Here is a 72,089-nt window from a genome sequence, read left to right on the forward strand (position 1 = left end):
ATAGAGAGGACTGTCTCCCATATAACAGCCACTGTAGAACCCTGCTTGATTCTGCACTAGATTATGTACAGTCATCACCGCTGTGTTATTGGTAAACTCGCCCCAGTGAGTAGTAGAGTAGTAGTTTCCTGCAAAGATACAAAATGAGACAACCAGACAGGAAGGCGTTACACAAGTTATAAATAAATATATATTTGAAGCAAACATGAACTAACATGATATTGTCTGCTCAATATAAAACTTAATTATGTTTCAGTGTTTGATGGGGCAGTGTTTTAGATGACCCAGGGGAAGTCATTCAAAATTTCATTAAAAAAAATTACAGTTAGCATTTGTAAATCAGTCATATAGAAATAGAGTACAATAATCTACCATAAAAACATGCCACAATATACTGTACAAGTGCCTATTTAACAAAGATTTAAATGAAACTGAGTTTTTTAAAAAGGTTTCCGCCATTAAATTATATATATTTGGAGAGGTTTCAGCAGTTATGGTATCCACTTTGAAACTCCCAAGAATATGAAACAAATACTGTCTTTATTGGATGGCATAGTGTATCATTGGAGTTTGTCAAAAACAAAGTGAAGATATTTCATTTCTGAACATCTCCATGCTAGTTCTAAGAGGTGGAAGGTCCAGGGATCAGACAGTAAAAGTCCTGTCATGTGTTTCTTACACCCATGAACCCAGCCAGTTGATTTCACTCATTAGTTCTACCTCCTGGCTGAAAAATTGCGCTAATTAACAAATCCAGGTTGGAACAAAATACTGGGGAGGATTTTCTGAACTTGGATTTCCACGTGTGCTAGTTCTGCAGATAGTCTCTGATAAAAGGCTGTATTGCCTAATATCAATGACCAATTATTTTGTTTTATTAGCACATAGAGAAGCACAAATGTACTATACTTGTATGAAAACAAGACCATCTCAATTTCACAACTTATTTTACAGGTCAGATTCAAAAGACTTATAGAAAATACATATCAACAGCCTAACTACAAATGTCTACAAAATCTTCTGCGACAGGTACAATTTTGGAACATCGACTAAAATAAAACTTTTTGAGATTTTATTTTTATTAATACTGCATGGTACAAAATGAAGGAACTTTTTTTTTCTACAAAAGAAATACACAAGGAGTGCCAATGTATCGTTGGCATACCATTATATTTCCATATGACATCTGTCTTTCGGGACTCCACAATATCCATTGCCAGCTGCACAGTTTCTCCTCTGTTGGCCGTTACTGAAAGCTGCTTTGGTATTAGATGACCTGTATTGCAGAACAATAACATAACAACCACTAAATAATTTATAAAATCATTTATAGTCAAAGTTGCTGTTGTGGAATCACTGTAGAAAGTTATGACTTCATAAGCCCATGTGAACAAATTGTAGTATGCTTCAGCATATTTGAACTATAATTAGGCCTACATATACTTAAAGTATGCTAAAATATGAAAGAGTATATTTTAGGCATATATAACATGCTGCGTTATTCCACGTCGGCGTTCAGCTTATTCGCATAAAGATCAGAAAACCGTATTAATAGAGAAGAAAAAGTTCCCTTCCCTTAATTCATACACATGAATTAAGCCTACCTCTCCCATTGTTGATTAGCGTCACTGTCGTGAGTAACGCTGAGCCCTGAACTGCATGGCAGTTAAAAATGCCCAGATTGTCAAGATTGACAAAGTGTATTGCTCTAGCCTCTTGGGTTCTTAGCCTGTGCACTTTGAAGCGCGGCGGGGAGGCAAGACGGATGATACTGTTGTCTTTCTGGATGCGAAGGTCGAGTTTGCTGGAATCGCGCTCCCCCGAGATGCAGGAGAGGAAGAATTCGGAAGGGGAGGCAGCGTCCGCATTTGAGATCAGGGTTAGATCCATAACTGCACCTGTCGACACATAACAAATTAGCCATTTTGATGATAAAGTTGTACAAATAGTAGACCCTATCGCGTTCAGTGGGGTCTCATAATCAGAATGGCGCACGTTTCTTGTATTTCTGACGGGTTTGAAGATAGAGCCGCCAAACAATGGCAGGAAACAGTGGTGGGCGCTCAAGGGCCGCATTGAAGCACGCAACTCGAAACTACTGTATCAACGAATACAAGCAGATAGTTCAAAAATAAAAACTTTAAGGTAGTTAATTGTAAAATAAATAAATAGTCTTTGTGATGTGACACTTTCCATTTAAATGAATCAATATGTCACAATGAAAAGGCCCGATTTGAACCTAAATAAAGGGTTAACCTACAGCCACAAGAGTGAAGTTTCCTGTTTTGCAGGCAAAGCAGCCTAACCTGAGTTAACATTATTGTCGGTGTCGGTATTAATTGTACGATAAATGATCGACAATTGATTTATGGCATTTTAATTCTCTCAAAAAATAGAAATACTATGATTAAAATCCAGACATGCCAATCCCAGTTGTATGCGTCCTTAAAAAAACAGTTGTAAATTCCTGATTATGACTGCCGACTCAGATTGAATTATTGGCGACTGGGATTTCTGGTTATACACAATTTCTTCGTTACGTATCCTATTTTAATGAACAGAGATGCCCTTGGTGTCCTTCATTTGTTCAGCCATCAATAATGTTGTATCTATGTTGCTGTTATAATGTTAGGCTACGATTTACAAAGTGTAAACACCACTGGCGCCCAAAAGATCTTCAGACAAATGAGTTACTACATACCTGATACTGTGATAAGACATAAGAAAAAAAAGGTGTCAATCATAATTTAAATCCTTTAAATGTAATCCTCCAAAACGATGGTCCTTTGTAGTACGTTCGATTTGTCAGAAGTATCCGTAACCAAATATATCCGTTTTCAAATATGTCCAAGAACAGAGCGAACTATTGAGCATTTCCATTAATTCCAGTTACTCTGTTGCAAGTTCCCGTTCTTTTACTCCAGTCTGAGTTTTCCAGATCTTCCTAAACTCAGATTATCCTACTATGGGTGGGAAGGGAAGGAAAGGCGTCACGGGGGAAAATCTGAGATTGGAGGAGCCAACTCGCAAAACGCCGCTAAACAGGGTTGCCAGGTTTATATTAAAATGGGAAATATACATATCTGTCAATCGAACAGTTAACCTATTTATCCTACACGGTACAAAGAAGCCCCCCAACAACTAGTTTATTCGAGAAAACTAGCCGCTTGGAAAACGAATTTGGCCTATAAATTATAGGCCTAATTTTCATCATGTTTTTAAAATAAAACGAGTACTTCTATTTTATTTTTTACATTTAGTCTACTTTTTGGTGGATAATTAAGCAAGATAAATAAATAAACTCATTATTACTACACAAATGAACCCAACATGCCATCTTACAATTGCACGGTATAGGTGATAGTAGCTAACACTATAAAAAGTCCAATCTGGCAGCCATACGCATACGATGTAATGAATTTCAAAGTTACTCCCACTTCCTGTTAAGAGCCTGCTGAAATGCTCTCGACTAGTCCTTGTCTGCTGTTGTGTTCGGCATGTTATATTTAGGCATGGTATATTGGGATCATGCCGTTATATTGCATGGATGAAACATGCAATTATATTAATTTTAACTAGTTAAACAGCCAGAATATACATCAAGCTACGGTAAATATTTGAGCGTTTGAAATCTGTCAGTAATCGCTATGCAGGCCTTTACAATATTCGGATTCATACAAATATAAAAAGATGAAACTTTTCGGTTATTAAGCAACTTAACGAGAATAACGTCGGCTAAGTTACGGCACTGTGGTGAATCTTTATTGCTTTTGGTTTTTTTGTTGGAAAATACGAATGCAAAAACTGAAAGCACTAAATGGCATAATTTAGTGCAACTCAGTTGCATCATACACACACGATTTGGCTTTGCTTTCTGAGCAGTTTATTTACTAAAGACCTTGACTGGAAAAGCCGGACCTGTACTCGAGCAACTTATTGATATATTAATCAATGCCTGATATTCTGCTAAAGGAATGATCTCCAAGTCTTTATGTTCATCTAACTCTTGCAGCACAACGACTCTGCTTCAAGGAAATTGTAAAGTGTATTTGTTTTGTCTTTTCTGTCATTTCCACTTTAATTACATAGCAAGAAGCCAAGAGTCTTAGTCACCATAAAAACTGAGCACTCTTTATCTAATTTGAAATGTTGATTTAATGTTTTCATTACATTTCCTGACATCATCCAGCAACTTAAATCAGCCCAGTTTGACTTTCCTGTTTTCAAAGTTTTTTTTTATTTTATTAAAATTTTTTTTTTTTTTTTTACAATACTGACAGTACTTGACTATCAAGACTGAAATATACACACTCTTCTCCTTGGGTTGCCTGTCCACAGCTGTCTGCCCTACCTGCCTATCTAGACATAAGGGAAGAATGGTCAGAGTGCTTGTAAAGTAGGCTAAATTTGGTAAATAGAAGAATGCTTCCAACATTATTCGCCAAAAATCTATACTAAACAAGACAACAGCTATTATTTGAAACCCCAATATAAACATGCTAGTATATACAGTCCCCTCCAAAAGTATTGGAACAGCAAGGTCAATTCCATTGTTTTTGCTATACACTGAAGACAATTGAGTTTGAGGTCAAAAGATGTACATGAGATGACAGATCCAAATTTTATCTTTTATTTCCTGGTATTTTTACCTAGATTTATTAAACAACTTAGAACATATCACCTTTTGTATCAGACAACCCAATTTTTAGATGAGCAAAATTATTGGAACATTGCCCAGATGTGTCCTGTTAGATTGATTGGTTAAACAATAAATAGTTCTGAATGTCTACTCTTGGTTTTAGCCTTGGGTTTTGCCTGTGAAGACTGCATTTGTGTTATAAAAGATAAACTAACATGAAGACCAGAGAGCTCTCTTTGGGAGAAAAGCAAGCCATTTTGAAACTTCGAAAAGAGGGGAAATCGACCAGAGCCATTGCACAAGCATTGGGGATAGCTTGTACAACAACTTGGAATGTCCTGAAAAAGAAAGAAACTGCTGGCGTACTGAGCAACAGACATTGAACAGGTTGACCAAGGAAAACAACAGCAGTTGATGACAGAAACATTGTGAGAGCTGTGAAGAAAAACCCCAAAACATCAGTCAGTGACATCACAAACAATCTCCACAGGGTAGGGGTGAAGGTATCTCAATCAACCGTTTGAAGAAGACTTAGAGAGCAGCAATATAGAGGCTATACCACAAGATGCAAACCACTCATCAGTAGTAAGAATCGGAAGGCTAGATTAAAATTTGCAAAGAAGTACAGAGATGAGCCACAAAAGTTCTGGAACAAAGTTTTATGGATTGATGAGACCAAGATTAACCTCTACCAAAGTGATGGAAAGGCCAAAGGGTGGAGAAAGAAGGGATCTGCTCATGATCCAAAACGTACGAGCTCATCTGTGAAGCACGGTGGAGGAAGTGTCATGGCTTGGGCTTGCATGGCTGCTTCTGGAGTGGGCTCACTAATCTTTATTGATGATGTAACTCATGATGGTAGCAGCAGGATGAATTCAGAAGTCTACAAAAACATTCTGTCTGCCAACTTACGGGGAAATGCGTCCAAACTAATTGGGAGGAACTTCATCATGCAGCAAGACAATGACCCAAAACACACTGCCAACACAACAAAGGAGTTCATTAGGGAGAAAAAGTGGAAGGTTTTAGACTGGCCAAGTCAATCACCAGACCTTAGCCCAATTGAGTGTGCATTTCACCTCCTGAAGAGGAGATTGAAGGGAAAACCCCCTGAAACAATCAACAACTGAAAGAAGCTGCAGTAAAAGCCTGGAAAAGCATCACAAAAGAAGAATGCAACAGTTTGGTGATGTCAATGGGTCGCAGGCTTGATGCAGTTATTGCAAGCAAGGGATATGCTACCAAATATTAAGTGTTATTTACTTTCATTTACTTAAATACTCTCTGTTCCAATACTTTTGCTCACATAAAAATTGGGTGGTCTGATACCAAAAGGAGCTATGTTCTAAGTACTTTAACACATCTAGGTGTAAATACCAGGAAATAAAAGCTGAAATTCTGAACTCTTGTCTCATGTTCATCTTTTTATCTCAACCCAAAATGTATTGAATGTATTGCAAAAACAAAGGAATTGGCCTTGCTGTGCCAATACTTTTTGAGGGGACTGTAGCACAATTTAGAATTGAAATAGTTTTTTTTTTAATCACTCCCTCCATGCTGCATGTACTATTGCTAAATGTACTGTATTGCAAAAGTTCAGACTTGTTTTCAGTTGTATACCAAAGCCATTATTTTAGCTAAACAATAATTAACTCTTTACATTGTCTTAAACTAAGACTTGCCCTGTGAATTTAATTTTCAGCCAGATGCACGTGGAGTTCCATGTGGATTCGTGATGGCTCTGTTGTACCTAAAATGTAATGGCCCGTATTGGAACAATGATACCATTATATATTACTGCACATGCCCAGTTTTAAGGGAAATTCATTTTTACAATATAGATATATAGATATATTTATTTTTATGAGCAAATTCTCAAAAATATAACAAAGTTCTAATATATCCAAATCTTGTTTTTCAATTATTTGAAACAATTCTTTTCAGTAATTTTACGGTTTACTTGTGATTGATTATTAATTTGTGTACTTTTCAGTGGTGTCAATTTCCCCAATTTGGAAGTAAGGAGATGGTTTTTAGTTTATGAGCTTTTTTTCCCTTTTAAACACAACAGAAAATATCCATCAGTATGGAAGTCGTGTGGCCAGCAGCCACTTCACCTTGATGCCTGAAATAGCTGGTTACTTCCTCTTTCCTGCCCACGCTCGTCAGTTCTTAATACTGTACAAAACCCGTACCTGATTACAACAGGCATGTGGAGTCATACACAGTCCTCGCGGTCAATTCTGTGGAGGATGGGAGGGTCTGGGTGTAGAGTGGAGTCAGATGGGGGGGATGTCAAGGGGGAAAGTACGGGCGCTGTGTCAACAGACAGTTCACGTTTTTGAAGGTTCTGGAGGCCTGCATCTGATCCCCTCAGACAGGTTTCTCTATTGTCCTAAAAGTCGTCTGATGTTCCACACTAATTTTTTTTTTTTTGCTGTTGCACACAGCGTTTATTATAAAGACAAAGTCTTCTGACGATTCTTCTGTTTCCGAGGACATTATTCAGACAAAATAAACATATTTGTCCTGTAGTATCAGAATACCAAGAAGAATTGTTCAAATTAAGTTTATTTGCTTCATATAAATCCGTAAAATTTTGTCTGTAAATTTACTACCAAATAAAATGCGCCTTTTTCAGCTACAGACTTATGTTGTGTTTACAGATAAACATTTGTTATAGTAAGCTTGAAATAAAAATGCATCACAAATATGTCACATATTCTACTTCTTTATGATGTGAAATAAAGGCTTAACATATTTGGTGTTCCTTAGTGTTTTTTTTATGTTTTTTTGTGGGGTGGGGAACTGAGACCTTGTGAGAAAGTTTGCATTAAATTCCCATTTCCCCCCATTGTAAGTGGAGCTGGCAGAGGTCCATGTACATAGACAAGCTCCAGTAGAGTTCTTGGCCCTGTGAAATGGGGGCCAAACCCATTCCATGGGACCACAGACCTGCTGAGGAAACATTCCCTGGGCTCCTGGTCACTTTTGGTCCCTGATACCATCTCAGTCCTGAGAGAGGCCACAGGAAATCCCTACTGATAAAGAGAGAAAAAAATATCAACATGAAAAACAACGCAGATTTCATGTCTACAGTCTCAAAATTCCATCATCCACTACACAGCTCTTGTGTATACAAAAGAGACTTCCAGAATAGCTTGGTGAGTGAAACCCTACACACAGCTCTCCCATGTTTCCTTATAAACATGGTGGAATAATCCAGTCGTCTGAACTACATAGTGTTGGAGTCACTTGGCAACTCTTTGAAATAATAAACACTGTCTCAACATCATTGAAAAAGGTGTCTGAATTTTGACTTTGTCGGCAGGATTGGCAAGGAAGGTATCATCATCTCTGTGAGAAAACAAAAAAAAGGATTAAAATTGTCTATCAGGCATTGTTGCAATTTAAAAGGATTTATTGTGTTACAATGCAATAAGTGGATACATACATTTTGTGTTGTGCTGATGTTTTCCTGAGCACTAGTCCTAAATATGTTGTAGGAATCTGTGCTACGTATATTCCCATCTCATTCTCTTAATTTGATCTTCATTAACTCTGTCCTGGCCCCACCTCAACTAGAATCTATGATGATCATTATGGCACAAAGTGCCTTCCGTTCTAGGTTTGAGATGAAGTGAGCTTTTATTCAAGCATATATCACCAGTGTATCTCCAAAAAATAGAATTATCAGGAACCACAAAAAAAACTGCTTCTATTCCAGGTTTACGTACAACATAGCATCATGGTTTAGTTACCTTGGGATTTAAAATCAACTTTATTAGTTGTCAAGTCCATTGACAGAACATAGAGCTGAATGAAAACCTTCAATGTAGCCTATATTAGATCAATAAACCAAAACAATTAAAGTAGACTAGACATGTTTTTTAATGACACTGACAGCATGCAGAAAACGATCGCTGAATACAAATGAATTATTATGCCAAAACATATTTAGGAAGAAGCTGGGTGGAGTAGGGCAGAACGGTTCTGCCGCCAGGCCACTGTGGGGGTCAGCCTTTTTGTGGGTAAGCCAATAACACCATGATTTGGCCTAGGGTCACTGTTTCCTCCATTAAACATTTATGAGATTTTGGAAAGTGGCAAATCAAAGCAAGGAAGTGGATGTCATTATAAGTGGTTAATTTGGATTCCTACTGAATTATGTGCATGTATTTGGCACAAATACAGAAGCATTAAATTACATTGCATACTAATTACATGCTAAATGAAATTGATGGAATCTGTATAAATACTGTGTGTAATAAAACTGTTAATTCTTGGACTGTGTTTATAAAACTGATGCCAGTAATATAAAACTTGATTAATCATAATTTCAGATGTCCCTCTTATTAGCATAAATCAATTAGTAGAAACATTTGTTTTCACTGCCTTAGCCTGCATACTGCTGTGTAAAGAATGGTTTTGAGGAGCAGTTTGGATGAAAATGGAACTGTATTTCTTTGTCAACTGCAAAATGACCTGTTTTTTCCTAGTGATCCTCAATATTTTTACCTCGATGCCACAAATAGCAGGACACCACGAGAGGTACTTCCTATTTCCTGTGTACACTCAGTCATCAGCTCCCCCTGCTATGCAGGGCTCATCATATTCAACCCCTGTTGTCTGCTCATTGTTTTGCTTGTACAAGCACTAATTTATATGAAACTCTGGTAGTCAGTGCATATATGTATTATATTTCCTCATTGTTTAATTTCTTGCGGTCATTCACAACACGTGAGTCTTTCTGTGGAGCAGAACAACCATTCCCACAACCAGTCTTAGCAAGAATCGATAATTATTACAGAATTTCTGAAGATACTTTCTGCAGCTGGGGTTTGTTGCTCACAGTGTGTGTGTGTGTGTGTGTGAGAGAGAGAGAGAGAGAGAGAGAGTGGTAGTGGAGTTAGAGTGTTAGTGGAGACTCCCTGGCAGGAAGTCCTGCTGCTGGAACTGATATCTGACCAGGAAATCGCCTAAGCAGGAATCAAACAGTGGGCAGGCAGCAACAGGAAAGCCTGTGGGTCTCCTGTCTGCTGTCTGTTTGCTCAGCCCGGGCCCCAGTTCCCATGTGCATGGTGGAAAACAGCTGGATATGAGCACAACTGCCCAGCTACCTGCTAGCTTGATTTGCAGATGGCCCAGGGAATAGGGCAGACTCCTCATGGCCGCTGATTTTATCTACCTTCAAGTAGTCACCTAAATGTTATATCATGACATGCCGACATTTTATGCTCTTTTAGTAAACCATTTGTGCAAAAAATTCATTCTGAAGATGCAAATATTTTAAATATCTCACACAGTCAACAAAAAGAGAATGTTCACATATTGAATAGGTGCAGATAAAAAAATGAAAATCACTAAATACAATTTTGTTGTTCATTTTACGTTTTGCTATCCAATTATATGCACGTTAATATGAAAGTATAATCAGACAGGACACAAAAAACTATATGGGTTATCCCGTTTTTAAATTTGATTTAAAAAATTAACAGGCCATACCATGAAATACACACAGAATATTCCTTTAACATATCCCAAACATATCTGTAATGTTCATAAACACTAAAATCACAACATATGCAGCTAGCTTTACATGAAAATGCAATTAATGTAGAATAATAAGTAACCACTAAAACAGTGGTTAAAAAAAGAGTAAAAAATGTTGGCCTGAGATTACTGACAGGATCCCTGCATTAAGCCCAGCATTGTCTTTGACATGGAAATGCACAAGGGGAAATGACCTACGTCTATCCCATACATATGTTCAACAAAGCCTTACCCATTGTAATCTAATTGACCTCAAACCTTCATGTGATGCACCACAGTTAATTAGATTCAAATACATCAAGTTGCTATCGGATGAAACAATGTTCTATACTAACTTGCAGAAAATTGAAATGATTGAGATAAGGACAAGTGCCGTATTTCAAAACTGGCTTTGATGCCATCCGTGGTGATGAAGGAGTAAAGGACCCAGAGTGCTCTAGCAGCAGATATGAAAATTCTCATATAGATTTGCAGCTTATTCCAGAATATCTATTTAAACAAAGACCTGCACCTGCTCTTTTGCATCTCATGCATTAAGTTTGGTTATAAAACCAGGTGTGATGCCCAGTGTTCTGAAACAGTAGTGTTATGGTTGTAGCATTTATTGCCTTTCCAGTGGAAATGTCTCATGTCTCTGTATCAGACTCATTGTTCAAATCTGTATGTTAACACACTCAGGGAGGCCAAGCCAACATTAGTGATAACAGTCACCAATTAGCACACCACAAACTATATTCTTTTTGAGGGGAGTGGTTTCTTGTGACTCCCATTAGAAACGGAAATGTTCTGAAGCACAGGAAAAAATTGGTCTGGAGAAGAATGAAAAACCAAAATACTGCAATCACAACAGTCCTCTTTGAAAAGTGTGAAATGACTGAAAACAATGGTGACTTGTATGGAAACATCCATTTATTTAACTTATCAACTTATAAGTATTCAAATGATACAATTCTTTACATGACTAATTATAATTCAAAAAATGATTAAAAGAATAGAATTGAACCACTTATGTAGTTAAAAACATATATAAGAATATAATACAACATGTTTCACAATATTCCCCCAAACAATAATTTACTATAAAGGACCAGCCAACTCAAACCAAAACATGTATGGTTGTATAACAGTTTGTAAGTGAGAAGGTGGGTTTAATATTAGCTTTGATGAAGGTGCAGTGTGGGAGAACAGTGAAAAGGTGGATGGAAGTGTCAGATATGTGGGAATGTGCTTAATTGCATCGGAAGCGCTGAATGTAGAGCTTTTGTGTCAAAACTGTTTGTGTCCCTCAGCAGTTTATTAAAAACCTCCTGTCAGTTGTTTTGTTGTGTGTTATTTCCTCTTCAGGTGGAACAGAGCCATGGCCGCCCCTCAGAAACCTGGGACAAACAAGCACCTCTGTCATTTGCCATTGGTGAGCCTCTTGTCCTCAGGTCTGCTGACCGGTCAATTTTTCTCAGGCAGGCGACTGCAAACTCCGCGGCTCCCCAGAGAGGGCCAGCTGCATGTGGAGGTGATGAGTTCATAGCACACAGCACGATGTCTGCTGAGATGGGGGCAGGAAATGACCCTATTGTTTTCAGGGCAGTGCTTCTTTTCCTCCAGGGTCAGCGCAGACCTGTTTACACACTTGAAGTTGCTCATTTAAAAACACCAGCCACACTTTTCATTTTTCAATAGTCATGCTATGCCATGATTGACTGGTTGCCTGGACTTTGTTAAACTTCTACTGACTGATGGAGAAGGTATATAAGGCTATAAGACTGGGTTTACACTAAAGGTAGTCACAGTGAAAGAAGACTTAATGAGATGGCGGTCAAACATAAGACAGTATTATCATTGTGCAGTGATGTCAATATATGACATGGCTGTGCAAATAGAAAGATGAAAACAATGTCTAATGAAGATGAGAGAGAGGAATCAGATATGATAACAGGTGAATAAACAGTGTGAATAAATACAGTATAAACAGTGCCTATTTAGAAAGTCACAAACCATTACATTATTTTTCAGAAAATGTATTAATTTACAAGCAATATTTGCAAAGCTGTTTAACTGCATATAATAATAAAGCTGAACTGGCTTTTGAAGGATTGCATTAAAATGAGCCAACTGGACGGGCATATACACTTTAGAAGTTACTCATTAACCCGTCCTTCAGGAAAGGGTTTAGAGTTGCAATACTTTCAACCTTTGCTCAATGTGCCTCCATTTTATTTCAAAGGCAGAATAAACAAACCTCACAACATTACTTTAATGTGAATGCAGAGGGACACGCATTTCATTTCCCTGAGTTTGAGTCAACGACAGGGTTCAGGTATGTAAGTAAACTGTTGTTATTAGTTTAAAGAAATAACAGATTTCACCAAAACTCTGATCACACTTGCTTTAGGTCAAATCTAAGTGTGATAACATGATTGGTCACCCTAACTGGCACAGAACTTTATTCGTTAAATTCCTTACTCATATCTTCAGTTTTACAGACTATGTGTTTTCAGTGATATTCTATGAAAACAATGTAATAAACAATGGTGGAGGGAAATAATTATATTTGTGATTTATTCTTTTCCTGACTTCAATAGTAATAGGAAAGAAAGTGACCCTATTGTATGAGATGAAATTTACTGCATGGAAATTACAGTTAATCATTAGAACTGAATTTTATAATACAGATTTTTGATGCAAATATATGTCCAGATCTTCCTCGCTGTTCATGGTCATACCAGAGTATTGATTTTCGCAGTGAGTTAAAGTTCATATCGGGTACTCGTGTTGTATGTTTGAGGGATGCACTTTACCTAAATGCCTGCTGCGTGCTGAATTCTGAAAAAAAAGAAAGCTATATATTGTTTATTCAAGGGCAATTTGCTTCTAGTACTAGCCAATAAAGGTATAGAAAAATATATTAGTCAAATCTAGTATACAAATTATAATTGTTGCTCTAGCCAGTTTGCTACTAGTTAGTGTGATTCTTTGTTAAAAGTTGTCAGGTATGTTCTGACAATGTATTTTTCCTTCCTCATCTAAACATCATAATTCATGTAGACTTTCACGAGGCCATGTACTTTTGTTCTTTGCATGATTACTTTATCACTTTCACTAGGAGATTTCAGATTAGGTGAGAGGACCAGATTAGTATAACTGCAAAAACAAGGGCAATGCCAGTAGAGCCATTTATGGACAACAGATTGAAAATCAGAGAGTTTGTTTGTTGTGAGTACCTTGTTCAATAAGGCCTGGAAAGATTGTCAGGTAACATTAGAATTTATTGGAACTTTCATCTAAATATTTTATAAAATTAATAAAATTATTTATAAACTTTATTAAGAAATGGAAACATAAACCTATATGATTGAATAATTGGTAAGAGTCCTGTATGGATCAACTATGCCATACATTTCTCTTCAATGATCAGTCAAGCCAGTGTTTTATTCACAATTTAATATTTAAAGGATGACTGTGCTGGATTGGATTTCCCAAAAGCCTCTTAACATAATGTATTTCATAACTGCATCGTAACATCCTTGTTGCTGAAAACTCTCATTTCCCAATTTCCCACACAAGCCACAGGGCTCACTGCCTTCCGTGTAACTCTTTGAGAGATCTGGGGCATTAGTTAGATAAACAACGTTGTTCAAATCCAACATAATTCACATACATACTGTCTTTCTGGTGTATTGGCACAATTTCTACCATTTTATGTTCGTTCGTAAACACTTAGAAGGCTACAAGCTTTGAAAAAAGGCTCGTGCTTACTGAATATTGCACATGTATGTTACGTGAATGGTGTTTTTCTGTTCTACAAGGTCATATCATATAAGAGAGGAAAGCAAAAAGGGTGGGTGTTCTCATAGGTATGTGCATTATGCACATGAATGATAACGCACACACCTTATTCCTGGGGTAGGGCAGCTAATACTGCACCTCCATGTCTGCAACTTCAAAAGGTGAAACTTTGAAAGCAAACCTTAAATTCACCTGTCAACAGCATGAAATTATACTTTTATTAGCTGACATGATTGGTAGTGGTGCTCCTTTCTAGACTGGTTTGGTTTGATGTAATTTGTGCAGTTGGATTTGTTGCTATTACAGTCTTTAACAATTAATAGTGAAGCTACTGACTTTTGACTATCAATTGACTATCCTTCCTTGGATGTAAGCAGGTTCTAATGAGAGTGTTTGGGATTTGCATGCTCCCTAGTACAAAGTTGTAACATTTGTGAGCTTCCTCGTTAATTTTCAGTCTCTCACATTATTGGAAAATGCACCTCCATAAGAGTGCATCATTTACAGAAATCAGTGTACCTAGAGATTAATAGGGGCGGGGTTCCAAAATGTTAAATAAATGGAGAGGTCATCTCAAGGAGGCCTTGTGCGAGACTTCACACGCACACTTGGGAAAGCGTGCAGTAGGCAGCACATTATTGCAGTGCTGGGGAGGTAACCCTTGGGGAGGGGGGGAGGAGGCAGGGTGTTGAGCCACCAATCAAGGAGCCCAGGCGCTCCACACAAAAGACCCCTCACCATGCCAATGCTTTCAGCCCAGTGTGTTGTTATGCCTTTGCAGTGTTAGGACAGGAAGAGATAAAGAGGTCCCCTGAAGTATGTTTACAGCCAACAATGCAAAATTCAATAGCAGGAGAGGGCGAGGGGAAAAGGTCTAATAGCAGACTGGCCCTCTGTGAAAAACTGCCTCTGTGCCAAAAAGAACTGCAAACAAGCATTCAAATGTTAGAATGTTCACTTATCACAAGTGAACAACCCAGCTATACACAGTAAAATTAAAATAATAATTTAAAAAAAACTATTAAAAATAATGAAAATTATTTCCTAGTGGAGTAAAAAAAATCACTTGATAAGATTTCTTAAAACAAGGAACATAAAATCAAGAAAAAAAATCTTGATTGGTAAGAAAAGAAAATGTACCTTGCTTCTTGTAATTCATAGACTGCAACATAAAGCTATTTCACATACATAAAATCAATTTCAGTTTGATGTGTTTGGTTAGTTTTTCTCATCTCTGAAAAAGACTCAAATGTTCGGCCTGTTCTGCTTGGCTGAATTTCTGTGATGCCAAGGCTTTGGTGTATATTGTTTTGAGTGCTTAATTACGCTGCATTTAAATCAGAATTTTTTTATTCTGCTCATTTTATACATTCATTGTACAACGCTGTGAAAGTGTCTAAATTAAAATCACTTTATAAATCAAATGCATTATTATTGCTATTTAAAATGTAATACTTTGCACAATGGGGGAAATATGAGAGCTTGTATTTGACAATACAGTATCCACCAGATACAGAATGTCCACAGTAAAACACAACAGGAATAATGTATCTTGAACAACATAAATATTAACCATAAAGTCAATTTTATGTGGCCCTATTTATATTTATTGGTTTGTATTTCAACTCCGCACTGTAATGCAAGACTCTTATTGTGACAATTCCCCTCACTCTGATTAGTATTTTTGATATTTTTACTGAATATCTTATTTCTGCAGGGAAAAAGGGGAAGAATGGGGTTGTTAGGGGCCTTGGGCATGATGATGTGTTTCTGGGGTACAGTTACTGGTAAGGCACCTCCAACTGTGGGCCCATGTGTCCATAGCAGCAGAGAGGTAGGTTAAACTGACTGTGGCCATCTTGTTCATTTGACTACAGAAATAAATACTACACCAGACGCATCCTGTTTGTTGGCATGTTCTTCCTGTTTTGCTGACATTATTGTTCTGTGAAATAAACAAATCATAGTGAAAATCCGTATTCTGGTTCTCTAAGTCTTCTGCTGATAATTTATTGGTTTGATTATTTTTGCTTTCACAAGTATATTTACTGTTCTGAATTTTCTGGTGTCAAGTATTTTGCAATTACATATCTTAAATTTTGCTGCATGTGATCAAAGTTCCTTACCACCTGATTTAGATGTGTGAAGTCCTGCAGTAATGCTTGAAAATAATTCTTGACAGGGATGGTACAGCCAGAAGAAGCTCACAGGAATTATTGGACATACATGGCCTAATGCAACAGAGCTGGACTTATCTCAGAATTGCCTGAACCTCACTCACTCCAAGAGCTTGCATAAGATGCAGAAGTTTGGCCGGTTAGTCATGCTGAATCTATCGGGCAACTATCTCCCCCTGCTGGAAAGAAACCACCTCAGCAGGCTTTCAGCTCTGAAAGTCCTTGACCTAAGCAGATGCCAGCTTGTAGGCATAGAGAATGGAGCATTTCAAGGATTACCAAACTTGCAAACACTGCTATTGGGAGGCAACAAACTGCAGGACCCCCTACCTACTGCCCTTAGAGACCTCAGAGCCTTATCTGTCCTGGATCTCCATGGCAATGGACATATTAAGAATGGTCCACCAGAATGGATAAAAGGGGTACAGAGAGTGTTTTGGCCAGGGAGCACTGGTTTCATGCCACCAGGAAATAAATCTGAAGGTTTGTGCAGCATTATTATTTGTCCTTTTTAAAGTCTGGGACTGTGCTTTAATTTGTTCAAAGGCAAGAAACTGAAAGACTACATTTGAATCCTGACCAACCATTTAAATCTTCTTACAGGACATGTACAAAATCTCAACATCCTGAGAACATTTCAAAGGAAGCTGTTGTCAGATATCAATGAGGATCCTACCACACCAAGCATAAACAGTAAGATCTCTGTCACTCAAAACTAGCTGTTTATTTTACGTCTTATGCAGCAGAATTATTTATTTGGCATGGAAGAGAACTTACAACCAGAACCGAATATTATATGGGCACTGACTCATTTCTTCCAGAAACAAAGCACTTAATATGAATTGTGAATATGAAACATAAAGCTGCTAAAATTAATACTATGTAATATGAATTATGTAGGACACTGCAGATAGGTATTTCTACTTTGGAAATTATTCTAATTATTGATTTGTAATGGTGATTTTGGTTAAGTATTCTTGCCAAAAGCTGATTTCAACCAACATTAGCAAGACAGTGAACTGATTAACTTCAGCCCTGATCCTTCTCTGTCCTACAGGCACAGACACCAGTAAGGAGCGGCCGTCACACAGCTGGCAGTACCTTGTAGCTGTCTTGGTCACAGCCATCTTGATCTCCATCATTATCACGCTTGGGGCCAAATGCAAGATCGTCCATCGTTACCTGGCCAGCTACCGACACACTCTGCTTCCTGAGGGGGACGCTGTAAGCCAGTGCGACCCAATGAGCCTGGAGGTAGGCTTCTCTGGGCAGGACGTGATGGGACGAGGCCCTCCCACTGAGCTGGATGATGATGACGGCTTCATTGAGGACAACTACATCCAGGCCTGTGAGAGGGAAAGGGCTGAGAGGGCTGCAGAGGAGATGGAGGGTGAGGATGAGGATGATGGCATTCAGTTTACCATTGGATAATACCTAAGAAAAAGACACGGCAAGGACAAGGCAGTGGCTGTGATTCTGTTGGCTACTGTGCTGAAATATTTGTGTTTTTATTTTCTTCAGCAGATGCAAGTTTCCTTTCTAAAATGTGTATGTGTGCTTAATGTATTGGTATTATGTGAAAACTACAGCATTGTTACATATAGTTTAGTGTGAACAGAGGGTCTAGATAAGAGCAATATTACCCCTTAGGGTATTTTTCTTCCAGAGAGAAAACACTCCATTCATGCTCCAGGTGCATCACGATTATTCCCAATTAAATGTTACATAAAATTAATTATTCTCAACAATGGTTAGTGATTTTCTAATCTCAGTTGAAAGTCACAAACAAATATGAATACATTCAGGCTAATTGTTTAAACAAGCCTATATGTTGACTCCATTGTGCTGAATTTATGAATATTTTGTATAGATGTGTGTTTTTAAAATAGCAATTAGCCAATAAATACAAAAATACCAACAAAAAAAAGCGTTCCATGTTTGAAATTCGATTTCATCTTCTTACAAGTGAGCATGCTTGAAAATATACGGCAATTACCATTCGGAGTAGCACTGAAGCTAGTAGTGAAGACTCGTATAACGCAGTAAATAAAACAGAACAGTGCATTTACTTCATTACATATCACTTTGCATCGAAGAAGTAGGCTACTTTCATCAGTACTTACAAGCTGACAGACGTTTGCGCACTTTCGGTATTGCGGGAATAATATTTTTCATAATGATTTGTTGAGAAAACTGTAGACGTGACAAGATCTTTATCTCTGAAGGTGAGAATACTTTGCCAAACACGGAGTGTTGCATGCTAATGAATGCTGTTTGGCAGGTCTCTGACGCCGATAGACCCGGAAGAGTGTTACAGTGAGAAGATAGGGAAGAATATAGTTCTCCATTTAATTCATTTCGGACTGAAACTGTTTGATCACAAAACAACATCAAACCTTGCTTGAACGTTGTCTTCTAATCTCAATTGCGAGAATGTCGGCGTCAGCTATATTTATTCTCGACGTGAAAGGAAAGGTAAGATGCAAAGTTTGTGTTCGATATTAACTGGACTATAGCCTACTGCGTCTGCGTTGGGTAGCTAACCGGGCACAGTTGGCGCAGGTAAGGATTAAAACATAACCGACATCAACAGGTATCTGGGTGAACTGTAATGCCAAGAGCGGGTAATTCCGGAACAAAATGTTTTAAGTCAGTAACTGTGCTGCTCACTGGAAACTACTCGATACTGAAGTGCAAGCAGCGAGCTAGCAGCCGGTTTGGACACCCTACAAAGGACATATTATTTTTCTGGGCTGTGTGATTAACCAGTTGTTCACATTTTACTGGATTTATTTTCCGATTTGAATCTCGTGATATGACCTAGCATCACTGACTCTGCCAACATGATTGTCTTAGGCTAACATTGAATGAATATGGATATCCCGTTCAGCGTACTGAAACTGAACCGCCCAAGAGCACAAATCGCAGGTGCTCGCAGCCTGCTGAAAACAAGTGCCAACAAACGCACGCTTATTGTTCACGAGCATTAGTTTAGAACAGGTGCTGCACAGGTTCTACTGGTTGGTACGGTAACCTACACAGATTAGATAAAATAATTATCGGGTGGGACAGAATAAGATCAGCGTATCTAGATGATGCATATGTGTGGATTTCCCTTCTCTGAATTGATGTCAGTGAATAATCACCCCACTAAGGTGAAGGTGAAGGGACCCAGTGCCATGCGAAATAAACGCCCTCACAAGTCAGTCATAATAACCGTAGCTATATTTTTAGAGCCCGACTGCATTACCTGGGGAGCAGTAACCACGTTTTGCCACTAGAGATCGAGGTTGAATCAAAGTGCCGAGGAAAGAGGAAGAATCAGAGGAGAAAATGATGGTATATTTTTATTGCTTTAGTGTAGTTTTCTCTCAGTCATTTGAAATAAAGAAAAGTATGTTTTCAAATTAGACATTGACATTGCACCATGCGTGAGTAAAGTTTCATTTCCAACCATTTAAAATTGGGTAAGTTATAGGTAATACCTGTGATATGTGTCGGCTACACAATATGTGTAAACATATGCAAATCACTATTGGTGACAAAAAACAGGAATCTAGACATCGACAGGGGTAGAAATCAAAGTTGAGAGACATTTCATAAACGGACTAGTGGTAACTCCAATATAGCTCAGGTTTTTTCGCAGATATGGCCTGGCTACGTCCTAGCTGGTTAGAAAACATTCTCTTTTCAACCAAATGTAGCCGAGGTTTCACCTGAACGCATAGCCAGCGTTTTATCGACTTTTAACCACATTTTCACAGAGGAGAAGGTCCACTTTGTAAATAAGCAGACCCATGCAATGTTGCCTATGACAGATATTTGCACATACTGTGATCAGTAATTGTTTTGACCCTATAGTAAACATTTGTGTGCCTCGTAAACATTGGCCAAAAAAATATTTTGGCCTTATCCTGCTGAGCAGCTTTGCAAAGCATCATTGGGTTTTATTTAAATACCAAAAATGAACCGAAGAAGAATCTATGCTATTTTAGTTATTCAGTGTATTTCTATTGTGTTTGTCATATTATTGTCATCACTGTAGGAAAATAATCACGTAGGCCTACATATAGTTGCCATTGAAGGATGCACTTCTGGAACAAATATAATATCATGCTAGCAAATCTACTAAGAAAATGGTATGTCTCCCCAAATTAGTTACAATTACCCATGGTCCATATGGTAGATTTATACACTGATTTTTCTTAATCATAAATATGAAGCAATATACAGTATACTGTGCTATGAAGTGTAAACTCTATATTAAAGCAAGACTGCATTTTTACTAATGGAACACTGGCTGCAGCTCAGTTTTCCTCCAGAGAGGCTTAAAGAAAGACCAAAAAGTCTCATCAGCTTTAGGGTGTCAGTCAGATTGATTACATACCGATATGCTCTGAGACTGTTAATAGTGCTGATTAAAGGGTTTCCTCTCTGCTGCTCAGGGCAATCCAATATCTCTACCTGGAGGCATTTACACCACATTACCATGACCTGTAGACGCTCCGCGGCGGAAAGAAAATCTGTTTGGCTCTGTAAACCTCTGAACTCACTCTTTAACCAAAATAGACAAATACTTTATTCATGTTAAAGGCAAATAGGCAATGGATTTCCAAACTATTTTTTATTGTTTTACCACATGAATCTAAATGACTCTTTGAAACATTTAGGTAACCCATTTACATGTTAGTTTGATGTGCTACATCAAAGATTATTCACATGTCTCTGTGAACACAGCATTTTACTTTGCTGTCGTTTATGTAGTCAGAACAGGATAACAGTATAATATGTTTTAGTAGTTTATTTCAAATTTGGAGACATCGTTATATCAAGATAGTTTACCTAATATGGATCTTGTTGTCAATGGAAAAATGGAAAATATTTTAATGTACAAGTGTAATTAATGTCCTACAACAAAAAAAAAATAAAAAAACGACTATTGAGTAGTTCATTAATACAATGACTGAATTTCATGTGAAAATCACGTGAAGATCACAGATTACAGGAAGGTGGGTACAAAAATAATCAACTAATTTAATGAACCATATCTCAGAACACCTGTTGGTAACACACATTTGGTAAATTGTGCAAGTATTTGCTGCAACTGAGAAAATGTATGCGACAACTTTCAAGCAAATACAACAGGGTTATAACCTACCAAAATGCATTGTGACTGGGAATCACATTGCTGAAACATTTTAAGGAATTGTCTTTTATTCTTTTCTAGAGGGGTTCTGTATCTTAATGTAAATATATGCTATGTTGACATTTCAGTCCAAAATCTTGGTGATGATTAAACTATTGCTGTGAAGTTTTATTTTCAGGTTTGTTTTACCTAGTAGGTAACCAATCCCATACACTTTATTTGGTAGCTTTACAATAGTGGCTAAACCTGTTCTCTGATGAAGAAACAGGGAGGATAATATTTCAGCCTTTCACAATATTGGTAATTGTTGTTGCATATGTCAGTTCAAAATGCTCACGTCCTGTTTTGCAGGCAGTTGATCTGGGTTTAGCTTCATGGTCAGTAAAAACGTTTGGGAAACCAAAAAGCATCTCCTTATGCTTATTTCCAGGTGTTGATATGTCGGAACTATATGGGGAACATGGACATGGGTGAGATTGACCACTTTATGCCTATCCTGATGAAGAAGGAGGAGGATGCAGACGTCTCTCCCTTGCTGACCCATGGTGCATCACATTTCCTGTGGATCAAGCACAGTAATTTATACTGTATCCTTTCTCAGAGAGTCTTGTCCTTCACACTCCCACTCTTTCCTGTTGGTCAAGTTCCAGAAAGCCCAGAAGAACTCCCAAGATGCGTCCTTTCCCCCGCCCAGAGTACAGACTTGTGTAACCCAGGTCCCATTTTGAAAAACTCTTTAAAACGATATTTATGTGACACCATGTCAAGGAAGTAGAGAATGAGGAACAGAGGGCTTTTTTTACCCTTAACGTTTGCACTGCAGTGGTGGCGATGACAAAGAAGAATTCCAATGCTGCTCTGGTGTTTTCTTTCCTCTACAAAATAGTGGAGGTGAGAGATGGCCCAATTCATGGCTTTGTCATTTTCTATAAATGTTGTATAGTTAAGAGTAATGTAGTTTTTTTCAAACCTACATAATTTCATATTCCCTAATGAATGTAGTCCGCTGTCAGTGTTATACTGCACACTGCATTATTCTGTGTACTGAAATATGGTTTTGTTCTTGAGTTTTGTTTGTTCCTTTTTGCTTGACTGTGCAGGTGTTCAAGGAATATTTTAAGGAGTTGGAGGAGGAGAGCATCCGGGATAATTTTGTGACTGTGTATGAGCTGATGGATGAGGTCATGGACTTTGGTTTCCCCCAGACAACAGACAGCAAGATCCTACAGGAGTGAGTTAGCCTTTGTTGTCTAAGAGAATGCCTTTCTACATCTTATCACCTGCAGTCCTGACCAGACCGTCTTTTACTGTTGTGTCTACTGATGAGAAAGTGACATATGTAGGTACCAGTTATGATTGTACTGGGTGTTTGTCACTGATAACGATTGCAACAACTGATAATGATGAGAACCTTGGTCACAGCCCTCGCCCCACTTTGTTTCTGTCAACATTTGCAATATTGTTCAAATGCACAGACCTATACAAATCGCACTGAAGGCTATGTTAAGGTTGACAGTTCCAAAACTCACACATCCAAAACTGCCGAGAAATCACGGAAATGGCAAAAAACAAGGGAATGTCATGGAACACCGAAAAACAAAACAAAAAAGGGAAAAAACCATGGAATCTATGACAAACACCCAGCTTTAGTTCTGATCAAGTAATACTTCTTCCTTGCAATGACATGATTTTGTTTACTGAAAAAAAAAAAACAGACTTTCTTGGCTTAGTGTCTGACTGGACGCAAACACGCTCTGCATGGGCACAGGAAGCTCCTGGTCTGCAGCCCAGGGCAGGCTGGTAATGACTGGCTGTCTCCGCATCATCCGCACTAAGCTCTCAGCTTTTGGCACCAGAGATCCGAGTGAGGTTCAAATCTCCCTCCTCGAGGGGGTCTCCTCACCATGGTTTCCCCTCTTCCCTCATCCCCGACTCAGCCCGGATGGGCCAGACTCGCAGATGGGGCTTTTTGAGAAGGTTGAGCCCTATTCTGATGCTAATCCATTTGTTTGCCTCCAGTGTTCCTCTCATGTGCCTTCTCCCTGAGGCAGATGCATGTTCATTAGCATTCATTAGGAGCGTGTGGGCTAAAACAAATGCACATGCTGACTTGCGTTACTTTTTATTTTTTCCCTGCCATTTTGTGTGGCCTGCCTGTATACAATGCATAAGCACCCGTGCTTTCGGTCATGCCTCGTAAGAAGATGCCAGTATGCATGTGTGATGGAGCAGCTGGAAAACATGTAGACTGGGGGGAGTGGGAGCTGATAATGCAGCAGCTGAGAGGGTGGGGTTCTATGAAAGGTAGGCCACGTTTTTGAACAACTAACAAAACAATGGAGGTTTATTCTGGGTTCTGGTGGAAGAGCTGACGGGAAACACGAAGAGCGACAGGGTGCACAAGCGCCAGTCCCGGCCTGTGTGTTACCTGTGGGCCTGCACATGCCCAGGGGGAGAACACTGTCTCCCAGTCCCCAGCACGGGAACAAAGGATCTCCCCTCTGCAACCTGGTCATGTTATTGTGTTGATAAAGACAGGATGCTTTGGCTTCACAGAAACGCACATAACATATGGCAAAGTAGACAAAGGCAAAGGCAGGACAGATGAGGACTGATGAGATGAGGTCTGTCTGCTTTACTCATGCCTAGCCTTTGATGCTCAAACTCCTTGCAGGTACATTACACAGCAAGGGCACAAGCTGGAGGTAGGCGCCCCCCGGCCCCCTGCAACAGTCACCAATGCCGTGTCCTGGAGGTCAGAGGGGATCAAATATAGAAAGAATGAAGTCTTTATGGACGTTATTGAGTCTGTAAATCTGCTGGTAAGAGGGCTTCTCTTTATTAAACTCCTTGTTAGAGGTGCAGATCGATTATAGATCTTTCTGCCAAGTTCACATTTTCCTCTCTCTGTCCAGCTCTAGTCAAGTGGCATGATTGCAGTTCCTCCATTTATGTTAATTATCTGAATTTTTTTGTTTTAAAAGTAAGTAAGTATTAAATGCCAGTATACATTCCTTAAATATTCCTTTGTCAGTCTTTTACATAACTGTAATTCCCCTGTTGTTTAGCCTTTGATGGAACATCAAAGTTCCTGTCAAACTTCAGTTCAAATGCAGAATATAAATCCTTACAAGAGGTGCTCTGTACCTTCATAATTTCTTAACCATTTTACTATCCTATCAAGTAACATCTAATAACAATAAATAAATGATGTGTGCTGTGTTTTACTTTTTTATATATTCAACATTGCCTCTGTCTTTATGCTATGAAGCCTATAGATTTGATTGCAGTACCTCCGGGGTATAAATGCGATATTCGTTTGGGAGAGAGAAGCTTCCAGAGCCAAACTTCCTTGAATTGACTTCTACAGGAAATGGTTCCCAGTTTCCTTTCTTACAATAAACCTTCAGTTCTCTGTGTACCTCCCGACCCCCACACATGCATGCACGCAGCCACGAACGCACACACCACCACACTGCACCGGCGGGACCAATTCCATATTAATGCTCATAAATTTGCATGAGATGTTGGGTGTCATGTGTCCACATACTTTTAGCCATGTAGTGTATCTTTAACAGGGTCAGAATCAGGACACTCCTCAGCTTCCAACTCACTGATTACAGGAACAAGACCTGATTAAGTCTTCATTGCTCCCCTATAGGTTTATTGTCTCCAAATCCCTGTTTTAATAAACTTTTGTGCTTGTGCCTGCACAAGCTCTGTCTCCTCATTGTTTTCCAATACTCCTTGGCTCCCCCCTCTCCAACCGCCCCCCCCCCCCCCCCCGTTTCCTTCTTTAGTCTGAGCACCTCCCCTTTGTCTCCTTGTTTTATACACACCGTCCTCCCTTTTGCCTTACTTCTGCTTTGTATTCTCACGCCTCTCTTTGCTTCTGTACACAGTCGTCTTCTCATTCCACATCCCTGTTCCCTCTCTTTGCTTCTGTACACAGTCGTCTTCTCATTCTACGTCCCTGTTCCCTCTCTTTGCTTCTGTACACAGTCGTCTTCTCATTCCACGTCCCTGTTCCCTCTCTTTGTTCCTCAGGTTAGTGCGAACGGCAGTGTGCTACGCAGCGAGATAGAGGGCGTTATCAAGCTGAAGGTGGTCCTGTCCGGCATGCCAGAGCTGAGACTGGGCCTCAACGACAAAGTGCTCTTCGAGATCACAGGGAGTGAGTTGGATATCTGTCGCCTGTAACGAGGCCCTGGCTGTGGGCACTGGGATTACGTCTCCCTGTAACTGCCGCCCATGTCCGATCCCCGCCTTGGGCTATTGTACACACATGAAAGTCCCCCCCTGGACAGAGGTACACATGGGGGCTCATTCAGTGAGGACATGGCAGAGAATACAGCATAGATAGGAAAATTAGGATGTGTTAGTGGATGAAAAAAATCAATACTTTCTGTATTTGAAAACATTCTCAGTGGTCTCTACCCATGGGCATGTGAATCCCAGTCTGTATTGCCTAGGGCATTTTCCCATGTTACCCTGGGGAAACAATACTTATTGTTTACATATACAAAACCTGAATAAATGAGTTTACAATTAAGCAGTTAACATCCTATCAAGCCATGTGGCATGTATGAAAATGCTGAGCAGGCCCAGTTGATCTTGATTTTGGATCAACATGGCAAGAGAAAGTGACTTTAAGTGACTTTGAGAAGAGGGTTCATAATTCGGGCGTGGATGGCAGGAGATTCAGTCACAAAGACTTCTCAACCGGCTAGTGTTGCAATAGGGACAGTGACTAAAGTGACATCTGCATTTGGATCTTTGGGAAGAACATCAGTCAATAGCGTCAGAAATTTTGGTCGCAAGCGCACATTCGATGACAGTGTGATATGTAAGGAGAAGCAGAAGAGCAACTCTTCCTCAGGTGACTGAGAATGTTAGTGCAGGACGTGATCGCACTGTCATCATAGGATAAAGGTGATCACTCAGACTAACTTTGTACTGATTTGCTCCCTTGAAGGGGACAAGTAGACCCAAACCATGCTGGGAAAATCCCCCCTACAGCATAACAGCCACTGGGTGGATCAGTGCCTGTGGTTTCTGCATCACTGAACTCTCAAATGTGCATTCGTCTTCGTAATAAGGGGTTTATGCACTGCCACCTGCCTACTATAATATCCCTTTCTCTGTAGTTGTTGACAGACTGTTCTTGCTGACACAGTCTTATCACATCCTGCATTGGCATTCTCAATCACCCGAGGAAGAGCTGCTCTTCTGTTTTTCCTTACATATCAAACTAATGCACGAGCATCATGGTCATTGAATGTGCGCTTGCGACCACAATTTCCTGCCCTCTTTACCGATGTCTTTCTGATGTCCACTGGGCCTGCTCAGAATTTTTATGCATGCCACAGGGCATGATATGATGTTAATTCCTTAATTGTATCATGCAGTATATCTGTGTTGAAGCATCTGCATTCGTTATGCTTCTCCACTTATTTATTCAGGTTTTTCCTTTGTCACCTGTCTGTATATATTGAGTATGAAGTGTACTATAGTAATGTGGACATTTGTCTTTTTAAAGAGGTCACTCTGATTCTCTGATCAGTACATATAGAGGTGGATGCTTATTTATTGTAGGGAACTTTTCAGATGGTAAAACACATCATTTTTTGAAAATATCCACGTACCATAATAATTTTGTTTAGAACTGGTGAGATATGAAATAATGATATGCCACCATGTATATCATTGCTTCCTCAAAATGTTTTATAACAACCTGGATAATTTTTTGTCTTCTTTGAACAATGTGAATGGCCATAACACAGCTCAACTAGAAACACTGAAATATTGCCCCACAGAGGGCAAGACCTGTAACTGCTGTTTTATATCAACACTGTATCAAATAAGCAGAGAGCTACAGCATTACATTTCACTGTCAAGTGGAATTATACTTTTTTTTACTTAGAGAGGAAAATAATGAGCCAGACGAGACAGAAGGCTGTTTTGAGGTCAATCTCACTGCCTCATGTTACTACAGCTTCAAGAAGGTAGAAGACAAAGTAGTCCAGTTCCAGGTTTCAGATGTTGATCCTACATGTTGAATGTGGAGTAAGATTTGTGTTTAATATACGTCGGTATGCACATAAGGCCCCTCCTGATTAGGACAAATCAGGAGAGCTTAATTTTATTAAGATAGATGAGACCCATAAAATCCACACTGACGTTATTACTGTGTGTGACTGCCATTTTTATGCGCCTGAATTAGCCCCTCAGATGAATTGGGTGAGGCAGACAGAGGTACACCCCAAAGGCTAATGCCTGCCAGTGACTCTGGGGAGACCACATTCAGAGGGTCTGGGGCCTAGTCACAGCAGGGTCCACTCTGCACTCTGACCTATCCACTGATGTCATTATGTGGTCTTTCATTCCAGCAATGAAAAGGCAGTTGCAAGGGCGTACCTGCTGGGATTATAGCTGCTTGGTAGGGCTCTGATCTCCAAAGCCCAGGCACTATGCTCACACCCTCCCCGGCTGACTTCAAGAACACTGGGGCGCTTTTAATCTTCATTAAAATGTCACAGACACCCAGTCATGCATTGCAGCACTGCATTTTAACAGAGGCCCAGTCTGAACCTGGGTCTGATAAAATTCCCTGTGGGTGTGGGAATTAGGAAGCAGGGGAAGCTAACGGGACCGAAGTCATTAAGCAGCTCTAAGCAGGAGCAGGCAATTTACCAGTATTTTCTGACCAACTTTCGAGTACAGTAACTTTTCATGTACATGGCAGAGGCTGATCAAAATAAAAAGATGTGAGAAGACTATTTTGCTATACTACTCCCTCTGGACCTGGATTTTTTTTTATTTATTTGGTTTTCAACTTGCATTATTTGTTGGTTGTATTTTCAGTAAAAATCTGAATATATATCAAAGACTACTTGTGCTGATAATGTGTTGGTTATTCATGTTGGCTGTAAACAGAAGCCATTCCCAGCAATATTGCAGCACACACACACACATACATTAGCTTTGAACATTCCTACTTGCACATTCTATACATTCACTTAGCTTTAGGTTGCAAGTAGGTCGTATTTTACAAATTAGTTTCTAGGCTAGCAGCTGTAGCTTGACACAGTGACTGTGTCACAGTTTGAGTGTCGCTGCTGTTTTTCCCTATACCTGTAATCAAATGCTTCTTGATGGACTCGTATACAGATGATAGAAGATATTCTTGTACAGCAGTGGTACCCAACCCTGCTCCTGGAGATCTACCATCCTGTAGGTTTTCATTTTAATCATAATTTTAATTTTTTATATCTTTAGCTGTTGAAGGCGGTGTGCTTTTTTTGGGTTGGAGTGAAAACCTACAGGATGGTGGATCTCTAGGAACAGGGTTGGTCATCACTGCTGTGCTGGGCTTATGTAGTAGTTTAAGCCTGTTTTTGTGGATTTTGTGGCAGGTGTGCTTTTGGTATATATGTGGAGGAGGTTTGTAAAGCTATACCAGTGATGTCTGAGCAAGGGCAGAGCCTGGCTGAACCGCTCACCTGCCTGCTTTGGTCTGTCAGGGGAGAAGAGCAAGGCTGTGGAACTGGAGGATGTGAAGTTCCACCAGTGTGTCCGCCTGTCTCGCTTTCAGAACGACCGCACCATTTCCTTCATCCCGCCCGACGGCGAGTCTGAGCTCATGTCCTACCGGCTCAACACAACGGTGAGCGAAGCGGCCTACCCTGCTGCACTCTCAGTTCATTCTCGCCACTAGCATGTAAACACATGCAGCTATGTGCAGTGTATGGAGCAGTCCATGGCTGTATGTCTCCATCCACCCGTACATTATCTATACCCGCTTTTCCTGATGACCCTGACTAGGATAAGTGGGGGGTCGCGGGGGGTACTGGAGCCTATCCCAGCGTGCATTGAGCGGGAGGCAGGAATACAACCTGAACCGGCTGCCAGTCTATTGCAGGGTACACGCATCATTCACTCACTCACTCATAAATTACCTATGGATAATTTAGAGTCTCCAGTTAGCCTTCTTGCATATTTGGGAGGAAACCGGTGTACCCAGAGGAGAACGTTCTTGCTGTGAGGCGACAGTGCTACCCACTGCACCACCGTGCTGCCCCTATTTTGTTCATTTGTTTGTTTATTTGCTGATTTACAAACACACCCAGCCATCTTAACAGGTGAATGTATTTAAAAATGATTACACTGAGTATAAACTTGTATACCATTAATACCATGCTTGGTATACATGTTATAGAAGAATACGTTAGACCGATTTGAAATGGCAAATATTTGTTGTATCCCACTTAAAGATACATGGGTAAATAGGTCATTTTATGTGAAGCTAACACTTTATTTCATGATTAAACATCCTGAGAGACCTGAGATTTGTTTAATTATATTGGCAGTTTTCCCCCACACAAAGGCTTGTTCATATAAAAAAGTACACCTGAGAAAGTGAGGTCCAACATTGGCTTGCTCTGGTGTTGTGACCACAGGCATCTATGCCATAGGGAAGGTATGTTTGGGTAATTATTATGGTATCCAGAGGTGATATTTCGATTCATCTTATTGACCATACGGAGTATAATTTGAGCCTCCCTAGCCTCAATTGGGGAGCCAATGAAGTTGTTGGAAACTGCTCTTGCCTACATGAACACATGGGCTCAGTTTGCCTGACTGAGTGCTCCGCCCCCTCTTTCTGTGTCTCAGGTGAAACCCCTCTTCTGGATTGAATCTGTGATAGAGAAGTTCTCCCACAGCCGTGTGGAAATCAAGGTCAAGGTAGGCCCATTGCTAGCTGCTCTCATCTTTCACTCACTGTTGTGTATGTTGACATCAGCCCCTAGTGAGCCAATGAGGATTATTAATTAGGGGATTTAATCAAAATTAAGGGTCTGTATAGCTGCTCTCCTGCCACGCCCCCTTCAGACACAGTATGACATACAATGTGTGCTTGCCTATTTTATTCATTATATATGCTTTCTAAAAATATATGGACAAATATTTATTTATCTTCATTTTGCTGGTTCCCTTTAAATTCACAAATCATTCAGTATAAGTCCTCAGCCCGCTTGTGTGTCAGTTTTGTTGATAGAAAGCCTGTGTCTGAATGGTAGTAAATGAACATCAGTGTTTTCATAGCTATGTGCTGTATTGATTTACAGCGTGTTTTTTTTATACTGCCTTTTGCCCCGTCACCCAGGCTCGGAGCCAGTTTAAGAACCGGTCGACTGCGAACAACGTGTCCATCATGGTACCAGTGCCCAGTGATGCCGACTCCCCCAAATTCAAGACCAGCATGGGCAGTGCCACATGGGTACCAGAGAAGAACGCTGTGCAGTGGAACATAAAGTCATTCCCGGTCAGAAATGCTAGCACATCTCACTGTTTCATCTGCTGCTTTAGAGTTGCACTTTATTTGTATTGATTTTATCTTATCATTGAAATCAGATACCCTATATGACACGGTGCAGGGCACAGATAGCGAGGATTCAAATAGAGAATCTTGCATGACTTAATTTTATGCTCAAAAACATTGAAATTACTAAACAAATAAATACAAATAGCAATGAAGGACTGTTGAAATAGAATAACAGGAATTACATTTTATGAGCACCTCACATTCTAATTGACTACAACTGAGAATCAACAGCAACTGAGGTAGAGGAAAGATTTCCTGCATTACCAGACTTCCACAGCTTTTGTCCACTGCTTTGGTTACTCTCTGGCCTAAATCTAACACCATTCTTTTGTCTTTCGGTGTGATTTTATAAACAGCCATGTTGTTTACACAATTTCTCAGCTTCTCCCTTATTCAGCTTTCTTCTACTCTGGGCTGTGTTCCAGTATCCATATTTAGTCCCTTATACCTGTTCTATACTGATGGATCAGTGCTGAGCCAAACCATGCTGGAACCTAGCTTTGCTTGGCTGGTCAGAATAAGTGTGTTTTCGTTTTTTCTTTTATGAAAACATGAAGAGCTGTTGAATCATAAGAAAGGTGAAACTTGCATATGTTTATGGTTTTCAAGATTTTGGTTAATTTGCCAGCACACAAATTACTTTTATATTTTGTAATAAATTTTTATTAAACAGTGCCAATGTACAACTTCCCCCTTTATCTGTGGTAGTTGTAAATTTAGAGTATATACAGTAATGATAGCTACAGCTCTCATATAGACAACCTACAGTATATTGCTTGGAAGTTAAAGAAATTAAGTTTATTTGAATTGAGTTTTTAAAAAATCTTTTATTGGCTTATCTGATAGCTAGCTAGTTGGGTGCACTTCTCTGAAAATAACTTCCTGTAACATATCTGCCATCCTGTCAGCCATAGAGACTGCTTTTGCAACACTGCAAAAAAGTCTATAACCTCAGGTAGGCAGTTGGAGCCAAGATGATGTTTAATAGTTAATAGTTAATTAAGATAGTTAATGTTTTGCTTGACAAAAAAAAAGAAGATATATATTCAATAGCCCTTAATGGTCAATGTCCCTTTCGGGCACATTTTAGGGTGTGGTTCCTTTCAATGGTCTGATAAACGCTTTTACTGTGACCTTCTTTTAAGAGCTCTTTAAATAAAAAAGGGTGTGCATATCGTATCATGCACTGTCAGGGCTTTCAGGTGGTAAATTGCTCTCCCAGAGGAAACACAATGTTGCCTTTTGTTATAATCACATTTTTACAGCCAAGCAATAAGCTCAGTGATGCACTGAAATTGTGCAAAGGAAACACTGATATGCTGACATGTTTACCTCAGTGCATTGACCCCCTGTGCCTTGTGTGTTTTCGAGATTACAGGGAGGAAAAGAGTACATGATGCGAGCTCACTTTGGGCTTCCCAGTGTGGAGAGTGATGAATTGGAGGGGAAACCACCCATAACAGTCAAATTTGAGATCCCCTACTTTACTGTGTCTGGGATCCAGGTGAGTCCTCTTCTTCCCTGTCAGCATCATCAATGCACAGGTCCTTCTGGGTCACTGGTCTCACACACCACTGATAGCGAAACCCAGCCGCAGCTGGGCCTTGTTTTGCGTTCTGAAACCGTAATATAAACATATATTGTACACATTGCAGTGTGCAGTTCTACCGGAAAATGTTATCTGTGTGGTTGAGGGACGGAGTAGTGGGAGCAATAAAGCTCAGTGGCTGAGTGAATTAGTGGGATGTGCACACATTCGTTTTTTTTTTGTGAATGATGAACAAGATTAAATGCCTACCACTTTTAAGAAAAGAAAGTTACAGTAGCATGTGAGTCACTTTTGGATCGTGGAAAATCCAGCTAAAATTACTATTGTTCATTCTGTATTTAAATGTTTACTTGTACTTTCATTTATTTATTTAATTTATGTATGGTCAATGAGCTATAACACTTTTTGTACTTGATGTGAATACACTGAGCTTCAGCTGGTGCCTTTCTACCACCCTATTGTTGTTAATATGACTGGACTTTGCCATGCCCTAAACATCACAAGGTTTCCTTGATGTTAAGAGGAAGGGTTTACACTGAGCCTAGTAGCTGAAATAGAAGTGTTGTATGGAGTGTGAAAAGCCTCTCAAAGAGTTTACTTTCTTGGAAGTGAAAATGTTGTATAAGTTTACAGTGGGTGAGAGACTTCAGAAACATTAGCATTATCATCACAATCACCTGCAGGATGAGTATTTTTTTTAATTTTTTTACAAGATTTATATTCATGTTGCTTTTTAAGAGCATGACATTGCACAATCTAAAACATTAAACAGACTCAGGAGTGAACTCTTTCAGGCTGAAAATTGTATTCATCTCATAAGTGCAAATTTGCAAACTGACAGTATTGTAATTGCCGCAGCTGTCAACTTTAGCTTGGAACCTTTTTTCCTCCAGTCATTTTTCACTCTTAAAAAAAACTCACCGTTGCTCCTGGCACCCCAGATTTCCGTGTGTAAATTAATGCAGCTGGCTGGTTCCATGCCCAAGAGGAAGACCCATTCAGAACTTATCCTGTTGGGAATAGTGGGTTGCCTTGATAGAGTAGCATCAGCAGAAACAGCATTACCTGCAGTGATGAGGCTCGGTGCATGAATTATAAGACTATTTAGTAAATGTGATTATTCAATAGCATGGAATTCAGAAGCAAGTGAGCAAATTAAAATGATGGAACAAAAATATTTATTTAAATTGATGATGGTCCAGCTGGTCCAGCATCCCGATTTCATTGTGGAAACACAAGGGTGAGTAGTTCACCATTCAGGGGAGGGAGGAGTCTGTTAATGAAACAGTAACTTTGGAATATTAAAATGTGTTCAAAATTGTGCTATTTGCATTTCAGAAGATAACCCTAATCATTTACATTTGTGAAAGCATTGCTCAAAGCATTTGTCAGGAAGTTTTGACATAATTTTATTTTTCTTTAATTTCCAAATAGTTGCTTGCATATTTAATGTCTGCACTGGGTTGGCACTCTGTTTTAACAATAATTCCCCCAACACTAGTCGTTGCCCGGGAGGTGAAATGTTTGTGTGAACTGTCCCTCACTGGGAGCGAGTACTCTTGTTACCCCAGTTATCCCAAAAGAACCTTGTGTTTTGTGATGTGTGATCAGTATGCATAATTCTTCTACTGTGTGTCAACAGGTGCGCTACCTGAAAATCATTGAGAAGAGTGGTTACCAGGCACTGCCATGGGTGCGCTACATCACACAGAGTGGAGGTGAGTTCTCCAGAGCACGCTCACATCTCAACCTGTGAAAGGGACAGGTTTTCATAACAACCATGTTAAACAATCCTTTTACAATACTAATTCATGTAGGCAATCCAGATAATTGTAATATGTATTACTTTTAATACAAATGCACTGCAGTTAGAATCATGATTCACTTTGCCAACATTTTTATATTTATCCATAATGACTGGGAATAATTTTCATGTATTTTTTGGAAACATAATGATAACCTATTGATGTGAGGTAATATTACAAGCATTTGCAGCATTTAGAATTTTCGGTTGATTTACATATGAATCTGTGTCTAATTGTGCAGTACAGCATTTTGTTTTGTTTTGTTTAGTGTTCGACCAAACAGCTGGAGGCTTAGCTGCTTTTGTGAAACTTTCCACTTGTGTATTGGTGCATTTGATTGACGTGTGCTGACTCTTACATGCACTTCTCTTTGTTTGTCCGTACCTGCAAAGCCTGGTATCACATGTGCATTTAAGCGAATAATATCAGAGCAGCGGAGTGCCCAGTATATATGATAGCCAGTTCCTTTTCCAACAGTGTTAACTTATTCATAAGGAATACTAAGCAATTATTTTAAAGACCTCAGTCCCTTCCTCAGTTCTAAATTTAGATAGTTTTTATCTAGTAACATAGATAGTAACATATCTAATTGCATTGCGTTTTTATTTGATTGTGATTAAAAATGGGTTACTGTTATAATGCATTGATGGCTTCTTTTATCATTGTCTTTGGCAGATTACCAGCTACGGACAAACTAAGGGCAAGACTGTGAGACAAATGAGTCTTTATGCACTCTGGCACATTTTTTGGTCCTGAAATGGAGACACGGTAGAGGACGAAAGGAGATGGATCTGCATCTCACATGCTGCAGTCTGCGTTCATGGGACTCCATTCTGTGCTGGTTCACAAACAACTGTTTCTACAAAAAAAATTCCTTAGACTGGCAGTATGCATTTCATATAACAATATTTTTCTCACAGATGTAAAGATATTTTTTAAAGCGTTTTTCTGAATGCTGCATTTTACAAGAGGTCAGAACAAACTAAACTAGTGACATTTGCAACTTCATGGTAGGTATAAAAACCTTTGGATTATACAGTAACATCCTCGTACAGGATGAATCAGCTGATTTTTATCTTACGTCATCACTGCCTTTATAGTCTCAATTCCAATGTAATGAACACCACATTAGCAAGATAAATCATTAACAAAAGCACAGTCTTGTTACCATGGTTACATTACACAATATTTATTTGTGTCTCTGCGCTAGGAGGCTGGGTTTGCAATGATTATGGAATCATAAAGAGTGGGGAACTTCTGTTACTGTCATTAGACATAAGTACAAAAAGGTCATTTTTCTATCAGGTGTGAAATAAGCGTGTAATGTCAAGTGCAATAAGGACTCCCAGAGCTACTGAAGTGAACTAACTGAATGTACTGTCATCTCAAAATTTGTATTCAAATCAAAAGATGTGCTACGCATTTTATGCTTGTGGAAGGTAATCATCCACCGTAGAACAATCCAGAAGGATATTCAACAGTAATTTACACCTCATTTATAGTGTTGTACACTGAAGCAGAAGTTGTTGCAAGTGTCCATTAATTTGTAACTTTGCTGAGACTGCTATAAAAACACCGGCTTAAAAATGAGCGGAATGTGGGCCTAAGAAATTATGGGGCACACAGATCACTGTGGACACATCCTGAAAGGTGCACAGTGCACCCAGCAGCCAGTTTTGAAGGCAGTTTATTACTAATGGGAATGTACTTTTTACATGCTTGGTTCTTTCTTGTTCAATACTTTGTTTCCCCTTTTCTCATTTATTTATGTGGTATTTTCCCAGTATTCTAAACCCACATCTTTCTCAATGGCAAAAAATTCTGCATAGGAAATAAAGATTTTTAGTAGTCATGCATTTGACATGTAAACTTTTTTATAAGGGAACACTGGTTACTTCCTGATTCTTTTGGGTCATCTGTAATGTTGTATCTTTTTATTCAGTTCCTGTCTTATTTATAAATGACTACACTGCATGACTGTAGGATACAGTGTTGGTCCTTTTTAGCAAATAAACTACTTTAACATAGCAGTGTTCCTTTTTTTCTTCCATCACAGAGAAAGGCAAGATGAACTGAGCCTTGAACACACGGTCAGGGACTTCTGAAATATTTCGCGAGTTTTACAGAGACACGTCTTGACCCCTTTGTGGTTTTAGCTGGTACTCTTGGCCTGTGTTTGGATTGAATCTGCAGCTTGTTTGTCGCAGATGAGAGAGATTCTACGCAACAGTGCTGCCTCAGTAATCAGCTGTAATCCATGGATCCAAACCACACATTTTAAAAGCACAGAATCAAACAATGGGGTTTGTAGGGACGCGTTTGCCTGCCTCTTTCCGGCTTATCCAGGCCTGCATGCGAGTTGCCTGAAGCTCGGTGACAATGCGCCACTGAGTTTGCCGTAGTCAGCGGGTGACGAACAGCCGCCGGCGGACAATGGGCAAGCTGTGTGGCGCAGGAGCTGGCGTCACCCAGCACAGTTTGTGCCCCTGCCCTGAGTTGGGCACTGGGCACACTGAGGCACTGTCTGTGTGTGACTCAAACGGCACTGTGTCTCTCCAGCACAATCCCAAACCTTTCACAACGGGACACTCTCAGACCTGGGGCCACTACTTATCTGGCCAAAGGCATCTGAGGTTATGTCCACTTGCACCAGAAAGCTTAGCGTGTTGTCCACTGAGCGGATGCACTTAAAGTACACGCATATAGGCCACTTGATGTACTTGGTGGTACCATATGAGCACGAGAGTCTGGAGCTTGCTTATAGTGAAGAGAATGCCAGTACTTACACTTGCCCATTATTCAGAAGACTGTCATTAAATAGTCAATGTTAATACTAACAGTTGCACAGACAGCAGTAGTATGGCTGCATATGTCAGAAGGTGCTGCCGTATGGAAGACATTCACTTTAGAGATATTAAAATAAGCTCTGGTTAGATGGCCACTAGACTCCATATCAATGGTAAATTTTATTTTATCCAAGTGCTATACAGAACCAGGAAAGGGCATAAGAGCACTGACATGCAAACTCGTATGCGTGAGCTACGCCAACTTACACACAGACACACCTCTCAGTGTTTTAGACAAACAAGTGTAATTCTGGAAGAACAGCTTGGCATGCGTTTGAATGTTTGCTTCTTTACCCAATATCATTAACTGCTGGATACGAGGATAGAGGCACACTGTTTTACACAGTGTGTGTGAGATGATACATTTAGAGTAAAGCAAGGGCAGTGGTGGGTTGAAGCAACAACAGCACGCTTCCACACACAATCCAACATTCATAGCAGTTTTTAGTGTGATTGACAGGACTGTACACAGCAGCTCTTTTAGAGAAGACAGGGACTTCATTTCAGTGGTTCCTTGGCTTAATATTAAGGCAATGCCAATGAGGATTCACAGTTTAAACCTGCCTTTTGAAAATGTAATACAGTGAGCAACATGGATGTGGGTTGCAGGCCTTTGGATTCCCCAAACAGTAGCCAAGTGCAGTATCTATGTGCTTTGTTCTTTGTTCCCTTTGAGTCGCAGTTTCAGATGAGGTTGGCCATGCTGGACGTGGTCTCTCTACGCGTCTCGTTCATCTGTCCGGAGATGGTGAAGACGCCCACGGGCCGGCCCCTCAGCCTCTGTCCAGGCCTAACCCTCTCCAGGAGGAAGACCACGGCGGAGTAAACGGCCACTGCCAGCACTGTGGCCCCGCCCACGGCCAGCAGCACCACCCCGGAGATGAACATGTCGTTGAGCGCGAGCCCCGGCTGGGGCAGGCCGCTGGCCAGGGCCAGGTTGAGCAGCACCGTGCCGCAGATGAGCAGGGCCAGGCCGGTGAGAAGGATGACCATGAGGTCCGACAGCCCGCCGCTCTTCAGCACCTCGATGCGCCTGCGGCTACGGACGCAGTTCATGTCCTGCACTGCGGAGCTCAGCAACTGCTTGAGCAGCACGGCCAGGGCCAGCAGGCAGAGCGCCGTGCCCACGCCCAGCCGCCACTCGCTGGACAGGCTGGTGGTGGTGGACAGCAGGCCCACGCCGCCCAGCCCGCAGCCCAGGATCAGCCCCACGGAGGCGCAGTAGCACAGCAGGGACTTGCGTGGCTCTCGGAACCACCATAGCTCCACCTGCTCTTCTAGAACATTCCTCTGGATCTGCGCCGGGTCTGGCTGGTCGCGCGGTGGCGGAGAAAAGTCCTCCAACTCCGGCATCTTCCCCTGCTCACCCGCTCAGTCTTCTAAGTCAGACACCTAGGGAAGGAGCAATCAGTAAGTCCCCGTCCTGCATACAGGACACTCATGCAGGATGTGTCCTTTTTCAGGAGCCTTCATAACAGAATTCCTGCCTTTTCCTCATTTAGCTCAGAAACTCAGCCCATCAAAGTGACTATGCTGGTATTAAAATAACAAATTACCAAAAAAGGAATTGATACAACAAAGTTGGCAATAATGCGTCTTTTTGTAAACAGATCAAAACAAATGTAAAAAGCATTGCACCAGGATAACATCAGACCACATATATTATGTAAGCACTCTGTGAGGTTTGTTTTGTTAATCTTTTTTATTAAACCTAATGATGGCTTCACTAGATATCAATGGCCACAGTTTAAACATACAGTGCATTGTGCACTCTCTCTCATCTGTGTCTTTAAAAGCGATGTTAAGATTACAGTGCGGAGATGAAAGTCTCTTGCGATTGGCTCAAGTATTAATCTTTTTATCAATGTTTCGTCCCTGAAGCCTGAATGACCCACAAGGTTGCTGCATAGACAACTTGTCTTTACGATCCTGTCAGCATCTTTGCTATCCGTCACCATGCTGCTCTCTGACAGGAATTACAACTGTTCAGTTAGACCCTTTAGACAAACAATGACCATCTGCATAGAAAAATACAGTGCATGTACATAACCAAATGCATCGTTGATTTGCTAATTAAAATGGGCTCATTGAGCATGAGGTCATTGTCAGTCATCGGTGTAATCACATTGAAATTGAAGTTGGTAAGCAAGTAGGCTTGTGAACTCAGAAAAAATAGAACAACGGGCCATAAGAGACCAAAGTTGGGGGTACAGTAGCATTGCACCTCTGACCAAACCCCAGGAAGTCAGATTGGACAGTTCAATCAAATTAAAATTACTGTATACTTACCAGTAAGAACCATCCGGTTCTCCTCCTCTAGAAGTCTTTAGCATAGGAGGCCACAGAAAAAACTGTTTTATTCCTCTGATCTGTTCAGCAATGTTGGTGATTCTGACAAGCCAATAGTAATTTCCAACAAACACAAGGTCTTCAGTCATCAAAAAATTATGGTGTTGTTCCCAATTCAGACATATAGCATTAACATAACATCATCTTGGTTTGCCTTAATTCAGAATTTTCTGCTTTAGTGCCCAAAGCATTTTCCTCAGGAGTGATAACACAGGACTTCAATTAACTTTACTTAAATCCAATCACACTGTCGGCTAATTACCAGTTCAGTTTTAGTAGGCTGTGAATTCAGCTTTTCTTAGTTTGTTCTTTTGAACACATTTCCCAGTACATTGGTATGATGAGGTATCCACTCAAATAGGAATCCTGTATGAGACCTTCATCAAATGTAAATGTTGGTGGATCCAAACAGTACATCAGACATCCATAAAAAGCCATGTCTCCTATTTTGTGCAAAAGTTTTCATGATGTTAATCAGAACTGATCCCTGCCCGAAGCTGCAGTTTGAAGTGTACATGCAGCTCATCTACCTGAGCTATAGTTTTGTTCCCCTAGATTCAGTCCATTCGGACCCATAGCCCACTACCTCTCTCCGATCAGCAGTAATGAGACCTAGGAAGACCAGCGAGCGTGCTGTCGCTGGATAAAGAGCTGGTCCTCTCAATAATTCATAGACTGCAAGGCCAGAAAAGGGAGGAAGCGCTGGAGTGAAGTTTCTGTGGGCCTCAGCAAGTCTGCGAGCGGATCCGAGGAGCACACACGGAGTCAGAGACGCAAAGCTGAACAAAACGGGCCGAGTGGAGGTCCTGCAGTCTGCGACTCTCCGGCTTGGAAGAAGACCCTGGAGATTGGCCTGGAGATGGGGGCCACCCGCGGCAGTGCACAATGCCCACGCTTCCTCCTCCTCCTCCTCCTCCTCCTCGCCTCCTCTTCCGTTCTCTCTGTGCCTTCGTTCCCAGGGCCGAGCAGAGGGGTCAGGGCTGGCATCCTTGCCGAGGCCAGGGGTCTTTGCCAAATGCCATAGGGGACTGAAGGGTTTGCGGCTGCTGTCCGTGGATGGGACAGGGAGTGTGTGGGGGGGGGGGGGGGGGGGGGGGGGGTGGGAGGAGGCAGCGGCGTCCTGCGTCTGAATGGGTTTATTCAGCTGCTGTTCCTGTCACAGCTGGCACAGAGTCCCTCTGCCCCGCTGCACGCTCACCAGGGACAATGGGAGAAGTCACTGCCTGCTCCCCTCACATGGACAGACCAGCCCTCTCCAACCCTGCACGAAATAAATGAACATATTGAAGCTGGGTACGGGGGATAGGTTCTCCATTACCGAAAGAGAGCAGTACCATCTTCATGTACATCTCAGATAACAGCACACAGCCAGAAAACAGTCTGTATGCAACGAGCTGCAAGAAAGCGATCAGGCTTCTGTAGAAGAAAAAAAGAGAGAGACTGATGACAGTGGAACTGAATAATGTCTATTTGTGACCAAGAAAAATGGCGTAATGCACATGATCTAATCAGCTGGTCTGTTTTAACACAATTGGGTCTTAATCCCTGGTTATTGTTTTACTGAGTTTATTTCTCAGACCTCTGTTTCATGCACCCAAAAGCTCCCAGCATGTACCTGGCACACATTTACCCGACAAATAATGCTCTGAAATGTATATTTTCATTGAATAATACATAAATGTTAATTACAAACATTTTCACATTAGCAATGTTTCCACAGCTGTATGAGAATATGCAATGAGTAAAGCACCGACAAAACAGAAAAGCCAAGCTCAGTTCAAAGAACAGTTACATAAGATTATCTTATGAAAAACATCCATCATTTTTCAAGCACAGTGTGTAGACAAATGATAATACTCACACCACTCTTTACTCTTTCCTCTGCGCTGTCCTGCCTACATGGCAGCAGCAACGGCTCTGCTCTCAAGTTACAGTCAGGCACAACCTGACTAATAAAATAGCTGTGAGCTGGCCTTCTTACCTTTCCCTTCTCTCATTCTCTCTCCCTCCCTCTCTCCCTCCCTCCCTCCCTCCCTCCTCTCTCATTCGCTCGCCCCCCCTCCACTGCTGTCCTCCTCTCCCCGTCGCAATGGCCTTTAACAGCCAAGGAAGATATCCTGCCTGGAAAACAGAGTCCTTCCTCCCTGTGTGTTAAATGCTCCTCTGAGACCCACAGCCTATAGGTAGGCGGGTACTGTTTTCAGTCTGTCCTGGGCTCAGCGTGATGTCACCACTGCTCTGGACTTACACTCGTTTTCCGTTATGACCGGACTATCCGCAGGCCCATTGCTGAAGCAGTACCAGGTACTCCTCAGAAAAGAGATGAAAACAAACGGAAAACAGTATTGCAAACCAGGACCCTGGAGCTCAATTCCAGACCACCAGATCATGTCAGGAAATCCTCTTCTGTTTTATGTGGATACATTTTTATACAACACTTATTATTTATGATATGGTTTTTCCTCCTCATCATCAAACATTTCTTTTGCTAAGTCTGCCAATTCCATTCTGCAGAGCCTTTGATCTGAACCCTGCTCTTTTCTGTTGCCGGCTTGCTGTTTTTTCGAGCACAGCTGCAATATTAAGGTGCTAATTAAATCACCAATTAGCATGCATGTCCCCCAGCGCCCCACTGCTGACAAAAGAAAACGCATTCACCTTTTTTCACGAGTTCAGCCTGGCCTCCAGCATATTTAAATCTATCTGCTGAGCGAAACAAGAGCCTGTCCACAACCTGATAGCGACAGGGCAGTCTTCCAGTTTCACTCCATGTTGAACAGGGGCCCGTTCTACTATGAGCTCAGAGCAACAACATACCTGATCCATTCCCCCACACTCTATGCTTATTCCACAGAAAGTTCTAGAAACTGGTACTTCTTCAGATCTGAGTGACTTAAAAGGTGTGGCAGACTCAAGCTCATCTGACATAACATATATATATTGTAGTCTAATCTCTCAAGCATATTTCTCAAGACACCATACCAACAGATAAAAATAAACAAGGGATTACAATTTTTAACAGCACTCATGCAACCACTAAAATGCACTGGCCAAAGGTCTGAAATGTGGTCCATTCATTTATTTGTGTACATCAGTGCCTCCATGTCTGCATCTAGAACACCAGATGAATTACATATTTTCTGACATTCCAATACATTTTTCTGGAATGACATGCAGAATACTGTACATTTGTTTCTGACCTTTACTGTACCTATGTGGTGGTACAGAAACAGAAAAAAGTTATATGGCATCATGCAAATGATTGTGTTGTCAGTGATAAGGTTTACTGTGTGAGTCTGTACTGCAGTACAAAGGTCATGAGCACAGAAAGAACGTCCTTTTCCTTGTTTTCAGAATTAAACAAAACAAACCTTAGTCATTGCATAAACCAAATAGATTTTTTGAGATCAGCTGTCTTTTGAGAAATACTCATTTTTTCAAAACAAATTATATATATGTGTGTGTGTGTGTGTGTGTGTGTGCACGTACACACACAAACTAAACACACATGTAGCTTTAACTCACTTATATTAAGTTTTGTCATTTTGAGAGAGGACATACTCTCGATCAAATTTCCACCATGACTTCATAAATCCTCCATTCTGACAGATCGTTTCTGTCCAAGTACGTGCAAGTCATATTCTTGGTTTATTTCAGCTATAGGCTACGCTTCTCTTCAATAAGTAAGCCTGGTCTTTTTAAATACTAAACAGTACTAATTTAGTTCCTCAAAGTATTCAGTGAATATAGCCTAACCCCTTGGCGTTGAACTGGTAGTCCAGTTAATGTGAAACGTTCGCTTAACAAAGAATGGTTGTTTAGCTCGAGGAATTAAAGTGGAACAGGATGTACAATCCTTATCCAATGCTTTTGTTTTCGTTGAAGTGTTGATTAATCTCCTAGATACTTAAAAATACAAAGCTTACTTACTGCCCTACTTCTCTGTGTCCCCGAATATAAATGGACAGAAAATAGTGACGGTTCCTCACAAAGTTTCCAACTTTAGGGGAATTCAAACACAATTTGCATTTGGTAGCCTACTAGCCAGCTTTCAACAGGTGAATAAATAAATTATAATAAAAAATACCGGAACGGATTAACCTACATTTAAATATTTCGGTTTACCTTATAATTGCCTTACCTTTTTTAACGGCAAATCGGCAGGTGCGAACAGAATTTCCTTTGCGAGGTCCTCCTCCTATAGTCTGTTCTGATACGCTTTAAATGATCATGACGTGCTGATATCGTAGTAATATAGTAGCTATACTAATTTACTGTGATGAAGAGCTTGTAGGCTAAAGCATTCATTAAAGTGACCGTCGATCCAGTTCGATTGAAAATTTGCTACGGCCTTTCAAAACACACATTTAGATTCGGCTGCAACGATTGTGTTGTAGCAGGTGTAGGCGCGACTACGAGACCTTTCTGGTTTCAGGTGTGGCCGCGGCGATGCGCAGTTTAGAAAGAGAGCGGATTTGCTCAATTTGTTGTGACCTTTCCACCGCGTCCCACAGGGAGTCCCCTCACAAATCATAGACGTTTAGAGGACTTCCCATGCAGAGATGAAATGCTTTATCGGTCTCCTGTTTACACACAACGTAAGTTTCCATGGTATTGTTCCGGTATACAACACAGTTGTTAAATTTGCACGTACAAATACAAGGTACTGTAAATGCATTACTGTTTCAATTTGCCAGAGTTTGCGAGGCAAACGAACTCGGAGCTGCACACATAGGCTATAAAATGTGTAATTCCATATTTTGTCATTCTTTTTGAACAATAGATGCATTTTTAAAGTGTATGAATATCGTGCGTTCTGCGAAGGCTAGAAAGCATTTTACAAGGCATAAAGTGGCGTGTTAAAGCATCAGTTTAATTTAATATATATTAAAAATTAGGCTAGTCTACCAAACTCCAAATATACCAGAATATGAGTGAGTCGATAATTATGTGCTTCAATTATATTGCGTGTGATTCGTTAGTGTATGATAGTGTAGGCATTCAGTACACACACACACACACACACACACACACGTGTGTGTGACTGTGTATATATTGCTCAAACATTGAGCGATATGTATGTATATGTATGTGTATATATATGTAATGTTCAATGTTTGGCACAAAATTTATGTAAATGAAATTGGTCAAGTTTAGTACTTTGTCACAGTTCATTTGCATGCAATGATGGCTTGAAGTCTGTGACCCATGTGACATCAGCAGGTTCTGAGTATCTTCTCTAGGGATGCTCTGCCAGGCCTGTACTGCAGCCATCTTCAGCATCTGCTTGTTTTGGGGGCTAGTTGCCTTAGATTTTCTTTTCAGCATATGAAACGCATGTTCAATTGGATTCCGATTGGGTGACTGACTAGGCCAGTCTGTTTTTCCGTTTTTTTGGCTTTGAGACACTCCTTTGTTGCGTTAGCAGTATGTTTGGGATTATTATCTTGCTGTAGGATGAAGCACGGTCCAATGAGTTTGGAGGCATTTGGTTGAACTTGAGCAGATAAGATGCTTCTGTTTTTCAGTTCAGAATTCATTCAGAGTCAGAGTCAGTTTATTTGCCATTTGTGAGTACCACATTGAAATGAAAAGTGCAGAGTTCATCAACACATATAATAGATAGATATCAGCTGTTACAACATCAATGAAGACAAGTGAGCTGGAACCTGTGGCACCCACCCATGCCAAAACCATAACACCCCCACCACCAAGTTTCACAGATGAGAGGGGGTGCTTTGGGTCTTGTTTTGGCCTTCATAGTTTACTCTTGCCATCACTCTGATACAAATCAATCTTGGTTTCATCTGTACACAATACTTTTTTCCAGGACTCTTTAGGCTCCTTTAGATGTGTCTTAGCAAACTGTACCCTGGCTGTATTGTTTCTGTGGCTAACTAGTGGTTTGTCTGTGCATGAAGTCTTCTGCGGACAGTAACTGACACGTCCACACCGGCGCGAAGGGCGTTTCAGATCTGCCAGGCTGGTGTTTGTGTGTTTTTCTTCATTATGGTGAGAATTGTTCAGTCATCAACTGTATAGGTGTTCTTTGGCCTACCAGGCCCTTTGCAATTATTGAGCTCACCGGTGCTCTCTCACTGGTGATTATGGTAAGCCTACGGTTTTCTTTCTTATTTATAAGATTCCTTGACTTTTGGCTCCCATTATTGGCATAACTCTTATCCTCATGTTGAAAAATGCCGATAACAGACTCAAAAGACAATCAAAAGTCTAGAATCAAGACTAGATACTGAAAGCTCTCTTATACCTGCACTAAGGAAGCAGTTAAACACACCTGACTAATCAGAAACACCTGTGAAGGTGTGATTTGTACCCACTATTATGGTGCCCTGAAATGGGAGGACTATGTATTAAAAGTGTTGAAAATTCTACATGGTGAAATCAAAACGTATATCAATACCATTTAATAAAAGCTTAAAATCTACACTTTAGCCACATGTACATTGTTTGATTACAAATTTAAAGTTGTACAGAGTACAGAGCCAGATAAAGAAAAAAGGTCTTTGTCACAAACATTATGGAGCTCAGTGTACATACTTGTGCACACACACACACACACACACACACATATATATATATATATATAATTACAGATATTGCAATTATTTTTAAAATACCTGTTAAATGCTGTTAAATATGTTTATGACTATGTTTTATGTTTTCCAAAAATTCCACATATTTACAATATACGGCAGTGGTCCAGGTTGTGTCACTCACTAAATAAGTGAGTACAAGCCACAGGATGCAAGGTGGAGTTCTAGGAATTGTAGCTTGGCATTAGATGAGCTCCAAGTGAGTATTATGATTACAAGAGAGTCCACAGGCTCACTGCCTCTTCCACACATGAACTGGTCTCCAACCATCCTCAACTCTAACCCTGTTCATTTTTATAATTAGATATGAAACAGGGTGCAAGATATTGGCAAAGGTTACATTAATGCTGAAAGCTTTTTTTAACAGACAAACATTAAACTCTAGGACAGAATTGTATGCATTCCATCATGTATTAATTTGCAAAGACAGCAAGCATAATTCAGTTTGCTTTGGTTAAAAGTGCCACCCAGTGGTAGGAAGTGTGCTCTCTACTTTTTAAAACTCTGTCTAGAAGGATGCTGTTTTAAAAAAAAAGCCCATTGAATTTGAATGAGAAAAGGCTATAAATAAATAAATAAATAAATAAATTTTTTTAAACCTGTTTAGCAATCTTATCATATTAAAAAAAAAAAAAGAAAACGTAATGCTAACTGAAATTTTGATCAGCATAACATTTGTACACTTGCATAAGCACCTTAGATGTGCTTAAGCAAATGGATAGATGGACCATAGCATCAGTTTCAACAGCTTACTCACTCACCGGTGCTTTAATTGCTTATTGTGAGAGACAGTCTCCTTAGTGCATGATCTTCATGTTCCTTTTGCAGTGGGCTTCAGTATCATTAGCCATGTCTCTGTGGTAGGAGTTTTCCGTCCTTACTGTGCCTCTTCTGAGAACAGCTTTCCCTCTCTGTGTAAATGTCCACACTCCATCAACATATTGTCATCCATTTACACCCTCCTACATTCCTCTGGATTGCATTCATGTGTTTGCATCCATTTCCATGTCTGTGCGATTCAATGTAATCCTCATACAGCTGGCAGGTGCAGTGCTTCTGCTTATTCACACATTTGTGAAGGTCAGTTTTGAACCACTGCACCAGGCCATGCTGGGATAGAGGAGGGAAGAGAACTCCAGGGTGATGAGGTTGCACCTCTCCAGCATCTGTCCGTGTGGCTCTGTGCCTGTGGTCTGCAGTTTCAGCCTCAGCTCTGTGATGGCCATCTCTTTCTTATGCTGGCCTGCAGGCTGCAGTACACCCTGCACCCATCCACTGAAAAAACAATGTCCATTGATTTTGTTCTGCTTACAATTAGTGTTAATCAATCCCTGCTAGTGAATTGAAAGCTGCTTTGTATTGAAGGCAACAACACAGCATGGCAACCTTTCTGAAAGCTTTATTTCCATGGAATTCTTATTTCCAGTTCATGATGCAATCAGTCTTGTATTATTTGGGATATTTATGAATAAATAAATAAGTAATTGGTCTGTGAATGGCTGGTTTTTGGCTGAAAAGGTCTAATGTGGGAATATGTTGCAATGTAAGCCATATTGTCCTTTTCTGTGTGTCTGAGTCAAGGAATTTATTTTTTGTCAGTCAAAATTCAGGCCAGTTAAAAATTTTTTGCTTAAAACTCTTTGCTTGATAATGTTTTGTTTTCCCATTTTCAGGTATAGCTCTGGATTTGTATGCAGATGTCTGCATAATTGATAAGCTGTGAGCATTTGCTTCTAGGATTTAGATAGAGCTCTTTGATTTTACAGTCCAACACAAATGGGAATTTTTCTAATTCTGAGTAGCTCTTCTTCAAAAACATATCTTCTTGAAATATATGCATTTTATCCTGGCTTCCATTTAATAACTTAGAAAAATCTCAAAATTTAACACCAGATTTGTGTTTGTGCGTGTTGTGTTTTGAAATATTTCCTTCTTACCAGATTTGATTCTACTATAGCTAATACCACTATTCTGTTTGGCATCTTATTGAAATGAAATTTTCTTTCATATTGTGCTTGCTGTTAATAAGGCATTATTTATAGCATTCTATCCAGGACACATGCCTGTTTGTCTCTGCTTTTTATAAGCAATTCTTGTAAAAATAGCTTCATAAATGAGCAGGTGTTTTATACAATCATCTCAAATAACGTACAAAAGTTTATTTAATTTTTAGCGTTCTACATATTCCTGATGCTTAACATTTGTGACTGAATCGCCTTTCTTTATTAATGCAAAACATTTCTCATTCCAGTTTGCTCATTTTAAAATTGTGCTCATAGCCTTTGAGGGACTAATCTCCTATTTAAAAATTTGTCATGTGGGTATTGGTTTCAAAGGGAATATGTGTAATATTTAATCTGAGCCAGTTATGAACTGCTCTATCTGATCAATTACATGGCAATTAAACAAAGCTAGCAGACGCTTTGGCTCTCCAGGGCCAAGGTTGAAAACCCATATGTTATAAGATGGAACCCAAAATGTTCTCAGACCTTATCAAACTTTGCTGTGACATTGTTAATTATTACAATATGTAACTTGACTACAAACTTGACCACATTTTGTATTTGACTGAATTATTATTATTATTATTATATACAATATAATTTTACACACTATGGAAAAGGAATCCTTTAGTAAAGTAATGCAACCTTATTGAAACAGAATAAATCTTTGTTTTGGAGAGGGAAATGAAACAGGTGTCTCAGCCTGAGCCCACATGCTGATGCAGCTTGATTATTCATTATACACAGACTCCAAGCAACTGCTGGGGGAAAGCTCCTCGGTCACCTTGCTGGCTGTGATGCACAAGCTAATGAGAAGGACTGAAGTTGAGAAGAGGCAGCAGTTGTACAGTAAATGGCATGAATTTAGACTTTACACATGGAAAAAAACCCTGAGATGACAAACATATGATCACATCAAAAGAATTCAATGGAGGTAAAATCGCATAATTGAGCAGCCAAAAATGGTTTGCTAAGAAGAAAAAAGCTTTACCAGTAGACTGCACTGTGATATATTAGTCATGCTAATGTATATACAGATTAATAAGGGTGTTTTTATTTATTTTTATTTATTTGAGTTATCCCTCTCATTTTTACTGGTACCTTGTCCTATTCTGGCAGAAGGGCCTACCTACCACAGTGTCTGTATCCCTGTGCCCTCATCACCATTACAGTTCATTATATTTTTACTAAGTAGAAGCCCTGTCTGGGCATTGCAGTAGAGCACCCTGACCAAACACAGTGTGCCTGCCACTACAACCCTACAATGTTCCAGTCAAGACGCACCCGTACCACTTCACAGGTTCTGGAACTACTGTCCAATGATGCAACAATGGAGAGGGAACAAATACGGAGGAAAATTTGTGTAAAAATCAGTCGGCCGCTTGTAGTCATTGTTCATGGGCAAAGCAAGTACGAACAATGCCATAAAAATGATACACTCACTCCTTTGTAAGTAGTGACTATTGAGTTGTTCAGAAAAGGTCTGGTCACCTACTTCTCATCCTGCAGGTTGGCCTATTGACCTTCCTCATATACTTGATGCAGGTGAGTTGGATGGCTCTGCCATGCCCTGCTCCATTTCTTCTCTTAGACTCGCTAAACACCAACACGTTGCCTTACCTCAACCTGAAACTCAGTAAGGAAACACGGAAGGGCCTCCATCAGATTGAACATATGTATCGCTCTGCAGCTAACTGTAATAATTGACCTTGTGTCAAGGATCTCTGAATGCAGATGGGCATTATAGCCATTTCCCTGTAATAAGATTCATTTAACATCCCATTCGCAATGAAATAATAAGGTGATTATGCAGGGCCTTCGGTGCGCTGGCTCCCTAGCCCTTCCCTGACCAGTTCACATTAATAGAACCTGACATCGCATTTCCTTAAACATTCTGGAAATGTCCTCAGTGGAGAAGCTCGTTCCTTTGATTGATTTATCTGTTCATCTTTAATCTACATCACAGCAGGGCAGCCTCGTGTTCTTTGCACTTCCTGGCATGCCCATTCGGCAGCGCTCCGTCTCGCCCAGGTGCCTACACCTGCTCCGGCACAAGGAGCTTCTCCTGCAGTTGCCTGCAGTTCTATAGTTGAATGAAGGAATGAATTTATTTATTTGGCGATTTCAAAACGAGATTTCATAAGACTGCATAGCAGACAGTAATCCTTTAAAAATAGTTGAGGATAGAAACACAAGGAAGCCAGCAGGCCTATTTCAATTGTGGTCCCCTAACGTTCAAACATAGACATGACAAAACATCCAATGGAATACAGTTAATGCAATACAAACAGATATGCCAGAGCAATACATTCACCACAGGACAGACAGCATCCTGACAGATAATATTACAAAAACAATGAGGGTTACACAGTATTTAACAGCCATATTTTTAAGGACAACTTAAAAATATTCTCTGATGCACATGATTTCAATTCAAAGGGAAGTCTGTGTACAAAAAGGTGTTCTCCTCCATTAGGCTCTTGAATGTACAGGGGACAGAATCAGTGAGACTGCCTCTAGTCGCATAATTATGGATGTCTCTGATGCGAGTAAAATGATTTACCAAATAACTTGGTAGTTATTTAAAATTTTGTATGTAAGCCTCAGTAATCTCCATGACCCTTTTGTTTACTGTAAGCCATTTCAGTTCCTTAAAATGAGACTCAACTAGATGGGTATGAGGATGGAGCTTTAAAATAACTCTGATCCATTTATTTTGTGCTGTTTGTCATTTATGTCTGAGGCACTGAAGTGGACCGTAATACCACGAACACACAGCATAATTAAAGTGGCTTTGTATCAAAGCCCCTGCTAACATTTGCAGTGCTGCTTAATCCAAAAATAAAGCTTTTTGAGCAAGAAATTTAGTCTTCTGATTTATTTTAGTAATGGCTTTTAAAGCTGTACTTTCCCCAGAAGGGTGACTGTCTAAGACACATCCCAGATAATTGACAGATGTTTTAGCAACAATCTGGGAGTCCCCAACTTTGACATTGAATCCTAGTGATTTTTGAAGCTTAATTTTGGAAGCAAATAACATGATTTGTTTTTCCGAGATTGCAGAGGTTTTTATCAGAAAGCCACCTACCTACATTTTGTAATTCTGTGTAAATGTAAACAGCTGTTTTATCTTTATGGGACCTCCAGAACCTGTGTGCTGCTCTCTTCTGTTCTGTGCACCTGATGCCTGCATTCCTGCAGTCCTGTTCTGGCATCAGCATCTGCGCAAGGTGCCACTGTGGGAGGACAGGAGCATAGACTAATAGATACTTATTTTGCATAAACATTTCTGATCCTGGAAATTGCAACGGAGAAGCAAAAAAAATGTGTCAGAAATATAATCATAAAGCCAGTGAGTGTGTGAGTAAGCAATGTGTGATCATACATACATTCCTTTCATCTCCAGGTTGAATTTGGATGATGAATATTTCCTCAGAATATCAGATATTGATTTTCTGATCATCACCCTTTTTTTGTCTCTGACTGTGAAGACAAAAAAGTTGCCACCCTCAGACGTGTTGCACAGACAGCAACCTGCTATCAAATGTGATGGCTACCACGTATCTTATTGTACCATATCCATTCTTACCTTATTTTGTGCAAAAAAATCACAATGTATCACAATGGCCTATATAGATAAGAATTGAATTTAACATAGGACATATTGTACAGAAAATGTCCTTATTCTGAGAGTTAATAATCCAAATCTTCAATGAACCTACTTCCAGGGCCACCATTGTAAATATATAAAAATGACCTTTGGATATAACAAACAGCAGCTGTGACAAAGGCAAAATTTCACCCTAACAAGGTGTTGGAAAGAGATTGCGCTGTCTTCCGTTCAACTATTTCAAGACAGATTTTCAAGACACACTTTTCTGACAGGTGTGAGGAGGCCTTAGTATTTGACCCAGGCTCTCAGAAGAAATGAACGGTATTCGACACCCCCGATCTCCGACTGAGGTGCCAGAGAATAGAGTTCACTCCGACTAAGGCACGATGACAGTGTTAATGGCCGCAGTCAGCTGGCACCTCTCACATCATCTGTCAGCAGAGAGGAATCGGCACTGCTTTTCATTAAGGGAGTAACACGCAGAGTGAGATCATCAATTACCATTGTTAAGCCTGGAAAAATGGAAATAGTCAAGTGAAATATTGTCCTTGTTTGGAAGCCAAAGTTCATTGCCGTTTTGAATGAAAGTGCACAGAGAGGAAACCCAGGAATTTACTGATCTGTACAGCGTTTTGTTTAACCTTCAGTGGCCAAAAATAATTTAAATAGGAGCTGACACACTATTCGGTCTGTCTCCACAGACTGCCAGAAATAGAACTCAATCCACTACGTGATATCAATGATACTCAACTGAATATGATAGCAAAGTAAATATATTATTTACTTTCATTTCAGATCTACAAAATGGGAAGTACTGAAATGACCATTTTGCTAAAATGAATAGAATACATTCATACTCTTCAAATGCATTTCCAAAAGCTACTTTTCCAGAAAAGAAGGGTTAAAGATATAAAATGTTAAATATTTTATTTCATTTTTGTACCTTAGACATTGTCGAATAGGTCATTCATGAAAGTAGCCACAAAGACCGCAGAATTCTTGTGTTGAAAAGTTGTGACACCATTGTTATCAGCATGGAGCATGTACTAAAAATGTCACAGAGTAGGATGGCTAATTTCTCAAACTGACAAAAGAGTCAGTTTGTGACCACTAACATCCAGAGCAGCAGTGACCTTCCCAGAATAGTAGAGTCCAGTCTGAGACTTCAGTGACAGACAGGAAAGCCATGCAGGGCTGCCTGCTCAGCACTTTCTCTTTGTGTTCCACTTGTTATAGGTGGAATGCATTGATGGGAACCATCCTGCCCTTTTCTGACAACTTCAGATGCCATTGATCAGAGTTGATATCCTGAGCCTGCCAACTCAGATCTCTATGTCTGTAAGCACAATTAGGAATTTGTGTGCTTGCCATACTGAAGATGAAAATAGAACAGAGAACTCGTTGGTAATTAACTTATTAGGTAAGGTAAAATCATTTAGTTTTTAAGTTTGCCAAACATTCATCTTCTAATTGTACAAATTGCGCCCTTTCTGTAATATCCTTAGAGGTATCCATATTCAGGTTGCAAGTTTATTTTATGTTTAAAGAAAAGATCCTGAACCTTTCCGATCAATGTTGTCTCGCAAACGTTCTGGACAGAATATTCAGAATACGAAAGACTGTATGCCAACTTAATCTGCAGTCCAAAGACAGAGTACGAATGAGCCACAACTTCTAATGTTTTTCTGTTTTATATTCTAGTCACTTGTCAATACATTTTAAGTATTTTGACTATTATGTGGCTCAATCCAGAACTCCAAAGAACTCTAATTAAACTCAAACATATTACGCCTGACCACCTATTCAATAATTAAACCAGATGCCTTCTAAAAAAATGCTCATCTGCAGATAATTTTTATTCAGAATTAAAATCATTCTATATATAAAAAATGATTGGCTCCAAAGGTCTTATCCAAACAACATTTTTTCAAACCATTTATAAAACTCCAGTTTTTTTCCTATTTTATTTACTAACTAAATACTCACTGTGAAGAGATCTGCAAACCCTCAGGCTTTCAGGCAGGCAAATAAATATATTCAAACTACATGACGTTCACATTAAATATTAAAACATCTCTATAGATATAGTACTTACTATGAATAAATATAAATGGTAAATACAGTATATGTGCTGTCAAGTCACTGCTGAGGGAGTTAGTGGACCGGTCTCCTATATAATATGCACATTTATTTCCAATATGTTAATTTCAGACTGCAGGGAGTGGCCACCGCCCAATAGCCTTATTATAACATTGGGTTGCCGATGATACAGTATTCCAAACAACCCTGACATGATAAGAGGAAGAATACAATTATCTATGTGAAATCTAGTGCTTTACTTCATGAATAGTGAAAAATGTTATGATAAATATATGTATACATTGTACTTATCAATCTTTAAAATGGTTTTGTAACTTAATTACTGAAACTGGACTTAAATATTATTTTTGAAAATTCTGCAGAACGCTATCAACACAGTAGTGGGTGATAATAACAAGATCTAAGCTGGTTATATGTCTATCAGTTCTGTAGTTCATACTTCCCATGTATCACTGTAGAATTTTCATGTATGACTGTGTGGAAAGATTTCACTCTTTATTACTTTTAGGCTTCCCGTGTTCTCAATGTGAAACATCACTTGACAGAAGGAATCCAATGATTCTCCTTTCTATATAAAGATATGTAAAGAGTGGACTGGAGCAGTTAGCCTGCAGCTTACACAGATTGCACTAGGCAGCAGTGTGCAGCAGAGTCCAAAAAGAAGACTTGCAATGGTTTTGAAAGTGGTTTTGCAAGTATTTTTCTAAAGCTAGATAACTTTCTCAGTAAAAATGCTTTTCTTGAGAAATTGCAGTCTGGTTACCTGTCAAACCACAGTACTGAAAGTGCCCTAGTCAAGGCAATCAATAATATTAGAACGAGTATAAATGCCAATTGTGTGTCTGTCTATTCTCTTAGATATCATTGCTGCATTTGACATTGGACCATAAGATTTGATACATTGGCTTGAAAATGGGTAGGTCTCCCAGGAACAGTTCTTAAATGATTTGTTTCATATCTGGCTGGTAGAATGATTTTGTGTTGCCCAGGAGGATTATGTATCAGAAAAGTCTGCTATTAATTGAGGGATTCCACAGGGATCTATCATTGGCCCATTACTCTTCTCTTTATATATGCTTCCCCTTGGGAAAATCATAAGTAATCACGGGGCTAATTTTCATAGCTACACTGATGATACACAGCTTTCAGCATCAGCTTGCAAGGATAAAGGCCTTATTTTGGTAATATTTCTCAAATGGAAAAAAGACCACCCTTGTTACATTTCTTATATGAGGCTGAAAACATAAGGCTACACCCAGATTCCTTGGGTTTATTTTAGAGGACCTAGGTTCTTAGATAGTCTTTCTCTCTGGGCCTGTATTGCCTCATGATGAAAGCTCAGTTAGTTCTTTAGAAAAATGTCTGAATAAATTCTGGATGTCTCAGAATTTTCTTCAATTGACTCAGGATATGGCTGATGTCTTTACTGTATATTTGGCTCAATTAGACTACAGTAATTATCTCTACTCTGGTCTTCCAAAAAATAACTTAAAAATAAACTTGTGCAAAATTCAGCTGAAAGAATGCTGAAAGCTGAAAGAATCTTCACACGAAAGAATCTTCACACAAGATAGCATACATCACACCGGTACTTGCATCTCTGCATTGGTTGTCCATGAAATTCATAATTGATTTAAAAATGATTTTACTAGTTTTTAAAGCACTGACTGGCAAAATAGCAGATTACATATCTGATCTGTTGAATATATAACAGCCCAAAAATGCCCCCAGATCTTCAGGTGATAATCTGTTATGTATTCCTGAAGTAAATTACAAAGGAAGTAAAGAAGCTTCCTTTTATTTCTATTCCCCCACACGATATAATAGGTAACCTAGACACATTACAGAAGTGCCAAACGTAAACTTTACAACAGCCTTCTAAATACATACTTCTTCAGGGTGGCTTTTAAATGATTGTAGTTCATTTTAGTATTCACTTATCCTTTGCTTTTATATGTTTTAGAATATGTGAAATATATTACCTTGTATTTCATTTGTAATATCTGAATAAAAATGTACTCATTTCTTAAGTGTATATTTCACTAGGAGTGCCCAAGGCAGTGGTTAGGAAAACAGCCCTCCTGCGATGTTTACAGATTCTGAGCCAGGGTTGCTCATAAGAAAGTTGGAGAAGAAATTTTGAAATCTTGCAAATTGAATCATACTTCATACCATCCAGGTTAAACTCATAAAACAGTGTGTACATGCTGTAGGCAGTTGATGAAGGTTGTTTCAAGGTGAGCATTCTTAGGTCATGTATGTGCTCAGCATGGGCATGCATGTATATTTACATTTACATTTTAGGCATTTGGTTGATGCTCTTATCCAAAACGACTTACAATTAGTGCACAAAGAGAAGACATTCCTAATTCTCCAACATTCCAAGTACCAATTTATCAGAGTGCAATGGTAGGTCCATAACACATTGGTATAGGTAATCCTTTGTCACCAGAATTAACATGTGGAAGGGAAAGTAGAGAGGTTTTTTGTTGTTGTTGGGGTAGGGAAATATAACATAGATAGGAAAACATGTTGTGGATTTGGAGTAAGGGTGGAGAAGGGGGGAGAGGTATTTCCAGAGCAGATGACCCTTACAAAATTCACATGTGAAATTTGCCTTTTCACATGTGAATTAAAATATTCACGTGAAAAGTGAAACATGTGACATGAAATCACTTGACATTCCACATTTTCACACGTGATAAACTTACACGTAACATCACCACCCCTCAAGTTCATACTAGTCAGCCTGCACAAGCCTTTGCTCAGATATACATAGTTGGAATACGGTGATAGTAGTTTTCGATGAAACTGTGCACAAATTAAGCTCTGGGGATATTTGTGAGTAACAGTGGCATTATATTTATAAAGATACGCTGCTGTAGAGCTTTTCAAATGTAAATTTTCTGCACATTGAATGGCACAAAAATATTGGTTTCTTGAGGTCCATTGTATCAGCGTGACCTGCAGCAGATATCTACATAACTCGTCAAATTTCAGCAAAATTATCTGGATGGATAGATAATACTCTGGTTAAGTGGAAACATACCTTAATTTTATTACTGGGTGAACTGCCCCAGTAATATGGCATGGAACTATCCTTGAATAAAGACAACTTTATTGTCTGTTCACAAAGGTTTACCATGTCTGTGCAATGCATTCATCAGGAAAGGAACACACTTAGGGTACACTGCTTAATCACTCCCTAGGTTGAGCTTTGGTGGTCCCTGTGCAGCCAAACTCCAGCAGATGGCGCCAATTCGCTGTCATGCACAATTGATTCTGCAACCCCCATTTGTCTTCCTGTTAGCTGAAAAGAACTGGTACCACAACTGATAGCTGGCCTTTTGTAATATATTTCACAGAAAATGTGTACATTATTTTCACAAAATTCTGCCTCAAACCTAGAATTCTTTCTGTTTTACTACAATTTGTTCTGTTTTAAATCAATACAATTATACATCCACAGGGATGTTCTAATGCAATACTGCTTTGAATCTGAATAGTTTATTATTATTATTATTATTATTATTATTATTATTATTATTATTATTATTATTATTGTTGTTGTTATTAATAATAATATCCCCTCATTTCCCTTTTGTTGTTTTTAGACACGCTTTTCTTTGAAAACCCTGATTTGGTTAAATTCAAATGGCAAGGTCATTATATGATTTGTCAGCAGGCCCATAATGGTAATTATATTATACAATCTTTGGTTAAATTTATTATTAAACCCCTGTGCCGCACCATTGGGATTTCAAAGTTGAAAAGCAAGCAGTACTTCAGATGTGTATCAATTGTTTATTTAAATTTAGAGGGTCCAGAGGAGTTGGCTGTGCATGAAAATAAGGGAAACTCTACCCAAGGTTCTGCGTTTGTTCCTTCAGGCGCCACGCAGCGTCCATGTACTTGGTAATTTCAGAATTTTGGCGAGCGAAGTTGAGTCTCCGGTCACTGCGATCTGGAACGATCTGAAAAAGAAGGCAATATATCTGCACATTTCAGTATTATTAAAGTCACACGTAGCTGGTGAAACCTATTTACAAAAATCAGAATATAGCCTACATGTTGACTATGTTTCTTTGATTAAATTCCTTCGTTAACATACAGCATAGGCAGGTACTGATTGATTCATTTTGACTTCCCCCTAGAAGCCACTTTTTTGGAAAACTGGAATTTGCAAGAAACGCAGTCCATGGCAAAAGTGTAGGCCTACATTCCCACGTGCATTCGTCTTCATTATAATGCCACTGAAAGACGCCCGTTCTGAGCGCAGCTGCAACTATATGAAGCGTGTTATTTTCTTACCAGGGGCGTCGATATCCAGCCAATCTCTTGGCTTTCCGTCTGTGGATGGGTGTACTTTTTCGTGGGTTCCAGTCGAGCTCCGTGAATAATTTTCAGGAAAGTGGCTGGAGGACAATTCAGTGACATGAACAATTCACTGCGAAAGTATGATACACCAGTAGGCCTACAAGTGGGCTCTCTAGATCTGTTTTATATCGTTATTATATTTTTGCTTCATTTGTTGCATTAATTCATTTTTGAAATATGGGAAAAACAAATACATTTAGTCCAATAATAGCCTACTATACCAACAGCAAGTAAACTAGGCTTGCAGACCTTGCTAAAGTCGTGCTGGAAAAAATCACGTATGATAACTGATTGATTTCGGCTATAGAAATAATTAACAAGGAGAATAACTGAATACATATGTTGTGTCTGTTTTCCGCCTATTTCTTTTTATTTATTTATAAGACAACACCAGTTGGAATGATCCCACATTTAATTCAAAGACATGCTTGAAAACTCAAATTGCGTAGGTTACTGTACAAAGAATTATGAAGCTTACGGTCTTCCTCCTCGTGCTCATTTGTTTTCCTTGACATGGGCTTATCAGTCAAAACATGCACTGCAGGAAGAAAATGTCGAATATGTAACGACTTTTTTCATTACAAAAGAATTTTGCCTGAGTTATAGGCTACTTGATAAACATGCAAATCATTTGAAAGATGAGTTACTCACGTTTTTTGAATGGGTTGATGCTGAACTCTGTATACAACTTCTGACTCATTTGCTCTTTCTTTATGGTCTCACAACGAATTGCGTTCTGGTGAACAAGATCCACCGGACTCTTTGGTTTAGCACCTGCCATAACCTACTTATTGGTAGTCCTAGACTTGCTATCAAGGCACGATAGTTACATCGAATTACCTCAAGGCAATCGGTTTTAATATAATAGATAATAATGGCAAAAGTCTGGTTGTAGCTAACTGTTTTGCCAGCTAAGTTCCTGTTTCGTCACATAGCAACCGTAAACATAACTTTAAATGCCATTCCCACAAGATGGCGCGCAAACCACATGTGTGCCTTATTATTTGGTACCAATACATTTTATAAAGCTACAATAAGAAATATATTTTGTTCGGGTAAATAAAATAAAAAATGTAAAATAAAATAAAAAAAAACTTCTGCACAGTATGTCAAATTGTAAATTCAATTTTATGTATTATAACATAAATTAAAATGGCCAAACGTTAAACATATTTTAGAGGCGCATATTCTAACCAGTTGAATAGTGCAGCCTACAGCTTTGTCAAAAGGTCGAGATTTAAAATGACCGAAAGCCAAATATGAAATGTATTTATCAGAATGTAGCATATCGCTCGTCTCTGAATATAATGTAATGCCAAGTTTTCATTTTTGAAAATATCTGCCTCTCGAGTGCAATCCGGAGATATCAAGACTGGTGGCATAAACATGAAATCACTCTTTTCGGAGCGGACTGAATTGTCTGCGAACACAAAGCTCGTCTGTAATTGTGAATTGTCGCCAACATAGTCTTTTTCATTAGCAATTACGCTACACGGACCCTTTTCAAATGTGGGTTGACATAAGGTTAATATATAGACCTATATAATCTATGAAAATATTTTCGTTTCCCCCACGTAGTCTACAGCTGTTCTGTCTTGTTTCTGTTTCCTAAGTGGGGGAACGTCGTCAAAAAAGTTCAGTTAAAGTAACATTTATAACGTCTGGAAAACTAAATGAAGCTTTAGGATTTAAATGTATGTATTTCAATGGCTCCGAATTTGATCATTCACACTCTATAGAGGTAGGCCTACAGGTGTTATACGTAGCCTAATCAGACATCACCGAACAGGCAAGCGCGGTAACAGCCAGATGTACGGGAGGTTAAAATATGTTACTTACTGTTGTATAAAAAGGTTGTGAATTAGTGTGTACTTGGCTATCCTAATTATTCAAGTTGCCTATAGGCCATAGGCTATATATCGGCTTCGCGCTGCTGGGGTTGAAGGTCGCGCTGACATTTGGAGACCGCTGCAGAACCGCACAGTTCAGTCTCGGGAATTCAACCTCTGAAATGTTCTCGCCACTCTCCTGCTGCCCTGTCATCAGGGAAAGTATTGAATGATTAGGCTGACGACTCAAACAACAGTTGTTAAACTGAATTGCACTTTCAGTTTAGGGCGTTATCTGATGAATTGGTGGAACGTGAACTATCAAGCATCATTTACCGTAGTACCTTGGAAGTCATTTCAGGTTTATAATGGATAACTAATTGGATCTACTAGATCAATTCAAGGAACGTCTCGTTGAAATTAATAGACTCTCACGTGTTATTATGTTTTTAAATGAGCTATTGTTAAAAATAAGTAGGCTAATGTTAGAGGATACTGGTGCATACCCAGTTTACCTGCCAGTATTTCTCGGTACTTTGTATAAGCTGCACAATATGCTTTAATAGAACTGCAACACGAACATTTTGTAGGTAGAGGATTGTTCCACATCAGTTTTAAACTTAAGTTCTCTTCCGTCTCATAGACCTATATCACACAGTACAACGTCCAGTGTTAATTCAACACTTAATGGATACCATGTGGTCCCACATTCCAGTGTTATATTATCTATTAAGAGTTGAATTAACACTGGACATTTTACTGTGTTGTAGGCCTATTAGTATATTTGATGGTGATAATAGCTTCATTAAATTACATCCATAGTAGATATCTCTCTCTCTCTCTCTCTCTCTCTCTCTCTCTCACGCACGCACACACACACACACACACACAGTACCTTGCGTAAGTATTACATATACATTTCCATTTTTGTCAACTTAACTTACACTTACACTTTGTTGTACGTCGCTCTGGATAAGAGCGTCTGCCAAATGCCTGTAATGTAATGTAATGTAATGTTAACGGTATTGAAACTCACATGCTCAAACTTATGAACACATTGTGAGGCTGAGATGAAGACTTTGATTTGGCCACTCAAGAACATTTATTCTTGAGCCACTCTGATATACCTTTGGCTTTGAATAATTTTTCTGCTGAAATATGAATGTTTTGAAACAGGTTTCCTGACAGTATTTGCAGAAATCAATTGTTATTTAAATTTCGACAGGTTTCCCAATTCCTGTGCAAGGGAAGCATCTCTATTTTGAAAAAAAAGATATATTTTAAGCACATCTGATTACAAAACTAATGGTTTGGTTCATGCATTCCACAAGAACATTTAGGTAGGATTAGAAGACAAATTGTTTAATCTCGTTCTTGATTGAAAATGTGTATTTTTAGTTCTTTCTATTAGGGGCATTTTCTGTTGCTAAGTTTTTTTTTTTTTTTTTGTAAATACAAATTGCCTGCTCATGGGAACATTAAACCTTGTTCACTCAGGTAATGTGCTTACTAAAATTCATGCAAAAATGGAGAGACCTGACCTACATCTTTTTACATTTGTACTTTTATACCCCTTGGATATGCCTTCAATATGCATCAGGAACATGACTGAAGACCATCCTGTATATACTGTGCATAATACAGATGAGTTGCCTTGCCATTTGGACATCACAAGATGTGTCACCCTGTTATACACAGACATTCAGAGCAAAGATGTCAATTTGGTGCCTACAGCTGTCTTTTCATATAATATCTTTTTAATAAATTACACAAATTTCTGCTGCCTCTGAGCATAGCAATTATCTTGTCATTCTGGAGCCTGCAAGAGGACTCTGCCATCTGGGTTTGCTGACAATACCTTATAGACCGTTTTATAAACAATGATAAGCTGATAAAAGTAGTCCTTATTTCACATTTTAAACTTTCAATTGCTGTTTCAACAGTTTCTGTTTCAACGGTTGTCCATGTCTGTTTCCATTACAAACAGAAATCGCTAATATGATTTTACAATAATAAATGTGCTTCAATTATAATGTTCATGCTCCACTCTGCAAACTTTACTCTTAGTTACTCTTACTAATTGTTACACTTAAATGCCCAGAAGAGGCTGCTTTCTGTTTAAATTAATCAAAATTATGAAATGCCTACCACAGTACATGTCATTTTCTTTGAGTAGTTTTAAATATCATTTTATGAGTTTTTTCTGTACTGCAGCTTTAATTATGTGATGTCAGTTACGTCTGTCTTGAACACTGGCTAGTGGCCACTAGCAGCTGGCCACTGACCACCAAAAGAAATCCACAGATGACACACATTACAATAAAGTCGGTATACTTGTCATAGCAAGAAACCAGCATACAAAATCCATAGCCAGCATACAAAATCCATAGCCATTTTTATTAAGTCCCAAAAATGTGTTAACTCAGAGAAGCCTCAAAAGAATGTCCATTGTTTACTTCAAAATTCTCAGGAGGAATTGTTGTTGTCCATTTCGCTGTTGCATACACATGGAAAATATAGTTAATCCTACAAAAGGATGTTGTTATCTCTGGTTTAGATTCTGTGGAACAAAACAAGAGAAGTTAGATTTTTTTTCCTGACTCGTTTGTGAATGATTTGTGCAGTGAAAAATAATCCCCACGTCCCCAGAAGGCATAGGAACCCCTCTACCTGCTAAACAAAGACTCGCGAGTGTTTATCGTTTGCAAACAATTCATTCAGACACGTCTCGTTCGTTCAGAGGATCGGAGATAGTCATTCTTTGGCATGATAGATTAACTTGGTCCATGAGTGCTAAACCATTGCAATACATCGTTCTGATACCAAAAACAATGAAATAATGCACCCAATTAGAGGAACTCAGAAGAGTTGTTATTCTCGAGCCCTGAAAGAGTTGTGATTATCGTTCCTTTTGTTCAGTAGCCTAGGATAATGCCCATTCGTTCACTCATAAACCACGAGTTTAGGCAGTCAGCAGGTAATGGGTTTACAATCTTCTAGACCTGCTGCCAGAGGTTGCAAGGGGAGAGCAAGGAGAGGGGGTGGAGAGATGGGGAGAAGGAGAGGGAGGCGGAGGCGGAGGTCGACAGGCAGGGGGAAAGTAAGCCACTACTTCTTCCATGAGCATATATTAGAAATACATTTACAATTTTAGATCTCTAATAACCCATAATATAATTTGGTTACCAAGTCAGCTTTCAGAATCTCCAAATAGGGTCTCTTCTCTTTTTTTTGAGACCTGCCTAGACATTGCTCAGAAAAAACCATGCAGAATGCATATTTTTGTGATATTGTCATACAATTTGAACCAGAATGTGTCCAGTGTTGTGGCTGCATTGTGCTTTTAGGTAAGAAAAAAGAACCATCTACTTCCACTGTGTTTGAGCGTCTGTACTTTGTTTCAGTAATATTTAGAGTAATTCTGACTCTTGGAAAACAAACTCCCCAAGGTTACCTTTCAGAATAGACCAGGATTATGCCTATTGTTAAAAGGGTTCAAGAATAGTAACCATTTTGTTTTGGGTATGTCATTTTCAGGCATGTGTTAAGAAGGGGACGATGCAGAAAGGGTTAAACTTCAGTGAGCATGAAAACTGGCTGTGGCCTTTAACCTCTTCACAATGCTGTATTTTAATTAGAAATTGCTCTCCTCGCTTTCTAATTGAAGTTCATGGTCTCATTTATGGCATCATTCAGTTGTTTTACTCTCTGCCATTTACAGCTCTGAAGTGCAAACAAGGCTCATTCAAGTCTTTTATGCTTTATCTATTCCACTTGATTACTTTTACAACCTAATGAAGAGTAATTAACATCAGATGGAAAATTTCTCTCTATTAAATGTGGTATGTATAGCATGTCACCAGCTGTAAGGTTAACAGAACATATGCACTATTGTATATTGAGATTACATTATTTTAGCTGCCAGTATTTATACTACATACCTGAAATTTGAAAATGTTTTGTATTAGGAAAACAATTAAAAACAATGAGATAATTAAACAATAAGAAATACACATTTTATATTTACATATTTATGCACACAGTAGGCCATTGTTCACATTATTTATCACACGCTCTGAGAAGTTGCTCTTCATGAGACTTATCTAAATCAAAACCGTGAGAAAATTCTCTCCAGTTTAGACATGAGACTCATGTTCTGTCTGTGACTACCAGTCATCCGTGCCCACTATCTGATGAGAAAGTATAAATAAATCCTGCGTCCTCACTTATTGTCTCCTCAGACATGCAGATAATGTGCATATCGAACACACATCACTTTGTACTGAGGCTGATGGAGGGGCTGAAATGCTAGTTGTGTGGGTGCAGATAAATGGTCTGGCTATCCCCCCCTCTGGCTCCAGAGGCTGTGCTTTATTATGGGTGGATGGATCGCCAGACTCTGATCTGACGGAGCTTCGTTCCCGTAAACACCGGTGGAGAAGAAGAGACTGAATAAAAATTATAATCTCAGAGATAACCCCCCAAAATTCCCAGCTTTGATTGTTTTTAACCAGCCTATCATTTACAGAAGGACCGAGACCGCTGCTCCTGCTAATCTTTCTGTTTTGTCTCCTCTTCTGGATTGAAACTTAACTTCTGGTTTGTACGCATGGCCTGAGTGATATTTAATATAACCCGTGGCTTTTAGTCGTCACTAACAACAGACAGAACCTGAGGTTGGCAACAGAGTATGACTGCCAGAATCCCCACTACGCCTGCTCATGCATCCATGTGCCTGTGATGGCCTAACCATGCCTCTAGGGGGCAACGGCGCACATTCACATTTCTGATGAACAAAAGAGCCTTGTTACCCAAGTTCAAGAGAATTATAATCCAATTTGTCCTGCTTTAGCTCATATTCATTAATTTTGGTCTTGAAGGTGAATATGAAGCCGATGAATTCATCAGCATGTTAACAGAAATGATTATCTCTGTTTCAGAGAAGGCAGCAAGGCTGATCACCTTCTGTGGGGAAAGGGGCCGTGAGCAATGAACACCCTGTCGATTCAGTTAACACTGACAAATACAGCCCAGTGCCATGTACTGGCACTCTAGTTATCACACCCCTAATGTCCCAGTGTCTGCAGAGGACACAGCCACCTGAATGCTGCTTATTAAAATCATCGTTGCGTGCAGTTTCATTTGTCCTGATAAGAGCATCCATCCCCATCGCCTGTCACAGCCATTTTAGCTAGCGACTGCGTTAGCAATAACTGAAGCAGTGTCCTGGATAGTGCTTTTGTGGCAGTTTTATTCTTGTTATTTGCAAATGTCATATTCAATATTCATTTCTGACCCAAGTAAAGCTCATTTGCCATGTGCCAGTAAATATATCTCTTTGAGACACCTGGAGCGAGAGGGGGTATCAGAAAAACTACTGGGGGAAAAGTTTAAAGAGATACCCTGACACCATGGCTTGATTTAATTGGATATTGTGATACAATTAGTTACACTATGCTTCCTGCGTCATGGGAGAACAGTTATAAAGACAATAGCGCCTTCACCTTTTCTGTGTAGATGTATTATCCAAATAATTTCACATTTCACAATATCAGCAGAGCCTAGTTTGTACAGAGCAAACCAACTCTGATGTTATATATTCTATATTCTTATTCTCTTCAGGCAGCTATCACCAATATGATATTGGAGATCTTTTTTTTGATGATGTCACATGAATTTCCTACCCATTTGTAGCTCTTTTGTCAATCATCAGGTTAGGGCTATTTGAACACTGTCTTTTTACCATCAATTACATTTCTCTCATCGTAGAAATCCCACAGCACTACACACACTCCAAAGTTTTCATAATTTAAAATGTGGCCCATAGAAAACAAAATTGTCTTGTGCTAATATATGTGAACATGGTTGGGTGAACTAAAGGGTGAACAGGTTGACAGTAGGAAAAATAGTGTCTTTTGAATGAGATTGACGGTCTCTATTTATAGTTTGGCTTTGAATGGCCTAACTTGTTCAGACAGTTCTTCAGACAGCTGCCTGCTATTTGGTCTTTTATTTATCATGCAAGATGAAAATTCATTTGATGATGCTTTGTCGTTTTTGCCAACATGTTCATATACGATCTGGTAGAATCAGTAAAAGGGTATGAGATATGTATTCAAAGCCCTCCACATCTGCTTCCTCTATAGGAACCACGTTGTTATTTTGACTGGTGCATGATTAAGCACTTCTCTGTAAAATGTTTGTTCAGGTTTTTTTTTTTCTCGCTCTGCACTCACTGTGATGTCCATGGCTTCACCTGAAACAGAGCCTGTTGTGACAGTGATGGGTTCATTGCCCATGTCGCATTCCTGCCTAAAGTGGGCTTTGTTTGGTAAAGAGATCTGTTCAGGACACACCCTGGAATGCTGTGTAGTTTGGGGGTCTCTCGAGAGGTGAACGAGGCTCAGAGGATAGGAGACACTGAAAGTGAAAAGGACCATTAATTACTCACCAGACTCTTGGTGGCTGCTGTGTAGTTCCTTTTTTCTTGTGGAAAAGCATTCATAGAAATGGAAATTTCTCTTCCTATAATTGCACAGAGAGAAGAGGAGCAAGTGAATGTCAAGTCCTTGACGGTGTACCAAACAGTAGTTTTATCCAATAGCATTTTTCCTCAAGTCTATGCGTGAATTCTTGTCACATATAAGACTGGAAGCTGTCCGGTTTGTTTCATGGGCTATTTATTATATGAGTGCCAGATTTCTAATCTTTTAAAAGCTTTTGACACTTGAGATGACTAAATCATGCTCACACTATGTAAATAATGGCATTTATTTTCAGATATTGTGGAAATTAGATTCTGGTCCCTTCCTCTTTGCGACACACCAGTTAAATGTCAAATCTATCCACAGCTGCCACTTTAGTGCCTGACAAAAGTGGTATTTGGTTTCGGTAGAGAAGCCAGCTAGTGTTTGCAGAGTATCAGTTGGGACTGGGCCCTGCCTCAGCTTCACTGGGGATACAGCACTGTCTGCAAATGAGATGGAAAAGAAATGTAAATGCCAAACCTGCTGTCAACTAAGCATTCCTTTCTCATGCTCCCTAACATGCACCCAGGCGGACAGGGCCAACTTGCTGAAATCTCCCTGATGTGTTAAAAGGTAGCGTCAGTCATTAGTTCTCAACGTGCCTTTTTCTGTTGAGATCTATATCCTCTGCTTTCAGGGGTTGATACCTCTCTTGTTGTGTGCTTCTCAGTCAGAGTAGGAGGACTGAGATCCAGTACGACCACATTAGACAGGCCAGGACCCCATTGCTGTCTCAAAATGTCATTTTCATTCTTTCTCTAAACTTAATAATTATTAAAAATATGCCATTAATGATACATAATTACATTGTTCATTAATAGTTTATACGTTCATCATACGCACATCACAATTTGATAAATGCATGGCATCAAATCACGAGAAGCCAGATCTAGACACCTTATAAGGGCCATAAAAAGATGTAGTGTCCTGCACCTGTTATAGATGGCAAAATATTTAGCCCCTTCCTGATTTCTTCTGTTATTGCATATTTATCACACTGAATGGTTTCAGATCTATGTACAAAATATAATATGACAAAGGGGACCTCAGTAAGCACAAAACACATGTTTTAAAATATTGTTTCATTTATTTAATGAAAAAAATTAACAATTACCCATATCACTTATGTGAAGAAGTAATTGCCCCCTTAAATTTGATAACTGGTTGCTCTATGTTTAGCGACGATAACTGTAACATTAAAACAAGGAAAGAAGATCACACAAGAAAGGTAATAGTTTTCAACTTTATTAGACATATTAAGGTGGATATGTACTCATTTTAAAATCAGAGCAAAGGTTTGACACTAGCTACAATTCAGAATAGAGTGTTTACAAATGGTTTTTTGGTTTTTGAGAAGAAAAAAACGTTACTTCACCTGCAGTTCGGTTCTGATAAAACTGAGATTGACATATCTTTACTCATGAGTGACTCAAGCTTACACAAGCTTTATTACATATTATTTGCCTCAAGGTTGAATAGCAGATTCACAAAGAAGCTTTTCCATTGCATCTGTTAAATATGCTCCCTGTTTCTGTTTCATGCATTTCAGGAGGAATGAGGTTAACCGTCAATTTGTCAGCCTTTTCATTCTGTCAGGTTGTGCTTTACTTAGCTGCCCTATTCTCCCCCATGACTGATTGATAGAAAACTCTGTTTACCCAGAGAATGGAACAACAAGGTCACATTTTCTAATATTTTCACACGGCCTTTGAGCTCTGAAAGAAAATTTCAGTGCTACGCTCTATCCTGTCTGTTATACCTCTGTTCTTCCATTGTCATCAAACCCTTTTCAGGCACCTCGTTCAATCTTTGTTGGAAAGCCTCAGGGCTTTTATGAACTTGGCAAGACTGGCAAAGTGCCTTCGTTTGTGCTCACAGCAAAGAAATAATATTGCTAAATGAGGTCAGGCAGGCATTTACCTTATCACACTTACATGGCAGCACCCTACGGATGAAGACCTGTGCTATTAAATTAACATTTAAGGGCGAAATGAAGTGAAGAGAGCAGCATTGAAGAGAGCACCATTTTTCTTGTTACTCTAAAGATTTGCCTGAACTTTGAAGCAGTTGCACTCAACACAGCAAAACATTCCCTCCCAATCCTCGCCACCAAGAAATCCGGATCAATGGCCATTTTGTATATCAATATGGGTACTGTGTACAAGGGAAATGGCCTATTCAAGGATGAATCGTGCAATATAACTGCAAAGGGCTGCACAGTGCATCTAATAAATGCTGTGAAAGTGCCATCTATTTGTAAATGCGGAGTTAATTCAAAGAGCTCTGTCTATCTATCATACATCATAGGCCATGGTGGAGAAATGGACAGGGCTAATGACTGTCCATGTCTCAGCAGCTGCGATATCATGATAAACTGATTTATCATGGTATTGACATTGGTTAAGTCCTTGACACAATACTAATCATCTTTAGGGAACATCTTGATTGTGCAAGGTTAGTTATAGCTCCTTTTCTTCAGTTAGACTCACCTTGCAATTGTTAGAAGTTGTCCACAACTGTCAGCTCTAATAGCTCTTGACAATTAAAATATATTTGTCTTTTCAAAATCACATTTTATTTTTCATTTTGATAAATATTTACTCAAAATACTATTGTGGAATGGTCATTAAAATATTATATATATTTTTAAAATATTAAAACAGTACTAACTCATCAATTATACAAAAATACAAATGACAGCATTCACATAAAGTATTTTGCTATATAATGACTATACAATGAAAATATAAAATAATAATTATTTATCTGATAGATGAAGTTGCTTATATTTGATAATTCACTCTTTGCTCATAGATTTTCATTTTGCCATGCAAATTTAAAATGAGTTACATTTGTCTGTATTCAATGCATATGGTGGAGATCACACACACATGCATACACACGCACACACACACACACACACACACACACTCGGATGACATTCAGGATGGCCAGAATGTGGTTTTGCTGAGCAGTGTCTGTCCGATTTTTTTAAGTAAATAAATTGGTAAATAAATGAGTGATTTCTTTTAAAATTAATCTGTTTTCACGGTAAACAGATTTTTTTTAAACACTACAACAAGAAAAAAAAACATGCCGAGTAAATCTGTAAAAAGTAGGAATGGTACTTACAGCATTATGATGGGGGCTGGTTCAGGGGTTTAAGAGCCAGACAAGTGACAATTCAGCCTTTATGTTGGCATGCTGTGTATAACACGGAAAACCCTCTGTAGCCAATGTTCTCTGGTTACCTGGCAATGGCTATTCCATGCTTCTTCACCGGTGAGATGGCTCAGTAGGCCAAGAGCCAGGCAGCATGCACACTCAACTCTCCCCACATGTCATGCATACCTAACAGCCCCCTTGCTATGAAAGCTCTGCTCAGTGAAGGATCTACACTGGGGCCATTGAGAAAAAAGACACACAAACCTCCTGGATGTGAAATCCAATGTGCTTTGGGATTGATATGTCTTTAGAAGTCTGTCAGGAACTCAGAGAACGCCACCAATCTTTAGAATGCTGTCAGGTTTCCAAACAGCTGTACATCCTACACAAAGCAAAACAAAAGCTAATTTGTTTCATATTAATTGTACAGGCCTTGAACTGCCTGATGTTGTTTGACAGTTGTAGTGACAGTAATGGCTGCCTTATTAAACAGAAAGACCCATTGTGTTCGTCTCCAAATCTGTACTTTTCCATGCTGCCGACCAAGTATTTTCTCCTGGAAAGGAACAATACCGGAAACACATATAATGACTCAAAATAAAGTGTCCATTTCTGTCTCCAAGTAGGCAAGCTGGTACAAGAACCCTGTGTAAAAACTTAATTAATGCATTTGTGTCATATTTGGGTGTTAAGAAAGGTGTTATGACCATGCATTTGGATACCTAAGGTGATTAATTTCTGTCATAAATCTACTTTGTTCCCAATAAATGTTATTCATTCATCTGGCTGCCAGGTTTATCCAGATTGACTGCCATTTCTGTGATTTGTTCATACAGCTGTGTTTCAAAATAATACATTTCTCTAGAACTGACATTCAGCTTAATCGGCCAAACCAGAATTGCAGCAATAACTGGCAGGAAAAAATATTCAAATTTCCTGATGTAAAAGAAGTCGTAGATGTTTTTCTTCATAACATGGATACCATTACAGCATTGCCTTGCATAGCCAGTTATGTTATGTTTATGTGAACTCATTTCAGATAATACAATATTACGACAACTGTGGTTATATAAACAGTTAAACTGTATCAACCAACTAGTGGTTTTTCTTTCACCATCGGCAAATACAGAATATTTAATTTGGTACCAAGTGTATCACCAATAGTTGACTGGTACAGTCTAACTAGTGATACAGAACAGCGGATTACCTTATTTTGGAAGCCGTCCCATAAAACATTGGTTCTTGCTCTGACCTCTGTGCTACACCAAAACCATTGTGAGGATGAAAAATGTCCTTCAATTTACGTTTTCATTTTCATGCTTTGTTTGTCAGAGTACTCCTTCCCCCAACTATTCTATTTTTTATGAACGTGATTGTCACATATCTTTTCTTTCTCTGGAGACAGTCGGTTCCATCGGGGTTTATCCTAGATGAGCGATAGCATCAGACTGAAACAGTGGGCTTAGGGTCTGGAAATGCAAACACGGCAGTGAGGCAGACTGGCGAGGTACGTGGCAGAGCATCGATGGGGCTGAGATAGAGAGCGAGGGGGAGAGGCGTCAGGGCTGACACGCAGGCTGACAATCAGGGCCCGATCAACACGAGTATCTGTACAGTCACGCACCATGGCGCCCAGTCCTGTGTGAGTAGTCTACCCAGAGACCCTGAGGAGGAAAAGAACAACCCTGAACACCCCTGAGAGGGGCCAATTTAAGGGCACCTACACTGTAAAAAACGTACTACAAAAAAAACGACAAAATTGATTGCAATGCACTTTTTAATTTGATTCTTTGGAGTACAAATTCAAAGGTCCACTGACAAGCCTTTTATGTTGGCACAGCAGCCATAAATATGTTGTTAACTCATGTTGTGCTGTTCAGCTAACAGGACTAACAAATGAGTTCTGTGAACTATATTTTATTACTCCATTCAAATTCGAAAGCAAAATGACCAAGTTCATGTGAATAAGAATTTTACATTGGGCCAAAGTAAAAAAAAAAAAAAAGAGATGTTTTGGGGTGAAAAAGGCATGGCAAAATTATCTATTATATTAATATTATATTATATAAAATTGTATATTATTACTAGATACTGCGTATTTAAATTTTCAGTGAATGAGTGTTTATGAGTGACAGCCAAACAGTAACAGTATCTTCTTCTCCCTTTACTCGATTCAACAACTGGGAAACCCTAAGCCTAAGCCTAAGCCTAAGCCTAAGCCTACCCCTAACCCCTAACCCCTAACCCCTAACCCCTAACCCCTAACCCCTAACCCCTAACCCCTAACCCCTAACCCCTAACCCCTAACCCCTAACCCCTAACCCCTAACCCCTAACCCCTAACCCCTAACCCCTAACCCCTAACCCCTAACCCCTAACCCCTAACCCCTAACCCCTAACCCCTAACCCCTAACCCCTAACCCCTAACCCCTAACCCCTAACCCCTAACCCCTAACCCCTAACCCCTAACCCCTAACCCCTAACCCCTAACCCCTAACCCCTAACCCCTAACCCCTAACCCCTAACCCCTAACCCCTAACCCCTAACCCCTAACCCCTAACCCCTAACCCCTAACCCCTAACCCCTAACCCCTAACCCCTAACCCCTAACAAACAACAACCCTAACCCTA

At 39.5% G+C, this 72,089-nt stretch overlaps 5 protein-coding genes across 7 annotated transcripts in view; 2 read left to right on the plus strand and 3 right to left on the minus strand.

Annotated features, from left to right (window-relative positions):
• The window catches only part of tie1 (tyrosine kinase with immunoglobulin-like and EGF-like domains 1), an 18,096-nt gene extending 15,131 nt beyond the window's left edge, over window positions 1-2,965 (minus strand). The window contains exons 1-4 of one of the 2 annotated variants that reach the window (XM_035412470.1): window positions 2,702-2,965; window positions 1,605-1,898; window positions 1,166-1,276; window positions 1-128 (exon numbers count right to left, since the gene is read on the minus strand). The exon at window positions 1-128 is cut by the window's left edge and continues 28 nt beyond it. In XM_035412470.1, coding sequence (XP_035268361.1) covers window positions 1-128; window positions 1,166-1,276; window positions 1,605-1,898; window positions 2,702-2,744 — 576 coding nt within the window. In that variant the 5' untranslated portion in view covers window positions 2,745-2,965. The remainder of the gene's footprint in view (window positions 129-1,165; window positions 1,277-1,604; window positions 1,899-2,701) is intronic. The other variant, XM_035412471.1, reaches the window with a different exon arrangement.
• A 9,384-nt stretch (window positions 2,966-12,349) lies between these two features.
• On the plus strand, window positions 12,350-17,644 carry c4h1orf210 (chromosome 4 C1orf210 homolog). Its single transcript, XM_035413593.1, has 5 exons — window positions 12,350-12,506; window positions 15,693-15,809; window positions 16,158-16,635; window positions 16,756-16,845; window positions 17,210-17,644. Exons 2-5 carry the CDS (start codon window positions 15,708-15,710, stop codon window positions 17,581-17,583), a joined length of 1,044 nt encoding a protein of 347 aa, XP_035269484.1. The 5' UTR covers window positions 12,350-12,506; window positions 15,693-15,707; the 3' UTR covers window positions 17,584-17,644.
• Window positions 17,645-18,237: 593 nt separating this feature from the next.
• On the plus strand, window positions 18,238-34,892 carry ap1m3 (adaptor related protein complex 1 subunit mu 3). Of its 2 annotated transcripts, none has more exons than XM_035413592.1 (12): window positions 18,238-18,377; window positions 21,729-21,885; window positions 22,122-22,189; window positions 22,399-22,529; window positions 23,973-24,120; window positions 25,346-25,472; window positions 28,822-28,964; window positions 29,972-30,043; window positions 30,465-30,623; window positions 32,062-32,187; window positions 33,875-33,950; window positions 34,713-34,892. In XM_035413592.1, exons 2-12 carry the CDS (start codon window positions 21,750-21,752, stop codon window positions 34,733-34,735), a joined length of 1,209 nt encoding a protein of 402 aa, XP_035269483.1. In that variant the 5' UTR covers window positions 18,238-18,377; window positions 21,729-21,749; the 3' UTR covers window positions 34,736-34,892. The 2 variants fall into 2 exon arrangements, with proteins under 2 accessions (XP_035269483.1, XP_035269482.1); XM_035413591.1 differs by lacking the exon at window positions 18,238-18,377 and adding an exon at window positions 18,432-18,627.
• Window positions 34,893-35,271: 379 nt separating this feature from the next.
• On the minus strand, window positions 35,272-40,319 carry LOC118225354 (transmembrane protein 125). The gene is made up of 2 exons (XM_035413594.1): window positions 39,173-40,319; window positions 35,272-38,275 (listed from the first exon to the last, which is right to left on the minus strand). The coding sequence occupies exon 2, from the start codon at window positions 38,234-38,236 to the stop codon at window positions 37,568-37,570; it is 669 nt and encodes a 222-aa protein (XP_035269485.1). The 5' UTR covers window positions 38,237-38,275; window positions 39,173-40,319; the 3' UTR covers window positions 35,272-37,567.
• Window positions 40,320-57,351: 17,032 nt separating this feature from the next.
• Window positions 57,352-58,884, minus strand: fam183a (family with sequence similarity 183 member A). Its single transcript, XM_035415755.1, has 4 exons — window positions 58,591-58,884; window positions 58,418-58,477; window positions 57,874-57,977; window positions 57,352-57,536 (listed from the first exon to the last, which is right to left on the minus strand). The coding sequence occupies exons 1-4, from the start codon at window positions 58,718-58,720 to the stop codon at window positions 57,423-57,425; spliced, it is 408 nt and encodes a 135-aa protein (XP_035271646.1). The 5' UTR covers window positions 58,721-58,884; the 3' UTR covers window positions 57,352-57,422.
• Window positions 58,885-72,089: the final 13,205 nt, after the last annotated feature.

Source organism: Anguilla anguilla, chromosome 4, assembly GCF_013347855.1.
Source record: "Anguilla anguilla isolate fAngAng1 chromosome 4, fAngAng1.pri, whole genome shotgun sequence".
Lineage (NCBI taxonomy): Eukaryota > Metazoa > Chordata > Actinopteri > Anguilliformes > Anguillidae > Anguilla > Anguilla anguilla.

Coding starts and splice junctions, on each gene's coding strand:
- fam183a (XM_035415755.1), bottom strand. CDS start 58,720: ATGGCAGGTGCTAAACCAAAGAGTCCGGTGGATCTTGTTCACCAGAAC. Junction 58,478..58,590: donor CATCAACCCATTCAAAAAAC/GTGAGTAACTCA, acceptor TTCTTCCTGCAG/TGCATGTTTTGACTGATAAG. Junction 57,978..58,417: donor TGAGCACGAGGAGGAAGACC/GTAAGCTTCATA, acceptor ATTGTCCTCCAG/CCACTTTCCTGAAAATTATT.
- ap1m3 (XM_035413591.1), top strand. CDS start 18,586: ATGTCGGCGTCAGCTATATTTATTCTCGACGTGAAAGGAAAG. Junction 22,530..23,972: donor GACAGCAAGATCCTACAGGA/GTGAGTTAGCCT, acceptor AACTCCTTGCAG/GTACATTACACAGCAAGGGC. Junction 32,188..33,874: donor TTACTGTGTCTGGGATCCAG/GTGAGTCCTCTT, acceptor GTGTGTCAACAG/GTGCGCTACCTGAAAATCAT.
- LOC118225354 (XM_035413594.1), bottom strand. CDS start 38,236: ATGCCGGAGTTGGAGGACTTTTCTCCGCCACCGCGCGACCAGCCAGAC.
- c4h1orf210 (XM_035413593.1), top strand. CDS start 15,708: ATGGGGTTGTTAGGGGCCTTGGGCATGATGATGTGTTTCTGGGGTACA. Junction 15,810..16,157: donor GTGTCCATAGCAGCAGAGAG/GTAGGTTAAACT, acceptor AATTCTTGACAG/GGATGGTACAGCCAGAAGAA. Junction 16,636..16,755: donor ACCAGGAAATAAATCTGAAG/GTTTGTGCAGCA, acceptor ATCTTCTTACAG/GACATGTACAAAATCTCAAC.